At 50.7% G+C, this 70,770-nt stretch overlaps 1 protein-coding gene across 4 annotated transcripts; it reads right to left on the bottom strand.

Annotated features, from left to right (window-relative positions):
* Window positions 1-36,280: 36,280 nt before the first annotated feature.
* On the bottom strand, window positions 36,281-70,412 carry OLFM1 (olfactomedin 1). 4 transcript variants are annotated; one of them, XM_075772630.1, is made up of 6 exons: window positions 69,875-70,408; window positions 56,185-56,334; window positions 50,604-50,759; window positions 47,962-48,181; window positions 41,194-41,300; window positions 36,281-38,044 (listed from the first exon to the last, which is right to left on the bottom strand). In XM_075772630.1, exons 1-6 carry the CDS (start codon window positions 69,938-69,940, stop codon window positions 37,370-37,372), a joined length of 1,374 nt encoding a protein of 457 aa, XP_075628745.1. In that variant the 5' UTR covers window positions 69,941-70,408; the 3' UTR covers window positions 36,281-37,369. The 4 variants fall into 4 exon arrangements, with proteins under 4 accessions (XP_075628745.1, XP_075628744.1, XP_075628746.1 ...); XM_075772629.1 differs by lacking the exon at window positions 69,875-70,408 and adding an exon at window positions 58,296-58,821; XM_075772631.1 differs by lacking the exon at window positions 69,875-70,408 and adding an exon at window positions 56,757-56,894.
* Window positions 70,413-70,770: the final 358 nt, after the last annotated feature.

Here is a 70,770-nt window from a genome sequence, read left to right as displayed (position 1 = left end):
GAGGCGAAGGGCACAGTTCAGAGCGTGGTTTGTTCGGGGGATTGGCTCGAACAGCCTCAGATCTCCCCAGTTTCTCATCCTCTGCTGCAAGCGAGCCCGGGAGGGCTGTGTCCTCTCCAGGGACAGGCCTGGGGCAGGGGGGGACAGCATGGGTCCCCTCCTTCAGCCCCAGATTTGCTGGTGGTTCCCCTTCTTAAAAGATATTTCCATTTCATGATGTAGCGTTCCTCCTCCCTCCCCGGTACTAACAGCATTTCAGCCACCGAAGTGGGACAAATGGCTTGACGCTGATTTCATATTTATTTGTTGTCCTTGAGATTAAATATTCTTAAATAATAACACCAAAAAGGCTTAGAGCAACAGATGAAATTCTTCTGAGCTCCCATTAATTCAGCACAGTGAAGAGACATGAGATTAAAGGGGTGGGATCAGGCTCTGCCTACAGCAAGGTAAGGGATTTATTTTTCCTGAAACAATGGGGTTTTTCTGAACCGGTGCATACACGGTTTCACGTAAAAGCTTAAAATCAGGGGAACATTAATCTGCTTTTACGGTCCATGCCTTTAATCAAAGCCTGTTGTAATTAACGCGCACACTAATAACTCCATAAATGCAGGACAGATTTAATAGGAAGAGTTTGCACAAAAGAAATTTCAACCAGAAAATGTAGTTCAGGGTGTTTCTGGCTGTGGGCTCAACCTGGGTGAAGAGCAACCAGCCTGCCGCTCCGCAGCGGGGCCGGTCTCCGCTTGCCTTCGCCGGGATACGTGTGCCCTTGCAAACCCAGGAGCGTTTGCATCCCGGCGGTGCTGGCAGAAGGGCTGGAGGGCTCCAGGGAAGGGGCCGCAACGCACCAGTTAAATTCTTCACGTGCAAAATCCCAACTGCTCTGGTGAACGATGAATGCCCGAGAAAGGCAGCACAGGGAGTAGGGTGCATGGGTGGTGCACGGGTGGGTGCCTTCCCGCGCCCCACAGCCCCCTCGGGAGCTGCCATCCCACGCGGTGGGAGGGTGAAGCCGGCGTTGGCCGGACCAGATGCAAAAGCCACATCTGGAGGCAGGCTGGAAAGCAACGCACCGGCATCACAGCGCTCAGAGTGCCAACGCGGGGACGGAGAGAGCCAGAGTCCTGCCCTGCCATTAAATATTAAGCACTTTCCTTAAGAAAAAAGCCTTTGGTTGCTGGGCAGAGACAATCAGGGAAACTTGTTGAATTAATCCGGAGATTTAATGTCCAGCTGTTGTGGAGTTTACAGGCATAAAAGATTATTGTGCTCGGAGGTCCTATGCCACAGAGACTAACAATTTTTGCTGCAATGGGGCTATCAAGAATTGGGATTGTGTTTTATGGGGCTGATATATGACTCTATAAAGGAGAGACAAGATCTCTTCCTTTTCTCTTTGAGTAGCTAGTGAGTCACGCTACAAAGCTACAATAAACTCGGTTTGAGGATTCAGGGATTCCAACGCAGCAACGCCAAAGTCTTCATATTATTACTATTAATTATTACTATTATTGCATTAATTTCTAAGGCATCAATCTCCATACTATCTGGGAAGTGTGACATAAATTTAGCACAAAATTAGCATACATTAGCTAAATTAATGTAACATACCATATGTGGCAAAAACTAACGTAACATAATGTGGAATAAATTACAATAATTTAACATTGACTCTCAGGACTTGATGAGACCGTAAATCTTCTTTAAGAACTAAGATTAAAGCAAGAAACATTAAAAAGTAGATTCATTTTACAAAGGAATAGTCTTTGCAAATGCAGTGTTTTGAAACACAGTTCATTTAGTAAAAGGTTTCATCCAATTTGCCACTTAATAGCATTGCTTTGCAATTACAACATTCCCTTTCACCCAAAGCACCTGCAGCGCTTTACAAATAATAATTCATTTGCACTATGTCTCGTGAAGTCAAAGAGTATCAGCATCCCCAGGTTTTACGCAGAATGAAAATGAGTCGTGGATAAATTAAACCATTTGGCCAAGTGAGGCAGAGGCAGGGACGGTGTCTCAGAAATCCCGACTTCCAGTTCTTTGCCCTGATCATCCATCATCACGCCGCGGCTGCTGCTGCTCGTGTCAGTGATGAAACCTCTTCCCAGCTCGCTCTGCTCAAACACCAGACCCTAACTTCTGCGTGCAACGAAGGGCACAAGCAGAGCCCCGCGGGGCGGAGGTGCCGGGCTCCAGCCGCCGAGGTGACCATCCCTGGGCGATGCCCACCCCACCGCTGCCCTCTCCTCTCCTGCCATTCCAAGGAGGACATTAAAACACTTTCTTCCCATCACCATGCATTTTGTTGGAGGAGGCATCTGGCTTTAATGGAGGGGATGTTTTTACTGTAATAATCACGCAGAGCTCAGTTTCACTCCTGCTGAAACCAACCCCCCTGCTCACTGCTGATATGGAGCCAACAGCAGCCCAGATCTCTCACAGGTCCCCGTCCACCTCCGCTGGGTACCAGACAATAACTGTACAACATGGGGAAACTCTTCACCCACTTCTTTGTTCCCATGCGGTCGGCGTTTTGCTCAGCTAATCGGAGGAACACAAGCAGCACATGGGGCTTTACTGCAACTGCTGCTCGGGTCTGCTGGGAGGAAAAACCAACCGCAATTTCCCTTCCGTGTACAGCATTTTACTGCTGTTAGCGGAGAGCCGTGCTTCTCCATGCCTCGAGGGGAAGAAGAGAGAGGAGGGAGAGTCAAGACATTGCCCTTGAAGAATGCAGGAGCAAGTATATTAGTCATAGAAAATCCATTACTCAAGATGATGAATGCCCTTTCCTGCTATGTTGCTGTTAGTTTCCAGAATTAAAACCCAGACACATGTTGCAGCTCTGTAAGGACACTAATTTACCCGACAAGTACACAGGTCACAAAACACGGCATTTCACCGGATCGCGGAGTCGGTCTGGCCATTGGAGAACTTCTCCTTTCCAGCCTCCACCATTAGGAATCCCCCCAAAGGACCCCAAATCCCCCATGGCACGTGATGGACCATGAGCACGTCTTTATCCCGTTCCCCTCTGAAGAGTCACCGTACTGCTCCATCTGCACAGGCCAAGGGAAGGGGGTGCATCCGGGGGAGCCCCAGGGGGGTATCCGTGAGCAGAGAGAGGATTTGTTGGTCAGAGAACAACTGAGGGGCGGCCATGAGATCCAGACTCAAAGAGCCGCTCGTGGGGAAGACGGGAAGGACTGGTGTCTCCCTCATGGACCATCCTGAGCCACAGAAGAAACCTGCGATGTGCTCCCATTGCTGGAGTAAGTCCATAGGAAGCAGCAGCCACGGCTGGCAAGGCTGCACTGAAACGATATTCCCATGGGAATTGCCATTTTCATAAATGCAAAAGAGAGAAAGGGAATTTAAGCTGGGCAGAAGGATGACGAATGCCTCGGGGTGCTGGGCACCATGCTTGGCAGGAACTTGCTGATGGAAGGAAATGTTATTTTTCAATATTAAACCAATCTCGAACTGATTCAGAATCCCGTGACAGCGGGGCAATTTAATCAACTGATCCAAAACATTTCACCTTTGGAGTGAGAAAATGCGCTAGTGGAAAAATGAAATGTTCCAAAAATGTCTGAAATCTGGCTTTGTTTTTTTGCGTACCATCCTTTGAGATGTTACGACACAATGCCAAATTGTGGAAACGCAGGGATTTTCTGAGGAATAAAAATTTGAAATTTTGCTTCTTCCCAGTTAGCCGTGAGTTCAATATTATGAAGCAGGTTTTAAAGCTGTAGAGAAGGTGATGAAAGAATATTAATGATGTTCTTAGATGAGCAGTAAAATATACTGATGCTGCTAATAAATTGTAGCTGCTTTTTTCTCCATTGGGATATTGGATTGATACAAGCTGATCTGCGAGATAATTTTTGTTGTGCTTTGCTGGAAACCGGTGAAGGAGAAAGGTTAAAATCGGCGACACTGCCGGTACCGGGAAGACACCACGAAAGCCGGTGGTGATTCATCAACTTAGAACAATGCAGACCACGACCGAAGGAACTGTTATGAACCCAGGAAGGGTAGCGTCAGACCTCCGAATTATTCATCAGTCCCCAACCCAGGCCTCTGCTTGTGCTTTTTATCTTGCAAATAAGATGTCAGATCTCAGGAGGCTTAATTCAGTCTCTGCTTCCCCAATTTGGTGGACCATCTATAACGATTTGCCATTAAATATCCCACATTCACAAATTCCTACATTTATTGGCTTCATTTTAAAACATCATGGCTATCTTTTTATGTCAGCAGGAGATATGACACAGCTCTTCGATGAAGAGAACTGACTATAAAAAGTGCTAATAAAGAAATCAATCTAACATTATAGCACATATTTAGAGTTAATTCTACCTGTTCTCCCCCTCGAGCAATAGACAGCACCTAATAACAGCAGGATCATCTGAAAAGGTATAGCCCTTGATTTAAAAACTGATGCGTGTCAAGGTAATGGGATTAAAAATGAATTGCCGTTTCTAATAGCTTCCCACCAGCATCTATCTCACTGTCAGGGCTTCCCAAATAACGGAACATGAAGACACAGCCTGAAATTAGCTCATCGCATTATAAGATTCTTCCTAATGATCTTCTGAATGAATTCCTGCTATTTGGCAACATGATTTTAAATATCAGCTTTTTTTACGTACTGATAACACACGATGGGTTCTTCACTTAGCAATGGTGCCTTGCAGAATAAAACAAAGTGATTTTTTTTGGGGGGGGGGGGGGATTGGTGCTTTCGTTGCTCTCGGCAAAGAGGAGTGAGCAGCCCCTCGTCCTGCTCCCAGGCACAGGGCAGAGTCTGGCCCCAAATGGGTTGTAGGGGCTCGATGGAAAATGAAGGTCCCGTTGGGGAGATCATCCTATATCTCCCCTCACAGAGGGTAAGCGTCTGCCCCGGGGTGGCACAGCAGGCAGAGCGGGCAGAGCGGGCAGAGCAGGCAGGGCTGCTGGCTCGGGCAGGCTGCGCCGTTCCCAAATTTATATTCCTGTGTATTGCAGCCTGCGTTCTCAATTGACGATCGTGTCCCGGTTTTAACTGCAGCCTTGACACCACTCTGTTTCTTTGGTGTACAAATCTGTCAAGGGCGCCGGCTGAGAGAGTACATAAAAGCATATTTTTTTTTACATTTGCTCGAGTCTCAGTGTTTTACATATCGGAAGAGGAATAAAAAGATGACGAGTCTTTGATATTCTGTGGCACATCTCGTGCAAAGATCACGTAGTTTCTTCGTGGTGTCACCACCCAGCTTGCGATATTATGCCTACCGTTCAAACGGGGTGAGACGGACTCCAAATAAATTTGGGGCTTTCCTCCTCCTCCTGGCGGGACAGACCCACAGCACGCGGGGGGCTCAGGCCAAGGCAGGGTAAATGCATCCACCCCCCATGGATGCAGACGCCCTCGCGGGTGCTGATGCCTGTGAACGTCCCCGTGCAGAGGACAGCTGGTGAAGCAGATCTGACTTGGACCCAGCGCTCTGGTCCGACTCCAGCTTTCCCAGTTCTGGATGCAGACTGGGTGTGGGGATTCTGTAATTGCAAGGACCATCCCTCTGGGTACCAGAGAAGACATTAAAGGAGCTGATTTCAATTTCCATCCTCTAAGGGGTCTATTAATAAACAGTGTGGGTAAATATCCTCCCTCCAATTATGACAAATACCTTGAAGGTACAGTGTCCTTTTAAACAAACATTAGATGCCTTATTAAATCTAAATTAAATGCTCACTAAGGGCCATTCATTGACAAAAAATGTTTCCAAAAGTAATGAGCAGGTCACCTCACTGGTGTATTACTGCTCGACCTTGGCTTCCCTGAGAGACAGCCCTAGATAATGCACCAAACGCCTGGCTGATGAATGGCTCTGACGAAATGCTCTTGACCTTAGGATGCACTCCAAAGTGATGAACAGTTAATGATGAAAGGCTCCAGAAAGAGATTGTTTTAATTTCTGGTCATAACATGCAATTTTCAGGGCATTGCTTGGGGAGGGGAGGAGAGTACAAGGAACGGAAAGAGGAGGTTATACTTCAGTATGTAACAAGACGTGGTTTAACAGCATCACTGAAAGGCACCGTATTTCTGGTTCAGTGATGCTGTAGGGGATGTACAGCGCTTTCCTCAGCCCCCTCTAAATTCATGGCAGAGGTAGCCAGTGAGCCTTCCCTCAAAGCTTCTCCCTGGCTTACAGCATCCTCTGAGCCGTCCTCGTGGTCTCCCACCGAAAGCCCCCCTCACCCTTCATGCCCAAGGGGCACCAGCTGATGACGCATCTCGCCGCATCCCTCCGCGCTCTGCCAGCCCCGGTCCCTTCTGCCCAAGCCACTGCATCAGCCGAGGTGCCGGAGAGAGTCCAACGCCTATTCGTCAGCTTGCGATTGCTTCAGCCCCTGAAGCACTCGCTTTTCTCCCATTCTGAAGGCAATAAAAGTAATGAGAAGAATGATTGTGCCATCTGCTCCCCAAGCTTTTCACCTGCGCTGGCAAGGCAATTTATTGCGCTTGCCTCTGTCAGACACCATCCCCTGGGCAGCAGCAGGCGAGCCTGGCAATCTGGGTGCCTTTTCCATCCCATATGGGCTTTCCCTGGCACAGGGAGCTGTGCAAGAGGTTTGCAACTTGAAAAAGAAACGTCAAGGTGCATCCCTTCACTTGGAGGGACAGAGTAAGGGATGCAGAATTTGCTGCTGAGCTGGGGATGAGACTAGCCCTGGCTCAAAACTGCTCCGTGGCTTGGAGCAATGCTGAGACCAATTGGGGTGCTGCGTACCCCAAAAACCATGCCAGTCATTCAGTGTGGTGCCATTAACGATATCATGGGAGTGTCCAGAGGAGGATGTGGACATTTTACTACCCAAAAGAAGGGATGAACAAAACAAAGTGAACAAGAGGTAAGGGGAAGGGAGAGAACGGCTCGAAGATAGTCACCAGGATTTTGTGCTCTCAGTGGGCTGACTGGGAAATCAATAGAGGAGATAAAAAAAGAGAAGAAAGAGAGGTCTGGCTGGAAAAGTCAGGCTGAGATTCACTTGGAAAGAGTGGCTGCAAGCACATCAAAGCCCCTGTGGAGCAAGGCTGGAGCAAGGCTTGCCAGCAGAGCTGCAGGTCCCCACGGAGCCGGGCTTGGTGACAAGAGCAATGTGTGTGTATCTGAAGAGCTTTGTACTTGGAGCCCAAGCGCTCTTTGGTAAACGATACCGAAACGTCACAACTCGCCTTGTGAATATTAATGCTGCACACTTGGGTAACCTCAGATACTGAGAGTTTGGGGACTTGCTTGAGGTCAGAGAGAGAGACAGTGGCTGATCACGGTGCGACCCTTCGCATTAGCTACCAGACTAGCTACCACACTTCATCCATCTCTCAGAGGAAATGAGAGTCATTTTTTTTCTCCCTTCCCTTGTAGCTGAATGCAGAAAGATGTATTGGTTCAATCTAAAGGCACAGCAAATAGTCACAGGGCCTTGGCTCCAGAGGGATTTTTTGTTCTTTTTTATACCAACTAATTACATTTAAACAAATTCTCACTGTTGAGCTTGTTGGGAAGTGTCAGCTCCTGTTTTTGTCATCTGGCCTCACAACGCTCACTCTGGCTGAGTTTGCCTAGCACTTTCATTAACCTTTCAGGGCATTTTGCTTATGAAACAGTGAAACAAATGAACAATGTGCCACTTTGCCTGAAGTTTCAGTTCGGCTGCACTTTAACTGGCCTGTGGCCTGAGTTTTGAAGTGGTCCAGTCTCCACTCTGCATGTTCATCTATGCCCACTCATCACAAAGTTAACCCTGGAGAAAGAGAGAGATGCAACATATACAATATATGTATGTGTCTCTCTGTATGTGTTTATAAAATCAAGCTATCTCCTAAGCTTTGAGTGAAAGGCAGGACTTCACCTTACTCCAAGGCATATGGTCTTTCATGATGGGGAAAATGAAGCCTTTTGTGGACCTTTCATAGTGCCTAACCGTAGGCATATAACTAAAAAGCCTCAGTGAAGACCTTAGTCATCTAAAGAGAGAGAACAGTGGGTAAGAGAGATGTAAATGGCTCCAGAGGGCTATTCTGAGTCACAGGAGACAGGGTAGAAGGACCTTGAAAAATCATTGAGTCTGTTTCCCTGCCTCCAGGCAAGATCAGCTCGACCAAAACCACTCCTGACAGATGTTTGTCTGATCTCTCCTCCAGAATTTCTTCTGCTGCTATTTTAAGCCCATGACTTCTTTTTGTGAGAGCAGTGAACTTGTTAAAAAAAAAAAAAAAAAAAAATTGAAGTCTCTTTCTCTCTGTGGAAAACTTGAACATACTTGGTGAACTATCTTTCCCTTCAGCCTTTTCTTCTAGGCAGCAAACAAATCCTGTTCTTGTTGTTTTCTTCTGCGGAGGTGATCTCTGGACCCCTCGCCCTACTCGCTGCTTTCTTCTGCCCATTCCCACTGCCTGCTGTTCGCCTTCGGTGCTCTTGGCTTATTGTTAGGAGGTGCACATTTTTCTTGCTCTTCCTTCCAACCATCCATGTTTAAGTGAGAGTCCTAAAGACATAGCAACAACGCTCCTTCAAGAGTTACCTGAAATTCCTCACAGTCTCAGTCAACCAAGAGGAAGGTCAGAAAAGAAGGGCTGATTTTGCCTCATGTGGTTCTTGGCGAGATGTTTTAGGGCTGCAGAAGAACTCATATAGGGTTTCACTCTGATCTTATCATCCAAGGGGAAACAGAGATACTGCAGGGTCAGCATGTTTAAAGGAAAACTTTTAAAAATTTCTGGCTTCAGGTAAGGGCTGCTAACTCCAGTCTCTCATAATAGATCCACCCATCAGCAAAATAAAGTGTGCATCACAGGAAACAGAAACCTGAAGGTGAATGGCACTCACCCAACCTCTCCTCTTGGAGCATGTTTCTCATTAAGCTCCTCTGCTGCCTCCTAAGTCTTGTTCTACTGTGAATTTGTTCATTGCTATAATGATCGGCCAACCCTACAGTCTCTGATTTACACCCTTTATCTCCAGGCAGTAACCGCCACTTCATCATTTCCTCCAAAAATGCAGGAAAAACTCCTTGAAACATGTGGCTCTTCCTGACCCAACATGTGGCTTGGGACATTCAAACTCAAAGTCTCTCTGTAACAATCATGACAGATGGACTTCTCAACATTTTTGGCTACAGCATCTCCAGCTGGTAATGATAAAGTGGGCGGGGAGGAACGATATCTGAGGATAAGGCCATGGTACATCTCGTAAGTCAGGCTACGCAGAGCCGGGACAGCCAGTTTTGAGTTGCAAAGCTTCCAGCTCTGGGGAAGGATGCAATCCATCTTGCAACAAAATGAACAAGAGGCAGTTGCTAAACTTCTGTGAAGCTGATTTAGGAATCCCGGTGCTGGGTGTGTGTAGGGAAACCACCTTCTATCATCAGGTGGGATGGACGGGCCTTTCTAAAAGCATCTCTAAAGTAATCCCAGGATCTTATTTTTAGTCCTCACCCCCAAAAAAGAAAATATTGCCTCTTCCACCAACTCTCTCTGCTCTGTGGCAAGTCCAGTCCTTGATCACAAATCCCTGACCCCACACGCGCTGCTTGCCCAGACAGTCTCTTAGGGAAGAAATCTTTGAGCTGAATCAGTTGGGCTTGTTGTCATCACAGACAACCCCTGCAGCCTTCCTGTGTTAGATTGGTAAATATATTCAGCCACCCATTGAAAGTTTGGCCTTTCTTGCTCCTGAATGTGGAAAAGCCCCTGTGCAATAGATGCTGCACATGGATCTATGGGGAGAGGGAAGTCAGGAGCAGGACGTGAGCGACAGCTCCATTGCATCGCTGGCTGCAGCTCTACATTCCATTCATTGACCGCACCCCAAAAGAAGGGCTATGGTCTTGGAGCAGAGCTGTAGAGAGCACCCATCTAAAGCTTCATTTCAGCTGCTAAAAATATGCAAGAGCTGAAATTCTCCTACATGGTTTTCCCCTTACAAGGCAAAAATCCTCCTGTTAATGGCTTGTAATCTCTCTGCCACTCCTAGTGGCAAATAACTGGTGAATCTCGAAGGGCGAAGGAGCTGACTTCTGCTACTTTTGTTCTCGCAGGTGGGAAACATTAGCACTGACAACTTGAGCTGCGCAATATGTTTTACTCCAGGAGGAGAGAAGATGGATGCTGCAGGAACAAGACGAATAAAACTGCAAAGCAGCGTAAACCACTCGCTCAAAGGCTCAGTGCTGAGCAGAGAGAGACCAATGTCCTTGCCGGTGCTCAAGCAGTGACCTGAGCCACCGTTGTGCCTTGCCATCCGAGCCATCCCTTTGCCTTCTCCCCCGTATCAGCTCCAGCCCCAGCAGGGAGGCTCCCCTGTCCAGCAAAGCCATTTCCCATTTCTGCACAGAAGGATGAGCTAGAAGTAATCTACTCCAACAAGATATGGAGGCAGACTTTTGGCTAGAATCCAGGTTTTTATTAATATCCCTGGCTGGGGGAAGGCAAAGCTGTTCTTCCTTTCATACAGAAAGTACCAAGAGGAGGAAGAGAGAGACACATTTCTGTTTAAGCCTTCTGCAGCCTCGAGGCTCTTGCTGCCCTGGAGGGTTTCTTGTGGGTATGTTTGGAGGTCAGCACGAAGGCGCAGGGCGGTGGGGATTGACTGCGGTAGGACATATGTGTAAAATTCCTTTTTCATTATATACACTGGTAGGTGGAACTGAGAGGAAGAGGAAATTTGTCGTTTGCTTAATAATTTATTTTTAATCCTAGCTTGTGGAGAAGTCCAATTCCTAGGACAGCAAGCGCTCCAGCCACAGCAGAGGAACTGCAGAATTCAGGCCGTTTTGGGGAGTTTTAGGATGAAAAGCACTGCTACAATCTCTGCTCTGTCCACAGGGTCACAGCATGTGGTCAAGAAGAGAGGTTTCACCCCCAAAGGCTGCTCAGCCCACAGCTCCCCAACAGGGATCACAGTCCCTGATTTGGGTATCTGAGTTTCAACCACAGCAAACATCACCCCTCTGCCAATTATTGTTTTAGGGCAGCCAAGGCACCCCAGAACCTCCACAAGAAATTCTTAGTGCAAAAATGCTAGGGAAGGATTTGGGGATTATCAGGAACATTAACAGCAGTGGAGAGGTTGGGGGTAGAAACACCCAGTCCAACTTCTGTGGGCAATATTTATTTTTAGGCCTTCCTTTTTAACCTTTTATTTTCCACAGATGTTGGAGATTGGGATCTAGACTATCACAGATGACATCATTAATTTGGATTTCAGGAAGCCTTCAAGAAAGATCTTTACTGTCAGCTCTGCTTTTTTTTTTTTTTTTAGCTACTAGACAAGCCAAGGAGATTTATGAAAGCCCTGAGGGCATGGCAGGAGGACAGACCCACTGCCAGGCGAAGGGGTTGGCAGGCAGCTTGGGACACGCAAGCTCACGTGCAGTTCATGGAAAGAGCACTCAGACCTGGTTCGTCTCCAAGGAGCGTAAATCAGTCTGACCCTAGGAAGAGGGAGCATCCTACCTTTGGGAAATGTCACCCTCACTCCAGGAGCACCACATCAGCTTTCCTCAGTCAGCGAGACTTGCATTTCCCGTGGCAGCAGCACCAGTATTTTGGAAGCAGAGAGGCTGCTTTCCTACTCTGGGAGCAGCCAAAGACGAGGCACCAGGAGGCATCTGCCCCATCCCATCACGAAAGGGGGGAGCTGCCCCTTCCCTCCTGCTCCTCCCCGTTGCCCTTCCCTTTGCACCTCCTGCGTGCTGGAGGCAGCAGAGCATGCCCCCCTTGATAGGGCTGCTGTGGGCTGTAAGACTTAATTTGCCTTTCTGGGGGATCAACTGCTTCTTTTACTTTCAGTAACTTCACATGATTACCCAGTTTGAGTTTTCATAATGCTATAACTCGTTCCACTGATACATAATGGGGTTTTGCTGCATTGAGGCTTTCCCATACAAACAGCATTTAATCTAGGCTTAATAAATTCTTCCCAATGACTAATGCCTCACCTTTATTTTGTGATCTCCAGCAGTGGCAGCACATAGTGTTTCCTTGCCAATGTATGTGAAAACCACCAGACAACAGAAACTCAGGATCTTATCGAGCAGCGAACAACTGGACCCCAGCCAGCCAAAGCCCTGAATTACCCAGATAGCAGTGTGAGAGATAACAGTTGTGCTTGTAAACAGCTTGTAAGGAACACACAGAATGGCCCTTTTTCAGAAGTCTGCAGAAATAGGAGCACATTTTCTGCACCTGCATGCCCATACTGTCTGTGGCAGGAAAGGGACACATCCTGGACCGTGTTTCAGCTCCAGGAGACTGAAATGGTAACGAAAGCTGGTTTAAAAGTGATGCTCATTGGGTTGGGAAGGGCACGTTGCCATTCCTTATGCTGACCCTCAAGATCACAGGCTGGGAATAAAAAATAAAAATAAAAAAAAAAAAGAGAGAAAATGAAGAAAAGGATCTTCTGTTATTCATTAACCACACTTTTGAGTTTCTTCTCACCAGGCAGCATCTGTGCTTAGACCAAATCCCTGCCCAAATACAAGTAAGATGCTTGGCTTATAGACTTGTTAAAGTGATAGAGAGCCAGACAGTTCAAATGACACAGGGTTGTGTGATTGTACTATTCGAGGGCTCTTGCTCAGTCACTATCACTGGCTTTAATAGCTATGATTCCTTACCCATCCCCTGACTTTTACAGGATGCCATGTATATACACACACGTGTGCACACACAGAGTTTCTCTCTAAGGCAAACCCTGGAGTTCCTGAGGAGCAGCAGGAGACACTCAAGAGATCCCAGGGTTTATCTCAAGCATCACTGCCATCAGAATGTCTTATCAATTTGGTTCTATGTCAAATTTTTGTTCAGCTCTGCGACCACAAAATAGCCAGATAGATGGGAATCCTTCCTAACCTGCAGTTCTGATGCAGGCTGGATTCCCAAAGCAGGCACAAGGCTGTAGCTCTTCCCCTGGCTGCAGGGAAATGCAAGCCTGCTTGGCAGAATTCAATACTAAAAGCAAAAATTTGGCCTGCCTGTGGTGGCCCATCATATTGGCAAAAATTTCCTGCACCCAGCAGTGCATGAAAATTGCTGTTTCTTGCAGCAGAAGAGCTGCTTCATTTCCCAAGAGCATTCCCCCTCCCATCTTGCCCACTTTGCTCTCCAAAAGACTCCCCGACACGGGCCAGATGGCTGCCCAGCCCTGCCATCCTGCACCTCACCCTCCCTCCAGCACGGAGGAAATGAAATCCACCGGCGCTTTGCTGGCCTCCTCCGCCCGGCTCCCCAGCTCTGACGGGCACCCGCGCTCACGATCGACTGCTCGGAGCGTTCACCTGAGCCCTCCCTGTCTGCTCACACCATTTGATCCTTCGGCCAGCGCCAGGCACATTTTCAGACACGTTCTTCTACATTGCACCGAGATGATTCGGTTCCCTGGTCTTTATTTAGGAGCCAGTTACGGCAGTGACCGTGTTATATATTTCCCCCTGCTTCCAGAGGACTATAGCTCTGCTGTCTTCTCTGACAGGGCTATAGCCTTTCCTTTCACGAAATAAAAGGAGTCTGCTTTCCTGCCCTCAGAAAATAGCACTGATTGCACAAGGAAAAGGTGTCACTAGATCAGATCAATCCACAATACATAACACTTCTAAAGGCGTGCCTCTAGTTCAAGTTAGAGACAGCAAACCCAGGAGTTAGATTAAAAAGCAACCAAATCAGCAAATTACCCTTGCAAATGGGCATTCAGACCTACTGAATTTCAAATCAGGCAACAGCAGGAGATAATAGTTGCATGGGACGTGTGCGATGGGTCGATGGGATCTCAAAGTCTTGCAAAAAACCCCAAACGGAAGCACTGCAGCACTCCAGTCCAAATCATTGTTGGCTCACCAATGCAACGAGCACCGGACCGCGATTACTGCTGCGGTGGCCAGTCAGTGAAACTGCCCCGCGCTTCTTCAGAGCATCAGCTTCTGCAGCTGGCAGGACCGTACCAGAGGACCAGTATAGCCCAGTTGCTTGCAGGAGAAATATTGGCCAGTTTGGCAAGATCGATGACTTCTGCTCTGGAATATCCCCACAGCTGGGAGTGCAAGAGTGCTGACATTACTATTAAATGTCTTGGAAAGTAGCACAACTAAGAGAACAAAATATGCAAGCCAGGAGAGAGAGGCTAGGAGAAAAATGTGCAGGGAACAGTCTATTAATACCTGCCTGTACTGCCATTGCCTTTAATCAGCACTAATAATCCCTCACTGTCAGGAGCATTTCCATTCACCCTCTAATTTTAAATAATTATTATAATAAGGATTCTACTACCAAACACTAGAAACAGCATCCTTGTCACTAAAACTGTACCTAGTAATTGAAAAACAAACCGGCAGAGGATCTATCAACTACACACGCGAAAGAAAAAGAACATTAACTACCACGCTGCAAAGCCCTTTACTTGTCATAATAAATTAGGTGTTGCATTACACATCCTGCCGGAGCTGCAAACGCGTGGTAACCCAGCTAGCGTGCGGGAAGGGGAGACCTAAAGGGCCAACATCTTCCAGGGAAATAAGGTTTATGTCAATACTGTCCTGCTCAAATTAAATGGCTGTCAGAAGAACTGGCCTCACCTCCCATTTGGAAACTTGAGGGTCATTTTTTTGGGGGTGTCTGGGAAACCACCCACCCAGCTACACGCAGCTCACAAGGTGTGAAATCCTTGATGCACATCAGCACCATCATCCATATCTGAGTTAATTTTGTGCATTGATTTTTCCCTCATTACATTAATTCCATCTTACAGAGGAAACTAGAACATCCTTTCCTTTGAAGCCACCACCACTGTAATGTAACTCTAAGATTCATGGTGCTGGAAACTGCGCCAGGACCAGAGTAGCAGCGCAAGTCTAATTAAGATACAGAGGAAGAAAGGCTGCTATCTCAATTTATCAATTAGATAGCACAGAGATAGGTGGGCAGAAACCGCTGCTCCATCTCCCCCATTTGATTCTCAGGGCAGATGCTCTGCAAGGATATTGGCTTATTTGGGGAAGGAAATATTTTACAATTCTAAAACAGGTAGAGCTGAAGTGGAAGGTGTGGTGTGTCTCTACTCCTTCCCTCCCCCTGGGGAGCCTGGATGGAAAATGAAGGCCATTAATTACATAAAAACAATGCCCCAACGTAAGCGTAATTGTTTAAAACCAGTAAAAACATCAGAGAAAAACAGAGCAGTGGCTGTAAAAGTTGCTCTCTACAGAAAACCAAAATTTTGTCATTGAAAATAACCACCGGGTCACCAGTCCTACCAAAAGCCTTTAAGTACTTCCCCATGTGCAGCAACATTACAGCGCCGAGAGCGATCCTCCTGCTCCTTTCATTCTGAGTAGCTGCAAAGCCCAGAGAATACAACAGTTCTCCTCAAGACAGAAAGAATCAGGAGAAGACGACAGAAGTCTCAGCTCAATTTCTCTTCGGCCTTTCCACAGAGCTGTTTTTACGTGCCAGCAGCTTCTTCTCCTCTGCATTTTACTGTCCCTGAAAGTGGGGACTCCTAGCTTTGCTTTAAATTTATAATTGATAATAAAATAAATAAGCAATCATTGCAAAAAGCCCTAAAACACTTTCATGCGTAATTTAAATGCACCAGTATAACATTTGGCATGATCTCATGAATAGATGCAGGAACTAAGATCACGTAAAATAACATCAGCAAATTATCTAGTTGCCAGTGCAACTTTCTGATAATAAAAGGCAGCTCAGGACAATTTACCTTTGTTTAACCTAATTTATTTATCTGCACATAATCGCAGTACAGCCCTAAGGGAAATACAGAGGGGGAAATAATTGGAGTTGATTTATTTGTATTTGTTTGCTCTGAATTGGAAAAGAAAATGAAAAGGTGGAATATTTTACAGAAAATCATTCCAGAAAAATTAAATGTCTTTTGAGGGAGCCAGTTTTCAGCTGTGAGTTGCCCACCTGGCTGGTTCTTCGCAGGCAGAAAGCAAAGCAGACAGCAGCCGTCCCAGTAGGCGCCAGGGAGCTGTCGTTCCCATTCTCTCCAGTGGAAAAATCCATTCTTTTATTCAATAAATCTATTTTTGCTGCTGAAAATTATGATTTTTATGGAAAGGCTATTTTCCTGTTAAAATGCCAACCCTATCTGGAAATAACAGAGCAGGCCTCGCTAGCGAGGAGTTTGAAAAGGTTAAAGAACGTCTAAAAGCTATTTGGGAAACATGTGGCCACTTCTATGGGAAAGAAAATGCATCATTTCAGAGGTAAACCAAGAACACCTGGACTCCACAGCCTGCCAGCCTTGTTTTTGGAGGCAAGCAGAGAAGATGCATCCCTTCACCTGCGGCAGGCTCGGCAGGAAGACAAAAGGTTTTGGGGAGAAGAATGGAAAAGCTCATTTTGCATCAGAGATTTGACGCGTTCTAGACACCTGCTTGCAAGGGGGGCAGAGAAAAGGCACGCGTGACCGGGGAGCGTTCAGCAAACCAGTGCAACAGGTAACCCTGCCCCAGCTCCGTGGAGAGGAGCCAGGACCCTGCCGGGGGCTTTTCAGGGAAGGGAGAGAACGGGACACAGGATTTGGCCTTGGTTTATGGTTTTGTAGTCCCTCACTGCCCCCAGATGTTTGCAGGATGGAAGGTCCCAGATGTGGCAGCTGCCAACACCAACTCAGCAAGTCGCTACGGGATGCTTTCTCACCTTTGAGTTCCCCAGATTCTAGGAGGCTGCCTGCACGCATCACGGAATTTGAACTGATTTTCTCAGGGAGAGTGCAAGAAAGGATACACCAAACTGATCAGTTCGGGTTGGACTTGCTTCTAGACCTAGATTAACTTTAGGCTGAGAAAGACTGGGACTGTGCATGAGTCCCAGCAGAACAGGAGGCAATGCTCTTAATTGCCAAACTGGAAATATGGTGACAAAACCAGAAAAAGAATAAAATATGACTTACAGTTTTGGATTGTAACTTCTACTGAGCTCCTTCCTGCAGAAAGCAGCCATACGAGAGTATCTGATTGCACCTGAGCTGGAAGAGATGCTGCCAGGACTGTCACCAGAATCACCAGCAGGACCAGCGCAGGCTGGGATAGCAGCTCTCCTCTCTCCCAGGACACCTGGGCTCTCCCAAGCCCTCGTATGGATTTGGTTCCATTGCCACAGCAAAATCTGTACGTGCATAACAGAAAATAGGAGTTCGGGAGAAGCACTTTGCTTTCTACATAAAAAGAAGGCCTCTTAATTTTTTTTTTTTTTTAAAAAATCACACTTGAAAATCTTGCTATAGCCTTGCCTTATTGCTCATGTGAGGACGACTTCAACCCAGAAGCAAGTTTCCTTATCTAATTCCCACTTCGCTGCTGATCCTCCTTCTGTCCCACACTCAGCCCCATCCCAGCAGAGCTGGCTGAGGACCAGAGGGGATTTGCTCCCCACCGCCGGCAGGTCCCCACCGAGTGCCCTCTCCCGCTTCGCTGTGGCTTCACTTCTGCTGCTCAGCGCTACATTTAGAAACTCCAAGCTGTAAACGATTTCAACGGCATGTTTGTTGTTTTCCTTCCTTTGTTATCCATTTAGCATCTTTATGCATCAAAGCAGCCTTTTTATAGTTGCCTTCTCGAGGAGGATCTGAGCAGCTCCTGGCTTTAGCAGGATCTCTTAGCCACAGGCCACATCAAGCAAACACACAAACCGAAAGAGATCTGTCTTTGTGTTGCAAATAGGGCTGCTCTTTCAAATCTGTCTATAGCTAAAGCTGAGCAGGATCAAGGAGCCCAATTCGCCCAGGGATTCTCCACCTCACATGTGAAAACTGAGAGTGCCTCGCATTTTGCTAGCACTAGCCTCAGCTTTTAGGCTTTTTCTCTGGCAAGAACAGGAAGAAGTATCTTATCACCAGACTGCCAAAGCTGAGATTGCAATTGATAACTTAATTTTAACACGGTTTCTCAGATTGCTTGGGCCTAATTATTCCACTAGATGGACCCAATACCATTCTCAGTGTCATGTGCCCTATGCTACGCATGGCTGATGGAGCCTCCCTTGGGAAAGGTCTTCCTGAGCAGGAAGACATCAGTTACACAATTTGGCCTTGAGCAGTCCTGGCATAGAGGATTACAGCATCCCAAAATGTAAAGCCTCACTACAATTTCTTCTTTTGTCCCACACTAATATCAAATCTATAGGGAAACAGTTCCCTTCAGTTCTTCGCGTTAATTGACCGTGTGTAACAACAATCTATTTAAATAAAGTTATAGCAAGAGAACAGAGTCCTGCTCCATAGCAAGCTGTGCAAGTACGCAGCCACTGCGGGGTGTTCCCAGGGCTGCCTCCCATCTGCACTCTATTGAGTGTGGCAGTCACAAACACCAGAAAAAAAGGACCGCAAATCCCTGGCAAACTCTGCCATCTGCCCTGTTATCCTCTGGCATTCTGGCCATCACACGTGTACTTTTCCTGGGAACACCTCTTGTTCTGTAGGATGGGTGTCCCGTCTGAACAGGGCAGCAATCTCTGTGGCTCCTGACTTCTAAGGAAGCTGCCCAGCTGGTATTTCTGTTCCCCCACCCATCCAGGAGTTACAGATGGCATGCCTCTTCAATATTTTATTAACCTCTGCCACTACCTAAAATCCCCAAGCAGTTTAATTTCTGCTTTCCTAAATCTACTGAAATGGAAAGTTTACCCAGAGTGATTTTCAGCCAAGATGACTCAAGACAGAGTCCTCAACTGAACTCACTTCACTCTCCAACGGAAAAGCCATTCTGAGCTCTTTTTACTTGCAAGTCGAGATGAAATAAAAGGACTGCGCTCGCAGCCGGTTCAGCTGAGCACCGTTGATCTCTACCAGCATGGTGCCTGGCCCCAGCCACGGCGACTGCTGAACCTTTGCCAAACGTTACTATGTGCAACCATACAACTAATTCTTGTGACATCCCACAGCCCATCGGAAGAAACTAGTGGTCCAGGGAGGATGTGCAACCTCACTTGCAAGTAAACTCCAAGCTGCTTTCGAGCGTCTTAGAGAATCACTGGAAAAACAGCAACCCTCTCCCCAAACACTTTGAGAAAGCAATCCACTACAGCTAATGCCTAATACTATGTCCTGAGCAAGAGTTAAAATATTTCTATTTAGCCACATTAAAACTAAGAGTGGGTTTAATAGCCATGCCTAATTTAATGCCAAGGGAAGCTGGGTTGTGTTTAACGCAGGCTGTCACTTGTGGGCTCGAAGCCCAGCACCACGCAGGGGTACGACCCTTCCTCGCTGCTCACATCGCCGGCGCTGCCTCTAACCACGCCGGTGACTCATGCACACCCAAACCAGAGGGAAACCAGCCCACTTTTCCGCCGAGGAGGTGACATTTCCATCTCCGTTGTCACATCATCACCAGTGACCGAAAGCAGACGGAAGATGGATGACAGAGGCAACTTCGAAGAGGCCCGGTTCATTCCCTGCAGCAGCCCCCGCAAGCAAAGCCTGAAGCCGGGCTCTGGAGGGCAAGCGCTGAGGAAGACATGTCCTTCAGCCCAGGGCCTCTGGCGGTCCTGCGGCTGTGGCTGCCCGGCCTCCTGCGCGGCAGGGAAACTGAGGAAGGACAGCGGAGGGAAACTGAGGAAGGACAGCGGAGCGCTGCAGTCAGGGTCCCACGGACAGCAAGGATGCCTGGTACTCACTGGGGTGCAGGACTCCTCGGTCCGGCTGACACCAGCACTTACCGTGCCCAGCTCCAGCTCCAGCTCCTCGGCTGGGGCCACCCCCCCGGCTCTGGGCAGAGGGACCCTCCTCACCCTTCCTTCCCACCACCCCCCCCCCCAACCTGCGCCAGGCCAGTCCCCCCGCGGGTCAGCCCGTTCAATTAGCACCTCTCTGGAGGGGCGGGCGGAGGAGCAGGCCTGGCCAGCACAGATCGAACGCTGCCCTGGGCCGAACAGACGGTGTGAGCCCGCAGCCGGGGCAGTGCCCTTCCCTCCCCGCAGCGCGGCGCTTTCGGGCACCGGGGCGCTGGTTCCCCCGGCTGCCGGGCGGGGCGGGGAGCTGCGCTGCCCGACCGGCACTGGGGGCTTGGGGCAGCAACGGGGCTTGGGGGCGGGAACGCTGATTGTCCCGCAGAGTCAGCCCTCTGTTTAGGCCGCAGGAGCGATTCCCTGCTTTGTCGGATTTACAAGGTAGCAAGCAGAGGGGACTGGGGAATTGCTTGATCACCCAGAGCTCCCTGAGATGACTGGGCAAAGAAAGGAATTGCTTCTTTTGTTTATTTTGACCCTGACAGGTTACGATTCGGCATAGTGGCTGCTGATAAACAGTAATTCATTAAGCCCCCATAACTCAATCTCCTGCAACCGTCTACCCACATCTTGAGCACTGCCAACAGGAAGAAAAGTTATCTATGCGGCTATGGCAATTCATGGATCGCATCCCGAATCATCTGATCTTCAGCTGTAATTTATATAGACATCTATACATGTACCTATAGACAGCACCTTTGTCTCTTCAGCTGGATGTTAAACTGGCATAAACAGAGCACCCAGAACACGAAGCGACCGAATTCCCTGGTTCTTCTTGACAACTTTTGGATATTGGTGTTTATTGGTATATCTGCAGCGGCTCCTGTACTGAAGTTTTCACTGCTTCACGAACAGGTAGATCACAATTCCCTGTGTGGCGGAGCAATCTAGCGGGGTGTGCTGAGCCCCTGTGCGAGCGCAGCAGCCTGCATTAGTATTCCAGAGTGGTTCTACTCATCAAAATTTCCCTGGAATAATTATCTAGAATCCCGAACTGATCAACGAGTGGGTGACATGGCCCAAGAAGAATACACAGCTGGAAATGTCCCAGTATGTCTGATTTCTCCAACTTGCATTATAATCCTACATCATACTTTATAATGACTAGCCCTCCGGCTGTGTTTTCACTCCTGAAATATATTAACATCAGCTGCTTTGCCTGGTTCCAGGCATTAAAAGCACTGCTGGATTTGAACTGTAATCCTTGATGCAAAAGTGTAATCCAAGCAGGACTAGTACATGTGTGTACAACTGGCCAAAATACCAGATTAAGGGAGCAACATCTGCCTCAAAACAGCCTTTGGAATTCCTGTGCCATTCAGTGCAAGGAAATGAAATGACTCACTAGTTTAATTTTCATTTCAAAGTAACCCAAATCCCCATTTCTCATCTTCGCCCTGACTTTTGGGGAGGATTACAGGGAACCTTTGGGACCTGCTCTCCCCACCCAGCACACAGGTACTCTGACGCCTGGGTTTGCTCTGCAGCGGGGCCGGGCAGGCAGGGTCCCACGCACCCCAGAGACACGAGCCTCCTTCCCCAGCCCTGCTCTCACGGAGGGTGCAGTGAAAGGCACCAAAAATCAGGGGCTGTTTGTTCAGACTTCAACGCTCCTCCCAGGTTTCGGGTTGGCGGGAGGAAGGATGTGTGAGAGGCGCCTGGAATTTGGGGAGGCTGCAGGACTGAGTGGAACAGCTTTCAATTATCACGAGCCTCAGATACGGTAATGAAAATAGCATCCTGCCGAGCTGCAATCGCTACCAGCAAGGACAGCTTCCCAATGCCTGCAGCAGCCTGTGGTTTCTCTCCTGTGTGGCTGTGTATCCTGCCTACACACAAGCCACGTTGGGCTGTAGAGAAACAGATACCAATGAGGACAAACTCCTTGAAGCAAAAGGAACGAGACTAGTTTGCAGCAGTTGAGGATCTGGCTGCTGGGTGTCATGCTCTTGCTGGATCTGGACATTGGTGGCTGTTGCCTGGACCTTTAGGACCAGATGCCACCCCATGCTGGAGGCATTCACACATGCCTTGGAAAGCTCACCTTGGAAAGCAACAGAGATTGCTGTCTCTGCTCCAGGTTTTACTTTTCCCAGCTCCGCGGCTGTAAGCCGCAGCCCTGGAGCCAAGGTTCTTGGCTGTCTGAGCACACTGTCCAGAGCACCGTCCCCTGTCAGAGGGTAGTGGGAGAAGGACCCATTTGCACATCCTCTCCATAGTCACTTGTCTTCTTGCCTACGCTCCTCCCAGCACCCTCATTTGCAATTTTCACATGTTTCTGCTCTGTCTCCCTGGCCCATAAATCATACACCCAAGAAAGGCAAGCTGGGCTGACAGAAGGCATCCGCAATAAGCCAGACAAGACAAGAGATACCATGGCAGCAGAAAACAGGACAGTGCTTTAATAATAGCATCTATTTTATTTATCATGCCATCTAAAAGTTCTTGCTGTCTGTGTCTCAATACTCTGTGCCAGGGGATGGGAGGGACAGCTGGAATGTAATGAGAGCTGACCTGAGCTGTTGTGAGGAGCTTAAACAAAAGACAACCAGGAAAGAACCCGAACATTAAAAAAATAGTCTCAATAATACAGTTCTTCCAGTCTTGCCTTGTCTTTCTCAAATCTTTCACGGCTGATACACACCGATCCAACGCCACTGCTGGATCTGTCTCCCAGACTGTTCGATATTAACGCCTGGGATGGGGTTATTGTGTCCTCCATTATACCCAGTATTATTATTTGCCCTGGGGGCAAATGAGCGTGAAATGCCACCAACGTGACCGAGAGTGCCTGCCTCTGGCTTCGCTTGGGAGAAGGTGATGACCAGAGGTACCATGCGATGACAACCAGACTCCTCAGGCTTACAAACCTTCCTGGAAGGACTTGCCATGCCTTGTACTTGTCCAAAGCATCGTTCTTCCTCAAGCCGTGCCACTGCCTGGCACACCGCAAAGTGGAACAGGACCTTCTAAATATAGAGGGTTTTTAATGGCTGCAAGAGGTGAAAATATCCCAGATCCATTTATCTTTGCAAGGGAGCACCATGGGGATTTTGTAATTAAACTGTGCACATCCAGTTGCTATGGAGCTTTTACCAGTCCCTGTATCCATCATCCAGAGGAAAATGGGTCAGTGCAGCTTCCGCAGTCATCGGTTCCCAAATCTGGTTCCTCCCTCGCAGACCAGCATTCGAGCCCATCGCGTTGGCAGAGGTGGCCGTCGTTGGCACCAGCAGCCGGGCTCAGTGCTGAGCAGGGACCTCAGAGGGGACTCAGCAGCATTTTGTAGCTCCCAGTCTCACATCCAAGCCTGGGGGAGTCTCCACCATGTCCCACCAACGTGGTCATTCTGAGCTCAGACCTTGCAAGGACCCGTTAGAAAATCTGGCTTAATTTTTCAAATCTTCAGCAGTGTTGGTCCCAACTTTTGAGAAAAACAAGTAGAAGAAAAAACAGCCTTGCTGAAGACAACAGGTTTTCCTTCATTTTCTGGCCATAAAATTCCAATTTCAGTTTTAGACAGGGATGTTCTTCCTGGAGGTAGCCTTTCTCTACTTAATATTCTGTGAAAAAAACAATCAAGAGCCCTGCCACCTTCTGAGCGATTCTTTGGCAGAGTTGGCATTACAAATAAAATACATCCCAGACACTTTCTTCAAACTGCTTTGGGAAATATATGTGTGTTTCTTGATCACCTTTAACTAGGTTTACGTAAAAGGTCAGAGCAGCTGTGTCCTCCCTGGATCCAGAAGAGGAAAAGCCAAATCAGACAGCCGAGCAGCTGTCCTCAAGGTGGTTTTGACCTTATCAGACGTAGGAAAGCACATTAAAAAAATATTGCTGGTGCAATTAGGCAGATGCCTCTGAGACTGGGACAGTGAAAACTCCTGCACAGCCAGCATGGGCCCGTGACGTGGGCTGGAGCAGCATCACCTCCAAAAATTGTGGAGGTATGTGCATAGATTACGGGTTTCATTACAATCTCCCAGCCCCTTGTTTGGAGCAGAGGGATACATTATTATTACTCACATTCAATGCAAGAACTTTCAGATTTTCTCTTTTTTAATCACTGAAACTGCTGGAGATGATTAGTGCTTTGCTATCTCAAAAATATGGTTCTTTGCAAGGAAAGTCCATCCCGGGAGCGGGCTGCATCAGCTTGCTGCCTCCAGCGAGGGACAGCCACCCTCTCCCGGGCACCAGGCACAGCGCAAGGACCAGCAGCAGGATGGGACCAGCCAGGTCACCCTGCGGGAGGGCAGGGATGGGCAAGGGCTCTGCCTCTTATTTTACCTGTGGCTCATGCTAGCCCCAGGACAGAGGTGGCCCGGTAAAAGCCGTAACGAGCACCGTGTGCGGAGGGGAGACGCCAAGGGATTTCTTTTCTCACAAACACCCAAAGCTCCTGGCCAAGGTGGTAATTTATAAACCTCGTTATGCCATCAAAACAAACTGGCTGGATGCTTTGGAGCACCACGGCTTTTATGCAGAGGAAGGTCTCCTTTGGGAGGTAAATGGTAAGAGCTCAAAGAGGAAAATGGCCATAAAAATAATGATGCATAGTTTTATGGTAAGGAGAGACTTCCAAAGGGAAAAGGTGATGCTTGTGCACATCCAGTGGCCCTGGAGACTTGACCCAACCTTGGCCACCTGCTCAGGCTGGGAAAAAACACCGAGCAACCCCCAGCGGTTTACAAAGCCTGGGAAGATGCTGGGGCACAGGGCAGGGGAGCCCCCGCAGCCCCATCCCAAAGCTGTAGCGTTTCAGCAAAAAAAAGCCAAATAATTCCCAACCCCAAGTCTGGGTTCTTGTGAGCACACTCCTCACTCGCGCTGCAGGACTAAGCCAGGATCTGACCTCTTTCTGAGCAAAATGCAAACTCCACTTAATGTGGTTTAATTAAAGCGTAGAGACTGGTGCCGTGTCCCGCAGCTGCAGGCACCTTAGCTTTGCCGTTAGTACCAGAGCGTGCTGGCAATTAAACAGCACTGGTAATTACTTGTTTACTGTTTTGTTGCGCTTGCTGCTGTTTTTCACTCTCTTCCAAAAAGGGATGCAGACCCCACGCGCCCTTTGATCGAGCTGGAAACTGGGCCCCGCTCCGAGTTAGACTGGGAGGGTTATCAAAGACTTGGTGTGCCCAAGACACAGCTGAACTGCAGGGAAAGAGAAAATTACCTAATTTTAATGTAAAAACTAATACTGCAACAGAAGAAAATTAAATATCCCATTCTTTGATATTTTCTAAACAAAGGGGTAATCCCAGAGGTGAACTCCGGCCCTGCCAGAGAGGAGGAAAAGCATATTGTGCAATTCTGAGATTTTCCAGCACTGTTCTGTGCTCCTGAGGTTATACCTTGTACATTTATTTATATGCCGGTGACTTAATTAGATGTTCTTTTGTCTCAAGTGGCAGTGAGATGAATCAGCACTCTCTGTATGTGCGCAAGGTCTCTGCTCAGGACCGGCTCCCGGCAGCCTCGTCCCTCCAAAAAGCCACGGCAGGGGCAGGGGGGGCTGCTCTCACCCCTTGCCCCAAACCCCAGCCCAAAGCCTCCAGTGCTGCGTTTTCTCAAGGACGGCAGTACCACCAGTGGTTACAAGCAAGGGCATCCCAATCGTGTCTCAGGCTGAAGAAACCCAAGCCCCAACACGTCCCTGGGGTGATGGGCTCATTCAGAGGCAGATGGTGGGGGCACAAGTGGAGCTGGTCCTGCCTCTCCCTCCCCTCTTATCTGAGGGACTCACCACAGATCAACTGGAGCTTGTGTTGCAACTTGCCAGGCAGAAAAGCCAGAGAAGGCAGATAAAAAGTCTTCCTGCGATTAACCTTTTTTTCCCCCCTGCCCTTGCAGGTTATCCCAGAGGAGAGGGGTCCCCCCCAGCTCCCAAGCCCTCCAGGCACCGGGGCATTGCTCTCACCTTTCAGCACAAGCAATGTCTCCTCTGAGACAGCTCCAGAGAATCTGCTCTTTGCAGAGCTGGAGTCATTCCCCCAGTTCTCCGCTAACAAACCCAGAACAGCACCTGCAGGCGGTGGGGATGGTGGGGGTATCAGTGCCTTGCTCCAGCCTCGCCAGCCCAGCTGGGCAGGTCACAGCCTGCAAAGCCACCCTAAGGACCTGGGTGAGATGGAGCCAGGGGACATTTGGGTCCTGAGAGGTGTTGAACTGCTTCAGGGCCGTGGGTGGGTGCCCCATCTCCCCTGAGCTGGTTCCCAAGGGTGGCCCGTCACCCAGTGGGAGCAGCCGTGTCCTGGTGCGTGGGCAGAGCCCCCCAGCATGTGTCTGTGCGGCTGCTGCAAAGAGGTCCTGACTTCTACGCTGATTTTTGCTGAACTGATTTTTTTTTTTTTTTTTAACCAGCAGAAGAACTGTTCTCTTGCTGTTTTATAAGCTAAGCCCACACGGTCATGTTCAAAGTGATGCAAGGCTGAATTACAAAGTTTTACACATTTCCCCTAGTATCTGGCTTCATTTTTCATCAATGTTTTCATATAACATTGCCAATATCACATTATAAAGAAAACGCCTGACTCTGTCAGCCAGATGTCTGCACTCCAGCACATTCATTTGCAACCAGCAAATTCCTCCCGGCTCAGGAGAGGTGCTGCCCACCCAATTCCCGCACCAACAGCGATGGGTGCACAGCATGAAGCAGGTGCCACTGCCCAGGGTACGGTGCAGGATTCTTCCCAGCTCTCTCTTGCTTTCACTTGGGCAGGATTTTTCCCTAGCAGATGGGAGTGGGTTGCAGCATTATTTGATTGCTACCTATTTATGGCACTCTCACAATATTCTGTTCCACCGGGGCAAGAAGCCATTTGCAGGAGTTGGACGTGTGAGTGGGAAGTCGTTATGAGCCGCTTTTCTTCAGCCCAGTGATTATGCAAGAGAAGATGGAGTGTCCAACCTGCGGCGTTCGCCTGGAGATCTGGCCTGCAGGGACGGGTCTGTCAGAGGGGCAGGGAGGGCTGTGCCACCCCCCGGCAGTGTCTGGTGGGACGTGGTGTCCTGCCCAAGGATGGAGGTGACAAACCACCCTGCTCCCCCCAGCCCAGCTGCCACGTCCCTGCACCGCTCGGCGCTTCATGGGAGTTGTAGTCTGCTCCAGTCTCCTCCTCGAGCCCAGCTTGCTGCCGGACTTCGCTCCTCCAAATGCAGTTGGTTTTAGGGCTTGAACAAAGCCTCTTTGCATTTGTATTTTCAGTGAGAAATTGTGATTTAGCAAGGAAAAGCAAGGAACAAAAGCCCAGCTAACCTCGCACAGGCTGCCTGCTGAATTTCCCTTACAAACAAACCTTCCTCAGGCGAACAACCCCGTTACAAAGAGTTAAACTGCTCCCCAGGGCAAAAAGCTCCTAAAATAGCAAAAGAACACTCTGGCACTCCAGCACAGGAGTGAATTCGATAGGAATGGGCTTTCCCAGGCCTTTGCATGGCTCTGGATGTCCCCCGCACCCCCGGTCCAGCGGCCGCAGCTCCAGCCGTGCTCGGAGGCACTCGGGAGGATTTGGCAGGGACTCGCCTCGACGCCTCAGGAGCTGGTGTCGGAGCAAACATCTCCCTGTACCGGGGGTTGCTGGCATTATTACTTCCGCAGCAGAGACAATATGATTTATTGAAGCTTTTTTTATTTCCCAGTGGTTCATCCGGTGCTGTATGTATAGGGAAGATAAACTGTCTCGTTATTGCCCTGATCTCTAATCATGTCACATTTTCAGTTGCTCTGCGGTGACGGTGACATGTTGGTGTTTTGGTCTGCTCTGATGCGAAGATAAAACAAAAAGAGGGGAAAGGGGAAGGGGAGCAAATGCAAGTGTGATGCTAATTCCAAAGTAACACTGCTCTGGCCTTTCCTCGAAGACCAACACACACATACGTGACTCTGCTTGGGTCTGCGGTGTCACTGGAGGCAGCACGATGGCGGCGTGTGAAGTTATATGCACGCACGTAGGAAATTTGGGGGTTTCTGCGTGGCACGTGCACCCTCTCAGCTCTGCCTGCCAGGGGCTGCACGCCCAGAGTGAAGGGAGGCTGCAGAAGAGACCTCCGCTGCCCGCAGCATCCACCCCGGGAGGTCCTGAGCAGCCTAGGCTTGTAAAGGCTCCAGGAATCTTATTCCACTCTGCAGAAGAAAAATGGGATTTTTTTTTTTTTTTTTCCCCTCCACACAGCAAGGCAACATGCAGAAAGCAGGGAAAAACCCTGAAACCAGCCGTCCACCTCAAAGCCAGAAGGTGCTTGCAGAGAAGCCTTTTACCTGCTGCAGCAATGAATTCCTGTATTTATAAGCATGCTAATGGCACGCTGCCGTAACGCCTCTGGTGCCTCTCAGCCCCGGCAGGATTTTCCCTTCCGACGGCAGCATCTCCTCCTTGGGCTGGGGGTGCTCTGGGGTGCAGGGAGGGGTGCGAGATGGGGCCACGCACAGCCCCCCACCCTGTGCACAGCCTCGACGTGCCGGGGCACGGGCTGAGCATCGCTACAGGCTGCGAGCCTCTGGTTACAGGGCCCCTTCGGTACCTGCCGAGATGGCAGGTACCTACAAGATGGCATTCGATATATAGGGCAAAAGCTCCACAGAAAATGCTGGAGGATTTTTACACTCTCCTGAAGCAAGGGAATAATATGACCAGATGCTCTGAAAGAGACTGCTGGATTCATCAGTGAACAACAGAGAAGCTGTAATGATTAAACATATTAGATAGTGAAAGACAACAGAGGATTAATTTCAGCACTTAATTAGAGTACCTCTAATCTTCCCCTTCATCACTATTTTCCTTCTCTTCCCTTCTCTAGTTTGTCCACATGTGCTTCCAGAGAAGATCCTTCAGGGAAGAGGGAGGTGTGAGATATGCCAATGTTTATTTTAACAGCTCCTTTTTTAGGGCTCTGCTGTGAACACGCTCCTCCTGTCGAACAGGCTTGTTGCTATGGGATAAAGTGATCCAAGTTCCTTGTTTTGTACTTTTTCTCCCTTCTGCTTACACGCAGGTCTCATTCCTTGCTGAAGGACACCCCAGGGTGTGCTCCCCCAGGCACGGGAGGCTCTGCTGGAGGGTCCCACGGAGACCTGCTCCTCCATTCCCTTCATTAGTGCTTCCAGGGAATTAATTAACTGCCACCAGTTTTCTGCCCTCATGGATTTTCAGCTGCAACTGGGCTGACACCAAAACCCAGTCTGGGCTCCCGCAGTGAGCAGGCAGAGCCCCGGCAGTTTCTGCAGCGCTCGAGGAATCCTGCAAGGGTCCGGGGCGGGCGTTTGACGTAACGGAGTAATTATGATATTGATTTAACAGATGGGAATTACAATATTAATACTGCATTTAATATTTAAAATGCAAAATGTATTAGAGCAACACTGTGGGCTATCAGGTCCGGTAGCCCGTTCTCAGCAGCAGCAGCAGCTACGGCTGCACGCTTTCGGCAGAGAGCATTACAACTCGGAGCACAGTCCATTAGATAGCATCACCCCTAGGACAAATTTCTTCCTGACCCTTAGCTAACAACCATCATGCGCCCTGGTGCATGAGCGCTGATTGCCCTTCCACAGGTTTTATCCCATCTGGTTTAACCGCAGAGGCTATTTTTATGCCGAAGGCTGGCACGTTTTACAGCTCTTTATCCCAGCTTTGTGCGTGCGCGGGGCGGCGGGGCCGGGGTTCCTCGCCCTGGCTCCCAGCCGGGGAACGGGCAGAGCCGCACTCGTCGCTGCTGTAATGAGCAGGAGCGTGAACATCTGGCAGTGGCAGAGCAGCTTCTATTCACTTGCATTATGATAACACAGTAACGATGGCTGGTAATTAAAAGTCTGACAGTTTTTCCTGTGCAAAACACCGGTTTACTGAGTTTTTGAAAGAAAGTGTTATGGCTAAAATCTGGGCACAGAGCCCTGTTCATTTACAACAGCTTACCCTCCTCTGTCTTTACTGCAGCGACGGCTGTGCTCCAAACACCTGCACTTGAGCGGTGCGTGTGGCAGAAAGGCGTTAAGTACTTCGGGATGCTCCGCAGAAATGCAGGCTCTCCTCCTGCAGAACACCCTGCATTTCCAGAGGCTGGTTTCTTCCCAGGGACGAGTGGGGTTTTGATCCTAAAATCTGCAGGCGCTCAGACCTGGCCCGGTGTCATTGCAGTCATCATCGCTGCTGTCACCCCAGCTGTAGCAGAGGGTTGCAGCCCCGTTTTGCTCCATTCACTATAAGTCCCCAATGCCTCTGGCCACTGCTGCATCAGTGATTCAGGCTGATTTTTCCTGCTGTTTCAAGGGAGACGATAGGAAGGAAGAAATGTGGAAGTTTGGAAACATTTCTCAGCTCCTGTCTAAGCTCTTCAATGTGCCGTGCAGCCTGTGCATTAGCAGCTGAAGGCTGCCAGCTCTCGAGCGGTGTTTGCAGGAGGAAATCTTGCTTGAGAGCACAAATATTTGTGCTGAAAGACAGTGGGCCTAACCTAACACTTTTTCTTCATGTAAAATCCTCCTGGATTGCGGGACTCACCCAAGTCTCATTTCTCAAAGTGCTGTCTGAACCCCGGCTCCCAGAGCCACCCCGTGTGCCCCGGAGGGTCCCTCTCACCATGACACTCCAGAAAACCAGCTCTGTCCTTCCATCCTTCCACCACATCTGCTCCCAGGTGATCCCAAGCTTCTGCTTGCTCATCCTAATAGTCATGGAAAGCAAAGCCAAGTGCGTGGTGCCACCGCTGTATTTTCCCTGGACTTTGCTCCCACAGCTGAGCACAGCAGACTGCCCGGTGCTCACAGCCAGGATCAAATTCGTGCTCAGCTGCTAATTTAAAATCCCAGCACAGTTATAAAGACTCACCCTTGCAGCTTCAGATTGCAGAATTGCAATAAAACTTTAATTGAATGCCTCCTTCAAAAGGGGACCTCCCTGAGTTAACGTCAGCCCCTCTGAGTGGCCCTTCGTGGCCACACTATGTCTATTTTATTATGGCACACCACGGCCAATTTGATGGGAAAAGGATTCTGCTCAGGCCACGGAGAGGAAGCGCTTTAACCCTCATTCAAAGTGACAGTGCCCTAGTGCAATATGACTGGTAAATGCTAAATTGCCACAGATGGCAGATTTATGCTTCCTTTCCCCAAGGACGCTTGCCTGCGTCGCTGGGGGCTCGCTATGCGTGTTTGAGGAAGGCCCCACATTGCTGCTGCAGGTGCTGATCTGCCTGTAGACACCTTTTTTTTGGTAGCCAGGTGCTCAGAAAGTGCAAAAATGGGAAAGTGTGCACAGAAGGGCATGAAAAAATGATCCTGAAAGTGATGAGGTCTTTAGAAGCCAGATCAAAAAGCCAGAGGGAGGGCGAGAAAGAGCTCAGCCCTTGTCTGTCGAGAGGGAGATGGATGATTCATGGCAAAGCAGCCCCAAAGCTCGGAGGAAGCTGAGAGCCAGGAGGGAAGTGGCAGCCTATGGACAAACGCAGCAGTGCAGGGGCTGGAGACGGCGCTGAGCCCCTGTCTGGGTGCCAGCCGGTGCGCTGGGACGCTGCTCTCTGATCCAGACCAAAGCTGTTTCTCAGGGTCATTTCTACCTCCTCTTGGAGGACAGCAAAGCCACGAAGCTGCCGGTGCCCGGAGTGGCCATGTCTGCCTGCGCAGCCAGTTCCTTATGTAATCACTCCTTTGCATTCCTCTTTCCATTCTTTTTTTGGTTTTATTTGACAAATTTGCTTAAAAAACAGCGTGGGAATACAAATGACATGTTCAATACAGATCAGCTCTTGGCTTTACAACTTCCCAAAGAACATAACTACCGTTTTATCACAAGTCCTCGGCACAGGCTGAGAACAAAAGCCCAGTGCACGTCGCTTCGGCACGGTGCTGTTTGTCACGGCTTGCACAGATCCCTCCTTCCAGCTCTGCTGTGCACCAGAGCCGCTTCCCCCGTTCGGCTCCCCTTGGTGATCTGTGTCCTCCTGTGACGGTTGTCCAACAGACTCTTAATGGCCATGAACTCGTTCAGCCTGGCGGACTCGGGGACTATTTTACAGAAGGAAGAAGCTGTTTGGAGTCAGTTAAAGCTCCGTGGGATGGTGCCTGCTCTGCTGCAGACAAGCTGCATCCTTCCTTTATACTCATCAGATGCAATGTGAGGATGGCCATCCCTTCCAAATGGCTTGGGAACCATTTTTAAGAGGTTTTAAGCAAATCACTTAATCCTTCTCCAGGTCAGCGGAGCCATTGCTGCTCCCCTTGCTTCACGTTGGCTCTGCAGATTTTAGGAAGAACTCAGCCCTGGGCTTGTCAATTGACCACCCACCTCCCCATTTTTTTGGCCACCACAGTAGATCAGGCCGCAGACTCATCTGAGGAACCCAGGTGAAGCCTGTGCAACTCTGTGCTTTGAGGAGAGACCCATTTTTCTTCTGCGTTCGTAGCCAGTAGCTGCACTCACTCCTCCAGCTAACAGCTTGTGCAATACAGTGAATATAATCCATGCCCATCTGCCTTTTATTTATTCATGATGGACCTGATCCTGCAAGGTGCTGTTGGGAGGCGCTGAGCCTTTTTCACCCCTGCAGAAACGGAGGGTCTCGGCACCTACCGTCATCTGGTAGGAACACATCCAGGATAAATTAATATAAAGAGGGATGTGTACGTTTGTTTTTACAGTGCTGTAAAAGTGGAGTTATTAGGAAATCAGCCTATAATTGCCCTCTTAATGATTCCTACTCTTCTGCACTCATTCAGAGAGAGTCATTGCTATTGTATCAGGTATAAAAAGAGCAGCTTCATTGACATAGTTTATGACATTTTTAAAACTAAGGATTTTATGTTAATAACTATCAGCTCCTCAGCTATATTTCCCCAGTGAAGAAAATGTGTGTATTGGTGTAGGTCCAAGGCAATTTGTAAACACAGAGTATTAAAAGGCTCAACAATTCTAAAAAGTTTTAATTGGAAACTCAACAAATTGCTTTGCAACGTCTTAATGCTTCAATATGGAGCTCTCAGATAATGAGGAGCTAATTAAGGGGCCAGGATTCATTTTTTTATGATAACTGTCTCCATATGGGCTCTGCATTTGGTGCTTGCAGAACTAATGAAGGTCAGAGAAGTAACAGCAAAGGAAGAAAGGAAAATTTTTAGCTCTCAGTGTTGTGATGATGCTAAGCAACAGTCAGTATTTCTGCCTGGGTTTTAGGCCAGGTGCTGAGCGAGCTTCATTTAATTCAACGGGACAGTCTGGGTAAGCGCTATCACAGCTCGAAGCTGCATTTCGCAGCCCACCGCTGCTCCCCGTGGGCTTTGCCGCCGGTGGGGGAAGGACGAGCTCCCGTTTCCGTATGGCAGCCCCAAAGCCAGGCTCTCCCCTGCACACAAAACCGGCCACACGCGTTGCGAGACGTGGCCTGGAGAATGACAGAGGTGTCACGGTGGGGAGGTGCAGGGAGCTGCCGCATGGTGCTTAGTCGCTGGCCGGGGCTAAACCACGACAGACGACAATGTCGTGACGTGCAAAATTGCATCTGTCCAGTTACTCGCTCAGCTACGGAGCTGGGACTCGGCTTGGCTGATGGGGCCGGGAGCAGAACTGAAACCCTCACAAGTATCTAGTGCGGTGCTTTCGAATGAATCCCCTGTAAAATATTAACAACACATAAACACATGTATAAAAAAAGTATGGTCAGATGTTTCTCTGAAGTAACTCGCTGACTCCCATGACTAAATTTGGACCAGCAAGCCTCGTGCACCAAATATTTAAGTCATAGGCTATAGAAAGCAATCCTCTGGGACGTACTTGTCTTTGAATGGCTCATCCACTTGAGAAGTAATACATACCATTAAGTATATGACCATATGGCATCCATTTATAGAATATTGCACTACAGGCAAATAGGACAAAGGTACACCCCTTAAAGCACTTTTCTCATCTCATTAACTTTGGGTACATGTTATAGAAAAGCTTCTCTGTCTCTGTTGCGTTCAAGGACGCTTTGTGCTGTTGAGTCTTGTATTAAATGAATTGCACTAGGAAAATTAGAATCTAAATGTAGCTATGCCCTAAAGCAAACAGCATTATTTTGCCTTTCCGTAATTCAATTTATTTTTGCAGATCAATGTTCTGAAGTGAACGTGTTCTTTTGTCCTCAAATCTTGCCTAATGACGGAGCTGACTTTGGGTAATTTGGTGCATGGCCGTGCTTCGGTGTGGCAGTGTGCCTGGCCGGGGAGCTGGCAGATTCGGGCGGTACCCTGCCACGTGCTCTGATCTACCTAAACCATCTCCCCAAAACTGGAGAGATTGGCTGGGACAATCTCTGTGAACACCTACAGAGGTCTTGGAGAAGAACCGTCTGGTGCTCAGGGCGATCGGCGCAGCTCCGTGGTGTGCAGGTGGGTGGGAAACAAAGGATGCAAATCCCAGCTGCTGGGACTATAATCTGCATGGAAAAGCAATAGGTGTGTAGTACAGCTGACAACAGCCATAATGCAAAACTACAGCAAGACTGTGCAAGAGAAGCACCCCGATGCCCTCGAGGAGCTGTGCAGCGAGCAGGTTCAGTTTGCTGCAAAAACCTGGTCCCTCCTGTAGGCATCGGTGTCCGTCCCACTGATTGCAGCGGTCGCTGGATCCAGCTCTAAATCTTACAAAAACAGCGCACTCCCCTTAAATGAATTTGCACTGAAGAAATGCATTAATTAAATAGAAACGACTGCAGGTGCCTTACAGCTTTTTGGCTCAACAGATTTCTCTTGTGCATTGAAGATCAATACTGCTGCCAATTACACCATGGGTGTCTAGCCCCCTTTTTTAGCTTCTTGGAGGGAAAACCACTGCTATGTATCGAAGATCTCCACAAACCTGGCAGTCCAGAGCACTAGAAATATAGTGTGTAGCAGAGAAACGAGTCCTGAGAGAGCTGTCCCCATTCCGGATACAGCCAGCGTTTCGGTAAGAGGAGGAGTACTGACACAGAGCAGTATCTCAGCCCCTTGTAACTGGCTCAAACATCTACGTGTGGAGGATCGTTCATTGCTTGTGGTTTCATCCAACTCTGGGAAACCACATTATACCGTTTTTTTTTTTCTTTCTTTCTTTCCCCTGAAAGAGCCCAGCAGGGACCTCCTGCTAAGGCCAAGGGGTTGAAATCCATATGTGCAATTTGCAGCAGTCACCAGTTGCTTATATTCAATTTCCTGACCTCAGTGATCCGCGCTCCTTCCGAGGGCCCTAATGCATCAGTCTGCCGAGTTCAAAGGCTGAACCTCATCAGCGAATGTAGCTGTTCACATACCACCTGGCTGAAAAAATCGTCATTCCCGGTGGTGCTAAATGTGGTCACCAGCATCTCTGTTTGGAAAGGAGGTGACGACGACACCAGAACGAGCCCTTTGGAGCTTGCACCGGTACCAGGCAGCCCACCTGCCCAGGAAATCCAGCTCAGCGGGCTCCCTGGGCGGGCAGTGAAGGCAGGATGGGTCCTTCCCCTTCGCCTGGAGCTGGCTGTGGCACGGCAGCTTGCAGGATGAAGCTGCCCGTTGTGCTGGATCCCCAGTAAAATGAGCCCTGCCATGGGGAGAGCATACGGTGGAAGTGCGTAAGGGGAGAGCGGGGAAGCGCAGGATTTATTAAAGGTGGTCGAGCATGTTAGCATCCAGCTTCTTAAGCTTCAAAATATCAAGAGCTTTAGGGGCGTTCAGCTGGAAAAGCACCTCGGATCATGTCAAGGTGTGTGCTGCGGTACTGCAGCGTCCTGCAGCGAGTGCTGTGAGGCCCCTGCTTTGGCAGAAACAAGAGGGATGTGTTGAGTGCTCAGGCCCCAACAGTAACAGTTGCTCATGATAATAAGCATCTCGGAGCTAGCTGCGTTAAATGGAAGGAGATTTTTACTAGCATAAGACCATAGCGAATTCAGGATGAGAAGCACTCTAAGCATCCGAGAAGGAAAACGATCCAATTGCACCCAGCAGTCCGAGGCACCGCGTCTCCAACTCCAACGAACGCGACAGACGACACAATTTCCTCCTGTTGTAGCCCTGATACCAAACGCCGTCGCCCGCCGTCCCCGCTCCGCCGTCAGCCCCGGGATGGGGAGCAGGCTGAGCTCAGCGCTGCGGGCAGCCGGAGCCCCTGCCCGCGTTAGCAGGCAGCGACGCAGCCTCGCTGCAGCCGCCTTCGCTGGCCCTTGCAGCGGGGAGCAGCGGTAGAAGCAGAGGCAGGGTTTCATCTCCTTGAAGCAGTACCCGCTCCAAATGCAATGGGAAGGCAACCCTGCCGCGGGAGCCCTACAGAGCAGGGCCAAACCCTCCGACCTTTCAGGCTCCTTGCTGCCGGCCCCTCTGGCTCCCAGCTGCAGCTACGCCTCAGGGAATACTCGATTCGAGATGTAAGGAAAGTCAGAATGGTTGTTCAGCGGTTACCCAAAAACCCCCCAGAATAATTCCTGTTACCCTCCCCTACACTTGGTCACTCATACAGAGAAGACAACAAACAAAGCAGGGAAGTCTCCTAATATTTTTATTGTTCCTTAGATAACTGTGGATAGTACAAAGTTTTCCTCTTAAAAAAAATTAATTACCTTCACACTTCCATAAACAGGGCTTCCCATGGGAATCTGATGCCACAGAATTTCCACAGAAGCGATTTCCAACCACCATAATGCTATGTAGATAGTATAACAGTAAGAGAATATTCTTGTAATTATCAACATGAAATTGGTTATCTGTGTATAAGGGTGAACACTGATCTTTTTTTTTTCTTTTTAGAAACAAAACCATCATTTATTAATCCAAACTACATCATTGCATTTACAACATTCATTGCATAAACTGGACATACAAAGTTTTGCCACCTCTGGTAAATAACAGACATACATTATACAATATATTTGCTGAATACATAAGTTCAAACAATATGGGTACAACAACTTGTTCATAATACATACTTAAACCATCGTGTTTAATAGTTACTAAGACACAGATCCATGAGCTACTTCGGGTCTCAGCACAGTTAATCTAAGTGACAAGAACACAGTTGAGAGACAGTAGCTGCAATGGAAGGCGAAGAAAACTAACCTGTGATAGGTCTTGTTCAGACAGCGAGAGCTCCTCACGGGTCAGCTTTTTCTGCTTGGAAATACAAATCACACATCCATCACAGCTGACCGTGATGTCGGGAAAAATGTCCATGCAACCCACACACAGAAGAGAGCGAGTCTCCCAAGGATAAACTTTCAACAGTCATTGCCTTACTTCTTGAGTATGTACTATAGGTTTGCTATCGGAACAGAAACAGAACAAAACCCAAAACTTAAGTGGTTCTTTAAGTGCAGTTCCAGCTGCAAGTACATGGTTATTCGTGAGTCTATAACACAGGGCCAGACTTCTAGAAATGTAGAGGTAATGTGATCTGTCAGGTTTATGCTGAATAATCCTCCGTGACGTTGGTCTTAATTTTGGCAGCCGTTTATATGTTTACTTATTTAAAGTGTGTTTCCTTGATATTAGTATTTGTTTTAAAATTAATTTCTCCCTTTTTTCCTTTTTTTTTTTTTTTTTTTTTCCTAAATCAGTTTCTAAACAAGGATGGACTACAACTCGTCAGACCTGATGACGTGGAAGAGGGTGACATTGTAAAGTATTTGGTGCCCGTTGTTCCAGGCGTAGAGGGCCCGATCCTTGGGGTTGTAGTCCAACATGGAAATGTGCGAGTACTTGTTTTGGAAGGGGATGTCGATGTACTCGTAGGTGGAGGCGTTGGTCTGGTAAGCGTAGTGCACCTTGGTACCTCCCGAGTAGCCGTTGGTGACGTAGAGCGTGCCGCAGATGATGAAGGCCTCCCCGGCGCTGCGTTTCGGGTAGCTGGTGTTCCAGGTCTGGAGGCTCTGCAGGGTGTTGGGGTCCAACTTGCTGATGACGATGTTGCCCGCGTTCTGGTTGGTGGCGTAGACGGCCCACAGCCCGTTCTCGTCCACCATGAGGTCAATGTCCGAGTGGCCACCCCAGGCGTAGTGGTACATGTTGTTGTAGCCGGCATAATCCAGGCTGCGAGTCTTGAGAATGGTCTCTGTTTTCAAGTCAAACCTGATAATTATGTGGCTTTGGTATTTATTGAAATAGATAGAGCCATTGTAGACCACTTGACCGGTGCCCGACCACGGGTGAGGGAGACGGTGAGAGGTAAAATTGTCAGTATTCATGAAATCTGCCATGGATTTATATTCACGGACGAAGCGGTTGTTGTGGTAGCTGTCCATGTACCAGACCTGGGCGAGCAACAGAAACACACGGGGTTAGAAAACAGCAGGGACCCGGCTGAGCCCTTTGCGCATCACCAGAGCAAGGAATCCAACCTGCTGGAAAACGATGTGTCCAACGCCTGCCACTTATGCCCAGAGAGAAACCCAATTTTTGGAACCCCAAATCAGCCAAGAAATCAAGTGAATAGCAAAGCTTTCCCGAGGGGTAACCTGGTATCTCCCCAGGAAGCTGGGAGCCTAAGCTGCGTGTTGGACACTGTCCTTCCAGACGGCAATTAACTTTCCTCTGGCTAAACCCAGCATATGTGTTGATGCTGCTTTGGTTCCCGAAAGCCCCATCGCGGTAGCACTCGGTAAATGATACCAGCTGCTGTGCAGAACTCCATTAATTTGGCACGCAGAAGCGATGGATGCAATCGCTCATTGTCAAGGAAATTCAGGCAAAGTCCATATTGGTTTAAAAATCATACACTTCTGCATCAAAAGCTGAAACCAAGGCCGCTACAATATAAGAGTCAAAGACATCAAAATCTTGGTATTTGTAGACAGGGGAGAGATTTTTAGATCATCATTTAAGTGCCAGTTCACTAGGGACACTGTCTAGACTCCTTTAAAAAAAGGCTTTTGTCACATGAAACCAATTCCGAGGCAAATGACAAAGCTGTGCAGCTAATATCAAGAAGAAACACCCAGTCAGCGAGTGACATTCAGTATGCAGTTGCTGCCTAAAAATAAGATAGCTGCTTTCTGTAGAAACTGTTTAGGAAGGAGAAAAAGTAAATTAAATAGCAAGAGGGAAGCCTTTAAGGATGCAGGTTTGGGTAATGTTGTAGTGGAAACTTCTTTTACAAACCCCTTGCATAGTCTGATGGTATCGTCTCTGCAATGTGACTGTCTCCAGGGTCCCCTGAAAGAGCGGACAAACATTTACACACGGTGTGTGCACGTGAACTGCTTTTGGCTGCTCTATTTGAAAGGCCAAGTGGGGTCTGCAAAAACTTTGCAGGGAACTTCAGCCCTCCATCGTTACCCCCCTGGAAACACTGCAGAGGTGGGGAATGAACGTGTGGCGATGGCTCCGATCTTCACACCTCCGCTGTGGGCTTGAGGATGGCCACAAAAGCACCAGAGAAAAACCACGCGTGTCCCTGAGCCCACGGCAGAGAAGTGCCTGCAGCCTGGGAGAGCTTCTGCTGTCAGACGCGGCGCTGGAGAGCATTCCTCGCTTAATGAAATGCTCGCGTTCAACTAAACCAGCTTGGGAAATGACAAAAAAAACTCTCCAGAAAACTGATTATCTCTCTGCTGCTCCCATTTCATTATTTGGTATTAAAAATTACGCATGCTAATGCATTTTGCTCGGTTTTTAGAGGGACAAAGAGAAGCCCAGAAGAGCAGAATCCCGCGTCATCATGCTGGGGCTGCAAGGTGGCAGGACCCAACAGCATTTCATGCCTTGGAGAAGCAGAGACTGATGGATAGCAGCGTCTCACCGCACCGGCTGGCTTTGAGCAACCTTCTCCTGCCAATACACATCAGTCCCTGTGCTCAGCATCCACCGGCTGCCTCGCCGCCGGGCTGCTCCTGCGGGACTCGCAATTTTCCCCAGTTGCATTCAATGGTTTCATGACACGAACAAATGACCGTACGAACCACCAAACACCTCCTGGGGCTTGGCGGCATAAGATGGATATGATGAAGTGGCAATCTCTCCCCATCCCCAGTTTCCCACTCTGCCAGGAAGCCAATGAAGTTCACTTAATTGTGTGTTTCTAATAAAATTCGCAGTAGATTTATATATTATATGCACATACGTGCTTGTGAAACTTGAGCTAGAGTCCAGAGAAATTGCTTGTCTACTCTCACAACAAAAACACACTGCAAAAAAAGGCATGGATAAAAAAATATTAAAAAATACTGGTTTGAGACAAAAAACATGGGAAGATGTTTAGCATTTGATCAACCAGCTTCAGCTGCAACAGGTCTGACGCTTCCTTCACAGCTGGAAAAATCACGTTAGTGCCGAGGGATGCAGCACACACAGCCCAAAGGGGACAGGTCTGTCCCCTCTCTTGAGCAAAACAAGATGCGATGTGGGTAAAGCCTTCCCGTCCCACTTCATAATTAGGATCTTACTGGGGCTATAGGTGAAATTTTGTTTAATAACTGTAAAATATGGAGTTGTCGTATTGGGGAACCAGTGCCAACCAGTTGGCTGCAGGAGCAAAGAGCCCAACAGCTCACGTCACTGCTGCTTCATTGCTACACATCCACAGGCAAATGGAGCCACCCCCGGGGGTGGCTTCTCCAGAGCATCCCTCGTCCTCTCTCAGCTACAGAAAGCTGATCACGGGGCAAAGCTCTCACACCAGCTGCCCCGAAACAGCCCTTGCTGGTGCCCTCATCCTTTGACGAAGGCTGCTGCATGCAGCAGGGAATCACCATGCAGCCAAGCTCTGTGGTTTTTGTTTTGTTTTGCTGCCTGCAAATCCTCAGCAAACACTCGAGATATTTTCCATTCCATCAGTCATGGGAAGCCTGGATTGATTTTCAGCCAGTTATTGGCCTCCTACCTCCTTGGGATCAAAATTGAATGGTCTGAATGGAAAAAAAAAGAAAAGACCAAAACAAAGCAAAACAAATGTCTCTCTGGCTGCAGTCAGTTAATTCCTCACAACAATGAAGGTGGAGGATGGAGGACAAATGCAGTCAGATGCCTTTACTGGAGGCGCCGGCAGCAAAAGAGCAGCAGGGACTGGGACCATGGGTGTCTCTGCTCAGCCCCTGCTCCCTCCTGGCTGCCCACCCCAGATGAGAAACCCAATATCTGACTTTTCCCTCCTGTGGGGAGCACAGACCTCATGGTGACATTTCTGAGACCACGCACGTTCGTCACTGCAGTGAGTGTCACCTGCCCTGGGAAGGGACCACTGCACGGGGCTGCTCAGCCCCCTCCTCATCCTCCCTCCCTGCGGCGTCCTCAGCCCCCTCCCGCCACAGAGGAGGCCAGCAGAGCCCCGCAAGATGAATTAGGACCTTCCACAGGTTTCACAGGGCAAAACCGGGGCTTCGGTGCTTGGATGCAATGAGTTTTCAACGCCCTCAGCCACGTCCGTGGAGGTGGGAAGAAGGGGAGGAAGCCGTTGCGATCTTACCTTGTTCTCTCCCTCGGGAGCGAGAGGGTCTGTCATCCACGATCCGAACCTGGACCCCGAGGTTTTAATTGTGATCGGGTCACTTATTCCCGTCAGCTTGCCACAAGCTGAAAAAGAGTGCAAGGCTGGTGAGCACCACGTCCGATCACCACCACGGCTCGTTTGGCGGTGGGTCTTTGTCAGCCAGCCCCGACGCCCCGACGAGAGGCATCACCCACACCGCTCTGCCCATTGCTCTCCCCCGCTGCCGGGCAGCTCTGTTTTTATTTAATCAGAGGTAATTAGGCAAAGAACAACTGTCAGACGCTTTTGTTTGTTTCATGCCTCTTACTAACAATTGTCCCTATCACAGTGCCCCCAAGAAAACAAGCTTTCCTGAACCAGCCGTGCTGCTAATGTCGCAGAATAGAAAATGAGAAGAGTTAGCCAGGGTCAAGCAGGCAGGTGGAGAAATTAGCTGAATGGCTCCACTCCTTTCTGCTGTAACAGAGTGGGTGCAGCCAAGATAAAAAGACAGACGTATCTATTCCAGCCCTTGCTGGGAACATGCATTTGTTACGGGTTACACAAAGGAGAAAGAAAAAAACCAAGGTGGGAAATTACACGCAATATAAATCTCTTCCCTGCAATGACCATTTACGGTTTTCTACCAGCCACCTTCTCTGTTCCCTATTGCGTCTGCACACTTTGGAGACACTAATGAATTCAGCAGCCTCCTCCTGTCTCCTCTGCCAGCCTGGGCTTTGCCAGCTCCAGGAGAGGAACCCACACGCAGCAGGATGGAAGGCAGGAGGTGGGGGGGTCCCTCGGGTCCTGCCCCGGGAATCCTGCCCCGACTCAGCATCACCGCAGCAGGGATGTGCACCCGCGCAGTCCTACGAGCCAGGTTTTGAAGCACACTTAGGTGCTCCACACCATTGATTTCATGCCATTGAATTCAGTGGGCTCCTCAGCACATTTGCCAGCCCAGCTAAGTGCCTCGTTGTGTTTTTAAGCCCTAAATACGAGGTGAAGCAGCAGCACCTCTCCTCCAGCTTGCCGTGCCGGCTGCCCACGGCAGCTTGTTTCCCTTCCGCGGTTCTGTCCCCTGACACTGAACCCAGCCCCGCTTTGGGGACGCCATGAACAGATGCCTGCAATGCTACAGCCTCAGCATCGAAGGTGCAGCCATACGCTGAGTTCCCGTCTCCAACGATATCCCCAAGTTTCAGCAAAGCTGGCACCCTGGTCTCCTGTAACACCAGCGTTTTAGCGTCCGTGCACCAAGGAATGACAGGCAAAGAGACGGAGATGCCGTGGGAGGGACTGGGGGCTGCTGTTGGATGGTCTGTTGCTACAGAAGCACTCATTTAAAACCTGGACACATTCAGTGCGGAGCTGGTCCTGCAGCAGCATCTCCTGAGCAAGACAAGCTAAGGTCAGCGGCACCAGGGGGACAGGCACAGCCTGAAGTTCAGAAGGTGTTTCCCAACTTCTCCTTTTTGATGTGGAAGCCTCTGGCAGGCTGGGGAAGGGGAAGGTGGTGGTGGGGCACCAGCATGACATGGCCAAGGGGACCATCAGTCTTCCCACAGCCTTCAGACACCAGGCAGATAAAGAGAGATCCCACCAAAAAGAAAAAAGCAGAGAGCTTTCCTGGCCTCACTGAGACACGCTGTATGGGAATTCGCCTGACGCATTCCAAACCTCTCAGCTCACGGGGAGAGCAAGGTATTGACAAAGGGATGCAACGGGTTAAACTTATAAATGCTTAATGTCTTGCAAATTCCCCTTGCAGAGGACCAGCCTTCCTCTAATCACAGATCTGCTCAACGCTGCCTTCCATTATCACAGCCCTACATTGCTGTCACTTTATCTCTTTCCTTCCATTTCCCTGGAGAGAAAGGTTGTATAAAAGCTCATTGATTAAAAAAAAAAAAAAAGGCAAAAAAAAAGCAAAAAAAAGCAGCAGCAGCAGCTGATAAGGGTAAACTAGTGTTTGCAAGTTGTGAGGGTACATCTCATACACGTTTAGCTGGAGGCACAGTCACAACAGCTCTTCAGCAACGCAAGAGAGTTGCTCTTACACAGGGCAAGGTGCTTTCTTTCCTGGTGTAAATCTATCGTAGGCACTCAGATGCTAGGGGGAAGGTTTAAAATGGATGCCGAAGCCAAACGCTGTAAGGCCCCTAGTTAGCTACGTCCCTGCAGCTCTCATGGGCTTACCACCCAGGGATGGACAACTACGGCCTCTGTCACCCTCATTCACCCGTCCGGTCCTGCTGAGATACACACCACGCTCCTAACCCCATCAGCTTTTTTACCCCCTTCTCTGGGGTAGCAATCATTAAAAGCAGGAAGAGTACTTTACCGGGGGCAGAGGGGACTCTCTTCTACCGCTTCCCTTGGACATGTCGCAGTTTGAGTTGGAGCAGTAGCTCACAAGACGGGATTCCTGCACCTCCCTACGCTCCGGCACGAAGCAGCAGCCTGCGCAGCCGCAGCACGTGCCACTCTCAGCGCTGCTCCCCTCTGCGGATGAGGAGCAAAGCACGGAGCAGTGGGTTGGGAGCAGAGCTCGGGCGAGAGCCCACGACGGCCAAGTCCTTCCTCTGTCGGACTCTACTGACTCTGAGTTCTTAAGCCCTGGCTGTAATTGCCCTAAAACGCCTGCATGACTGCCAGCGAACCTGCTCTCCCGTTGGGATGGCAGGAGCATGGGATGCCACGGGCATTTCAAGTCACTCTGGGACAAGTGTACAACAGGAAAGCATGACCTGGTGCCCATCCATGAGTCCACAGCACGGGGGAAGCCTGTGAATACCGGCTTTCGGGACATGCGTAGAGGAACTGTTTTCACTCCAGTGTCCCCAGCACCGTTCAGGTCCCCGGCCCTGTGGCCCATGAGGGCTGCGTGTCCCTGTTCCTGGAAAACAGCACAAATCAGCCTCTTCCCGAGGGACCCTCCAGGCTGACCCAGCAAACCGCCTCCGACCTGCCCTCCTGCAGCTCAGGGGAGCAGCAACAAACCACCACCACCACACAGCCCCTTCCTCCAGCCACACGAGGAATTTTCCAACAGGAGAAGACACGCTTTCCTCCAGCCAGTTAAGACAAGCGCTACCGTCCTCGCAGGATACTAACACCCCCGCTGGATACTAACACCCCCGCTCCATATTTCTCCTAAGATCCAGCCCAAAAGTGACGTTTAGCAACTCAGCAGCAATTTATCCACCGACGCAGCCACCGTTCCGGCACCAGCACCGTCTCCTTCCAGACTCTGCAGTTCTGCTTGGGTGGCTGCTGCCACAGCCGAGCGCATTCCCAGCTTGGGCTTCCCACGAAGCCGAGGTCTCATCCGTTCCCCATCCCGGTCCCAGCCCTCTGCAGCAGGGATGGGGCTGCAGCGGTTGGGTCAGGTCCTGCCCTGGCCTCTGTTGCCCAGCCGGGAGCTCTCCCATCCCAAAACCATCTGGGACAGGCTGGCAGGGCTCTGTCCCCGTCCCTGCACCAGGATTGGGGGCTGAGATTTTTTTTTGCAAGACTCAGGCAAAGCTTGTGCTATCAGGCAAAAACATGAGCCTGCGGAGCGCAGCTCAGTTAAATTCCCCCTCGGATCAAGGAGTGACAACCTCTCCACTCCTCCCAGGCTCCTCTAAGGAACATTAATGGAAACGTTAAAATCCCTGTATAAATAGTGATCTTTAAGAGTGTAAACAGAATAACAGATTGAACGTGCCATTATTGATTTTTTTTTTTCCCTTCACACCCATTCCAGGGCAGGAAGTGTTTTCACTACTGATCCATCAATAATGCTTAGGAAACCCAAAATGCAAACCAGGACCTTGTCTAAGGAAAAATGCTGCTGCACTGTCGAGCATCAGTGCTTCCCGGCGGATGGGGAGAGGCGAACCAGACGGGAACGCGACACATCCCCATCCCTTCCCTTGTCCCGTGCTTATTGCAGCAGCTCCCTGATGCTGTTCTGGGCACTCTAAGATGCATCCTGAGCTCTAGCAGGCGAACACGCACCAGGTGAGCAGCATTTCTGACCCACGCAGGAGAAAATCTAAGCTAAAACGTGCTACTTGAAACGTCAGTGAATCCCTCTGAGCGGATAATTTGCAGCAAACAGCAATCCTCAGCAAACAGGGCCTCATCATGTGCCAGCAAAGTGTCTGTAAGGTTGTTATCCAAATTTAACTCAATTAACTACCATTTTCATTCGTTTGCACTCTGGAGCGATAAACAACATTGGAAATCCAATCCGTGCTGTTTGCTGTTAAGTGACCAAATAAATCACCCTCCCGGGCGAGCAGCAAACCCTCACGGGCAAACCCTTGTGAGACTCAGCGTCCGCCTCCACGAACACCCATGGGTGCTGCAACACCCTAAGGCAGAAAAGCTGCCCTCACCCCACGGTCACAGAGACAGCAGAGGAGAAAGAAGTGGCACAGCCAAAAAGCCCAAATAAAGCCTCAAAAAGATTAAAAAAAACCCCCAAACCAAGAATTTCTAGGAAAAGTTGCCTGCAAGAGCTCGCCATCCTAGCTGCCTCAGCCAGTCTTACCTGGGGTCTGCCTTGGGTGGGTGTCCCAGCCTGAGCACGAGGGGGATGTAATGAGCCAGGACATGGCCCAGAGCAGAAGGGGCTAACGGCCCAAGAGCAAACTCTGGTTTTTTTGGAGTCCTGAATGGTTTGGGAGCTACTTCTTAAAGTCTGCCCAGGGTCTGCGGGAGGATCATCACAGCTTCCCTGGCTGGGGTAGAGCCAGCCTGGGCTGGGCGGCTCCACCGAGGCTGGATGGAGAGGGGCTGTGGGGTCCAGGATGGTTTCGTGTAAAGAACTATCCCTGGGCAAGTACTTCTACAGCCCGGACTCAAATCCCTGGTCCTGCTGCTCCTTCCTCTCCCTATCACCCACACCTCCTCCTCATCTTCAAGAGATGGGCTGAAGGCTACGGATGCAGCAAGTGGCTCCCTCCTTGGGCACCATCTCCTCTCATCACACCCACCTCTGCCTTCGCCAGGGGAGGAGCGAGAAAAGCCGTTTGCAGGGCAGAGCTGCCCTGTGCTGGCGGTGGGGGGGCTGCCGGGGATTTTGCTACGTGACCTTGGTCAACCAGACACTCCTGGGCCTGTTCTCCATCCTTTCATCTTACCCACCGCAGGACTGTCATTCCTGAGATGTCTGTACGGTCCCCATGTGATGAAGCTCCAGGTATTAGGTACTGCTAACACAGAAAGCACCGAGTCATTATAACCTCGATCATTTCTGTCCCCGTTAAGCTTTCAGGGTGAAATTCAAGTGGGTGAGGACACGGTCTGGACTTCCCTGCCATCCCCAAACCCTGCTGCCTTCCCCGTGACCGTCACGGGGCGAGGAGAGGGACCGCAGACCCCGTGCAGAACGCGACGGCACGACTCGCCTCAGCCTGTTCCGCCCCCGAACCAAACCCGCGCACATCAGCGCTCGTTAGTAAATGAGAAAGCAAGTTCTGCCCTCGCACTTAGCTGGGGGGGTGACACCTGCCCACCGGGCAGCTCCCCAGGGGGATCTCAGTGCACGACTCGCTGCATGCTCGTAGTTTAAATACCTCCGAGCATCCAGGCTCGTGTGGAAATTCACTTTCCTCTCCAGAGGGAGCTTATAAGGGACGTACAAGGAAACGGAAGACAGGATGGAAATGCAGGAGGAAATACAGGGGAGGCGGCTGGGCATCTAGAAACAAGCAAAAGCAATCCCACCAGCGGAGACAAGAGAGAAACAAAGCGTTACCTTGCCAAGGATATAAAGTGCTCAGAAGAGATCTGATCTTCCATGAAGTTACCTGAGAGTGTAATTTCATATGTGCTACCAAAATAGACTGCAGAGCAGTTAATGTGTTTAGATTATCTAAATTGCTTAACAAGAAAGTCAATAATGTAAGTAGAAATTAAATCAAGTCAGAGCTGGGCCGACAAATGGCGGGGAGATGTCCTGCAGCTGCGGAAGGCAGTGCCCTTCTTCCCCCCTTCTCCACCCTCTGTTTGGGGTGAGATGCTGGGGTTAGCTACGGCGGTGTCTCCCCACAATAAACCCACAGGCTTCAGTCAATTAATACTCTCTGAACGAGATTACAGATGAATCGCTCGGGTTTTAGCATTGCTGGTTGCTTGGCCTGATGGAAGGGGCTCCCCCAGGGAACGGGAGAGACGGGGAGGGTTTACAGCCTGCACATGGCATAGTCCGGACCAGACCGCGAACCCGCACCAGCTACGTCATGCTCTTCTCAACAGGGATTTGCAAGATGCAAAAGGAAAGGCACAAGGGAAACCGAGTCACAGCCCGCACACACGCGCACGCTAGTTAAAGCGGTGTGCAGGGACCTTTGCTGAGGTGCCAGGTCCGGTTAACAAAAAGATTGGACATTGGTGCAGAAGCAAAACGGGTGCATGTGTTTGCTTTGCATAAGCGTCGTTTGCAAAAGGCCACGCATTTACCGCATTTCACCGTCCACTTATGCAAACGCTGCAAAAAGGCACATGCCTAGTCAAGGGCCCGATCCTGAAGCACTTACGCCACGAGCAACATTGGTCATGCAAGTAATCCTCAGCAGGACTACTCCCAAGATTAATGTCACTTATAGCACAAATATTCACAGGATCGAACCCGGCTGTGCGAGCTCATCCCTTACAGCCAGGCAAGGCACAAGGAGATGTCCACGCTAGCATCTCTGCCTCCAGACGGGATGCGTGGGTTACCATCGATGGTGTTTAGCCAGTGCCACCATGTCGTTCTGAGCCTACCTAATTTTTGCATGCATGCACGAAGCCTTTCTTCAAGATTTGACACTCTGTTCTGAAGCTCTTCGTAGTCATAGGCGCCAATCTCTTCCTGGAGTTCGTTTAGAACTGACGTCAGATTCTGGACCTCCTCTTTAAACTGCAATACCAATTTTGCATCGGCTTTGTACTCTTCCAACACTGGTATCAAAGGCCTAAGTTCCTCCATTTTCGCTTTTATTGCCTGCAAGGTTAAAATAAGCTTGGTTCAGTGCTATGCGTGCAAAAATCTGCAACACTCTGCCTTGACCTGGTTGCTTCCTACGTGAGTGCAATGTTCATATCCCACAATTATTATCACTAAAATTATTTTAATTATTATTTTGGTCCAAATGATGTATTGGAAAGAACATATTAAACAGGCTGCAGAACACCAAAATATTTGGGAAAGGCCTTTATTTGTCATTTTTAGAATGCAACATCTTAGGGTTACATGCTTCAGATCACATACACAAAGAGTTCTTTTTTTTTTTTCTTTCCAAAAAATAAAATAAAATAATATATATATGCATTGACAAGGGTTTCAAACTATTCATGAAATGCATCTACAATTGCATGCAAAGGAAGATCTCGGTTGTGTGGTTCAAGGTTCCTTAGTGAGATATGGTGCTAATTTGGAAAATAATCAAAAAAATAAATGCATGGTGCAAAATGCTCTGTGGCCCTCTTTTCATGGTTACATGGGAGTGAACTGCTTCTTCAGTCACTGCAGCATTGAAAAAACTTGCTTTTAAGTTAGCCCTGTAAGCAAGAAAATGAAATACTGTTGAGGATCTAGCTCACTAACCTGCCTTATATAGATAGCCATTCATAGACAAATACTCTTACGGAACTAAAGAGAAAAAAAAAAAACCACAAACCACTCACATTTTAATGCTGGCATTAGCAGAAACAAAATGCTGTGGCTGTTATTTAAAATGGTGCTTTGGCAGCAAATTAGACAAAAATTCCTTACTGTTTTTAGGCGTGCTATAAAGAACATAAAAATCAAAGTCATTATCAAATTTATTTTGCAGAAACCAAGACTTTTTTTTTTTTTAAATTAAATGAAGGCCTCGTTTAAAGGCATGGTATGCAGCATTTTGTTAAAGATGCTTTGCTCCAGCAGCTAATGAGTAGACATAAATATGCATGCACCTACCCGTTAATGAAGCATGTTAGTGTACGCAGCGTACCTGGTGCTGCTTAAACTACTGCACAGCGGCCAAGTTCACAGCGCTCAGGGCTGTGACGTCCGGCTGTCTGCTGAAGCACCTTGGGGGTGAACGGGATCCGAAATTGGTCCTCAGCCTCGTTTCTTTCCTTCCCATCCCCTCCTATTTAAGTCAAGAGGCTTTCCCTCCTGCGGTTTGCATGTGGGGAATATATCGGGTTTCTTATTTACTTGTGCTTCCTGGTGCAAGCTACCCGGCAGGCAATGGGGAGGATTAAACTCAGCAGCATGGAAGGAGGGGGGGAAAAACAAAAGAAAAAAGCCCAAACCTCACGCTTAAATCAGAAAGATGGTCCTTACACCCAGACTGCAGAGCTAAATTCAAGGTCCTGCGGTGACTGGAGATGGGGAGTGGAAGAGGTGGAATTGGTGAAAAGTTTTAAGAACCTTCTTCCCAGCTTTTTCTCATGAAATCTTGGTATTTCAGTATTTAACGTATCAATTAAAAAAAAAAAAATCTGCTTTAAAACAGCAGCCAGCTGGGCAGCTGCTGGGAAACAAGGATGGGAATCGGCTGGGTGGCCGATCAGAAATGTCCCCAGATTTCACTAGAAATCTTCTCAATTTGTTTTTCCTATCTATTAATCCAAAACATTACTAAAATTTAATATTCCAAATATTGCTGACAACCTCTTTTTGGCAATTTCGGTCATTCTCAATCAAGTTCTTGAAAATTTGACCTTTGCTCGCGCTGACAGCTTCATTTAAAGGCTGATGTCTTCTCATTTGTCCAACACCAGGACAAACCACATGTAATCCATCAGAAGGTGCTGGCATTTGCACATCCTCGAGATGAGCAGTTTTCCAGCCTGAGGACGGTTGTAATAATTGTACTTTTAGGTTTTTTTTTTTTGGGGGGGGTGGGGGGGTTGATTCGTTTGATCGATTGCTCTGTTGCTACAACCACCCCAAGGAGGGAAGCGATTTGGTGATGGCCCGTTGCGGTTTGCCACGTGCTGCAGAAATGTAACAGAGCCCCAGCTCCTGGCTCTTCCCAAGCAAATCAGATCCTGGGCACGGCGTGGGGAAGGGCTGCCTGGCCACGGAGGGAAACCCACCTTGCCCTGACCTCAGCTGCCCTGGGGTCTCCCTGCAGACCCTCTCTCACGGAGCAATCCTATTTGTGGCACCCAGGTGGCTCGTGGGTACAGGAACATGGAGATTTAGGCTTTTACCCTATAGAAAAACGTGTTGTGGCTGAGGATGCGATGCTGCAACCTGGATCTGGCTGTCCTTTGGACAGGAGGGAGCTGCACGGGCGGGTGGCCGCCAGCGCCGTGTACAACCGGACCAACGGCTACGTGAGCCGATGCGGCACCGGGGCCACAGTCCCGTGCGCACCCTGCTAAATCCCTGGCCACAGCTTCGTTAGCGGTTTGGAAAGCAGACATACCTTAAACTGCCTTGCCAGGTGCTGCTTGTGGCTTTCTTCCACTTGCTTAAATTTTGATTCCAGTCCCCTCATCTGGTTTTCCATCTTCTCAACGTACTGTAGGTCTCTTTGAGTCCGCCTGTCCAACACCTCTATTGACTGGGACATGTTTTGCACCTGCCAAACGAGAAGGGGTTCATTAAGAAGGTGTCACTTCCCCTGCAGCAAGACAGCCCCGACGCCGAACGCTGACCTTTTCCAACACAGTCAACAAAGCTAAAGGGTAATCAGCCTATGCATTATTTACTAGTTAATCAACAGCATCCTAGTATTATGACCCCCATGCTCTAAAATAGAGCAAATTGGTTTCATAAACATTTATTCTGCTGTGCTGCAGAGAATGATTTAACAATCACACATGCAAATAAGGGTCGTAGTCAAGGCTAAAATGCATCACTCACGATGGCCTCTTTGAGAGGCTGGGACGGCACCCGCTGTCGTGCGAAGACAAGCTCTTCGCTGAGCAGAAGCACATCTGACTATGAGAAACGCTTCTGCTGAGGTGCACATTATCATTTCTTTGTGCACACAAGCGACACTCACTGATTGCCTAAGTGCAAACTTTACTCCCAGCTAGTAAAAACTTCATTATCCAAACAGCCCTACTGTTTACACAGCATCTGCCACAACAAATCCAGCTGGAGGTGAGGGCATCTGGAAGCTGGGAAGTACCACCGGAGCTCCCACTCCGGCCAGCCCCACTGGTGCCTGCCCGCTCGGGCGGTTGTGCCGCGTCGGCATCTTTTCTAGCCGACCGACGCCGCATCCCCGCGGCTCCCCGTGCAGCGCCCATCTGGCCCTGCCGAAGGAATGATGCAAGAAGGTTGGCTGGGCTCATCGTGAGGAAAGGAGCTGAAGGCGTGAGGAGGGGAGGGAAACGATAGCTAGGCTGACCTGATTTTGAAGGTTGGCTGCCAGCTGATTTATTAAGCTATTCCCTTCTCTCGTTTTCAGGCTAGAAGGTAAATGAAGCTCTGACTGGCAGCCACCTAAGCACCTATTTAGCATTAAGCAGGGTGGGTGCTTAATGGGTGTAATTTAAGGTCTTTGCACCAGGGATGGTTGTGTTTGTACATGACAGGGCTCAGCCCACCAACGGGTGCTCCTGCCGCGCTCCCCACAGAAATACGGCTGTCGGCATTGGTAGGGATGACGCCCGTGTTTAAAATGAATCGGGCATCCAAGCGTGCTGCTGCGTCACAGCCCTAACTAAAGGCATCCTGGTTCAAGTCTCTTCATCTGTGGGTGTCTGAGCAAAACCCAAACGTGAGCCAGCGCTGTCTCTGCGGATCCGCTCCAAGACACTTCCCAGAGCCCGCGCTGCCACATCCGCTCCAGTCTCCGTCCCCGCCAAAGCCACACGCAGACAGGCTGGGATGGGGAAAGAACGGTGCAAGTGCGTTACCGCCTCCAGCAAATCACACTGGGCTGCTGTGACTTACCTCGAGTGACAGAGCGAGGGGACGGCGGGACACCCGCACGCAGCCGGGTCTCGGGGACTACTTGCTGACACCAGCATAGGTCAAATGCCAACTTTGGCGTCTGCATCTCTGAAGGGATCAAAATGCCCATTGCTGATGCACGATGACAAGAAAACTATTACAGGGAACTATTAAAAATGTATGGACAACCTATATTTCAAAGGTCAACGGTGAGGAAACATTTTGTACAACCAGTACAACTGCTCTGGGGATCTAACGGTTGTCTTCAGCAAAGGTGAAGCTATTTTCCGTCTCTGAGTCCCAACACATCACCCAGAGACGAACCAGCACCCATCCTGACTACCACCAAGGACCTACTCAGGGAGGTGTGAGGACCAGGGAAGAGCAGAACAAGACCCTCTTGGTTTGAAAAGAGCAAACCTGAGCTCAGCCGGAGCCCGTGTGGCTCCCCTTTAACCGTGCCTCCCCCGGGGTACGTGAGCTCTCAGCGGACACGGCTGGGTGCTAATTTACCTGGGCTGGATGTGGAGGAGTTTGAAGACCTCTCTCTACCCCGAGGCAGGAGAAGGAAAGTCTTAGACAAGCATGACTGGTCTGCAGATATTTTTATCCTTGTAATCCAGTCTATGCTCCTTTGAGTCAAGCTGTACCTACATAGGAGAATTGTTCCAATGGGTTGGAATTGGAATGACTTGGAGGGATTCTACAAAATTGATCTAATTTATTCCACTAATGCGTAAGCCCAATTAAAGGCCAAGCTGCAAGTGATGGGAAAAGTGCATTTCTGTAATGATATGCTGGTATCTAACGCTGCAGGGGCTGAGTGATGCTACGGGGTGCTTCTTTGGCTGCCTCCTGGATGGCAGAGAGGGAGAGACAGACTCTGCTAGGAAATGAATCAGAGCATCTTGCTCAGGCTTGTGCTCTGAATCACCTCTGGAGGAGCCTGCCTCTCCCCTGACTGCAAAGGAAAATAGCCTCCTCACATGCCTCTAAACTGAGACGCCTAAAATTAGCTGCTGTGCTATTTTGGGGACGTGTTTTACAAGTCCAGACTCTCACTATTTGTTGCCCGTATTTTTTTCAACCAGGCAAGATTCTGGCCAGACTTGTAAAAAGTCAGTCTCCATCATTCCTGATCTCTGCGTGCTTCATCAGCTGAAGATCTACTTGTTTTCCTTCATTAGCATATTAAGCCCTTGATCCAGCAAAGTACTTTGGCACATGATTAGATTTCAATGAGACTGTTCATAGCTTAAACTTAAGCATGTACGTAAGTGCTCTAATGAACTGAGTCCGAAGGATACCGTCTTTCAAATTCCCTCAGCTTCATCCGTTAACCACTATCCTCAAACATCAGCTAAAATGCTTTTTGGCTCCACTGGTGGAGCACAAACTCTGAACACGAAACCTCATTTTCCATCAAGCTAACAGGAGAGAGATACCTGTGATTGTCTTGGGGAAAAAGAGTTAATTTTAGCATTTGAAGTAGAAAATTGATACAAATGAAACTTGCAGTCCTTTCTTGTCATCTTGTTTGACACTGAGATGTTTCAGAATTAAACCAGAGTAACGGAGAGTCAATATTGGCCTGAGGACCCTAGCGAGATTTATATGGTCAAAGCCATGGTTTAAACCCTGCTCAAGCTTCCCTGTGGATCAGCCTTTCGTGCCAGCTCAGAAGAGCTGTTCTAAGCGCATCTTTGGGGTTTGAATTGAGATGAATCTCTAGCGTTGCGTAGCCAGACAAACTGGTGGAACAATAGCACAAGACATCTTTGGGGAGATTTTTGTGGTCTACAGGAAGAATTAGCGGAGGGGTGAACTCAGCCGATGGATCAGGACATGGAAAGTTCATCTTACAAGGTCTGTAGAAGGCAAAGTGAGGGCTGAGAAGAGATGTCATTGTCCTCCCTGTATACACCTCGGAGTGAATATCAAAGGAACAAAAAGAACTGTTTAATCTGGAAATCAGTGCTGGCATAGAATAAGAATTGGCAGGAAACCAAAAACGGTTTAACCATCAGAGTAGGAAGTCCTCCCAGATAACAGGGCCAGAAAAAAATAAATAAAAATCTGTTTGAAGATAAAACATAATCTGTTTATGAACAGGATTTAGGTGATGTCTTGGTTTGGATGCAGTCCAAGATCTGGACTCAGCACCTGACACATTTAAGGCTGGAAGGACTCCGTGTACTCCAGCCAAAGATGAGCTCAGACACCTCGGTGTCAAAACACGGGCTGAACAGTTCGTGCGGTGGCGAGCAGACCTGGCTCACCTTACCTCACTTAACACCTGCTCTTTAAACGGACGGGGTGCCCAGGATTCACTTGCAAGCAGCACGAACTGCAGCGCGTATGCGTGTGCCTGTGCCCGTGCGCTGAGGGTAGATGGGGTCTTGGCAGCTTTGAACCTCAAAGTCCCTTCAGCTGCTGAAGCCCCTGTGCAGAGGTTTTTCACTGAAGATGATGTGGTTGGATCGTGTACACACACAGACACACACCCACCAGCGCAGCTTATTTCTTGCACGTAAAAGCAATGCCTTATTATTTCCATAGACGACTGCCAGGTCTCCTCCTTTGAACATCCAAGCACAATTACCTCTCTGACACATTACGCTTCTTCATCTGCTAGTGGAGAGAAATCGGGAGATACGAGTTTTTCTATTGCAAAGCTAGAGTTAAAATCTCAGATGAGAGAAGGAGTTTTCAGGTTTGAAATCCTTCCTAGGAAGGTGGAAGCTATTTTCCTATAGGGATTATCATTTCAGCCTTTGTCAAGATCAGATGTCTCACACTAAGAGCCTATTCTTTATTTTGGGGTTTTCATATAGGTTAGCGTAGGAGTGAGACGCAGACAGATTAGCAGGCAGGTAACATATCTCTAGAACACACGCCTTGAAATACCACTCCTCCCTCACTTTATTCACTGGCAGCCGGAGAGCTGCATAAGGGAAAAAAATCACTGAGCACTTACACCCCCCGCATGGGAACCGATGTTATCCCACGTCTCGTGCGCACAACTTGCCTGTCCATTAGCAGAGGGCATTGGGTCAACTCCCGCTCGTTTAATGCATATGAGCAGTTCTGGGAACACAACGGCTCTCGGATGCCCGTGTCAGCTGCTAATATAACGCCTGCTGCCTCTTAGACAAATGTGCTGTTGGACCGATTGCTGCTATTGCTTAGAGAAATAAAAGCTTGAGTGGGATTATTTTTAGAAGCCTCTGACATACCGAAGAAGTATTTTAGGGCTAAATGTTTCCTGCCTCACTTTATTGTCCTTATCACATAGGAAAATCAGTTAAGTGTAGGTTTAATATAATATTGTTATGAGTGACTAATACATCAACTTCCCGAAAGCAGTGGGATAAAAATTATTTTGTCATGCACAATGCATGGCAACATAGCATTAGGGGTAATTACACATCCAGCGCAGGAGTCCACTTGTATTTTAAAGAGAAGGGCACCATTTCACATGAAACAGCATTTCTTCAACGAAATCTATTATCTGGAAAATTTCTTGTTATTGGGAATGTTTCCCTAATGAGATTCTTTGATCTCTTCGGACAGCAGGCTATTAAAAACTAATCAAGTGGATGTCAACATTAGAACCACTAACTGTCATTTCTGTGCTATTTGATGTCGACAGCTTGTACTGTTTTATTCGACCTTTTTAATATCAGCTTGGCTAGGAATGCATGGGCTTTGGGTTTTTAATTCTATCTTCTCTCATCTTGTTGAGGCTCATCCTTTGAAACTGCTTGTGTTAACGTAATGAAAAAATTGAGTAAATTACATTTTTTTTTTTTTTTTTTTTAGCAACGTGGTTCAATATTTTTGCTTTGATCTCAGCAGTTTTAACCTGAGCTTAGGCCACGGTCTTGTTACCTCCGTGCCTCAGAAACACTTAGAGATTTATCCTCCTGACTGCGGCTGATTATTCCCTACTACACGCACGGGGACAGCTACGGCACAGGAGGGCTGGCCCGAGGGGTCCATCTGCCCTGGAAACCAAAGCTCAGCCCAGCTCGCTCGCGTTTTTACCCCCCATTTCATGCCAAACCAAACCCCCTTCCCCAGACCAGGCCAACCATTACCTTTTCTAATAGTTGTCTCAGCTGCTTTGTCCTGGCATCACGCGAGCACATCGTCTGTTGAGGTGCCACCACTGTGCATATACAACGTCCTTCGCTGTCTTGGGCAGAGCTGTAGACCTGCCAGCTTTCCTCTGGGTTGGTAGGCAACACCTAATTAACACAGGGAAAGACTGGATTAAGTAAATGAGGGGAGGCCTGGCAGGGGTGTGGGAGGCGGAGGGGGCTCAGTGGAGGAAGCAGGATGGATGTGGCAGATACTGGAGCTGTGCTGGAAGCGGAGGGAAGCTCCTCCGAGGGCCCAGCTGGCAAAATTCACTTGTAATGCAAAAATATGCATTGGGGACAAATAAAAGAAGGGTCTGAAAAGGAGAGCAAGAGCTGAAGCAAAGAAGGCAACGCACGTGGGAAAGCACGGACGCCAGGAAAGCCAGGAAGCGGCGAGGGTTGTAGTGTGCTGTAAGGCACCGAGCGCATCGGGGTGGGGAACCCGCGGCCCGGCCAACGTTATAAAGCACTTGACTTCTTGACACTGTGAGAAGGACGTGCCCGAGCCAGCAGTGAGGACACGGTACCCCGGCTGAGGGCTGAGCAGCGATCAGTGTGCCTCTGCAGAGCTCTCCCGCATCCGGCAGCGGGAAAATCAGCTCTCCTGAGTAAACGGACACCAGGAGTTACGTTTCCTCCCTCCTCCGCCAGACTCTCCCGGGGATGGGGAGGTTCACCAGATGACCATTTCCCTCCAGATGTTCTGCGGGTCCCAGGGAGGGAAAGCCAGCAAAGAAGGGATGCGGTCCGGAGGGTACGATCAGTGCCTCCGTCTGAGCTTCCAGGACACACCGCGGAAAGGGAGCCCAGCCACAAACACAGCACGCTCCCCCGCCCCCCTCCTGCACCTTGTGCTCTCCGAACCTCTCTGATCTTAATTTTTCTTTGATCTCACAGTACTTTGCAAAATACATTATTTAATCACAATTCAGCCTCCGATCGCTTTGAAGATACCACCGTTTTGCCAACCAGAAGGGAAATCTTCTTTCTACTATTTCAATATTACAAATAACCTTGCAAATACCCATGTTGACAGACACGCACTAAGAGAGACGGCTAGGCAGACAGACAATTTGATTCTCTAGCTAAGACAACCGGAAAAAAAATAATAAAAAGGTCTCATAATCCCCGGTAACATGGAAAAAAAAATTAAATCCCAGCTTCATTCACAATCAGCAGAACCACTCCATGAAATACGCGTCTTGAAACAGCAGAGCTGTAATACGTTAGCTCTTTTAGAAGGCACAAGCATGCAGCCTGGAGGCGAAAGGTGCCCATTTTTCCCTGCTAAGGGAAGACAGACAGAAGGATTGTTTTTCTCAGCCATTTCCAAAGTGGCAAGACCAGGCACCGTACCAGCCCTCCAGCAAAACAGGGACAGGAAACATACGGCACGACCAAAATACACCGCAACTTCTCCTCTGCATTTTCCATCCCATTACCAACTATCGATTAAAGGCAGGGAAGCGAATGAGATCTTGCGGGACTCGCACCTGCTGTCCCAAGCTGCTTCGCCCTGCGACAGCAAAGCGGCGACGAGGGAAACTTTGCAGCCCTTTGGCTGAAGGCACGGAGGGGCCACCCGGGTCGCACCCAGCCCAGGGCTAGGTAGGGATGGCTACACCTGGGAGCGGGAGGGGGAGAGGAGAGCCGCTCCCCGCACCGCCACCCCAGTCCCCCGTCTCCTGACAGCCCCCCCCCCCCCGGCCCCGACCCCGCTCCCGCACGGCCCCGGGGGGCACTTTGCAAGCGATGCACCCCAACACCCCGAGGGGCGGCGGCTTTGCTTCCCTCCGGGCCGCTGCTCTCTGCAGCCGGGGGGGGCTCCTGCAGGGCCTGCCGGCGGCGGGGGGAGAGAGATCCCGGGGGTACGGGGTGGAGGGGGGGGGCTACCAGACAAGGAGGAATTTAGGCAGCCCGGGGGACATCCAAGCGAGGAGGGACCGGGCGGCCGGGGGGGGAACGGGGCGGGTGGCGGGGCGCAGGCAGCTCGGGAGGCTGGGATGCTCCGGGCAGCCGGGCGCCCCCCACCCCTCCGTCCCCTGCCCGCCGCCCCCCGCACTTACTCCCGTGCTGCGGTCCAAGGTGCCGCCCGTGGCCGCCGTGAGTTTGGTGGTGTTGAGCCCCACGAGGGAGGGCAGCGTCTGCGACATCCAGTTGGTGATCATGGCCATGGTGCTGAGGACGACTCCAATCTTGAGTAAAGGCACAGACATGTCTGCGGGGGGGGGCGCCAGGCACCCTTCATTCTGCACCGGCGCCGGGCTCCATGCCGCTGGGGACGGGCTGCGCCAGCCGCCCGGCCGCCGCCGCCGCTCGCCACCGGCCCATCGTCCGCCGCCGCCGCCGCCGCCCCGCCGCGGCCCTGCCCGGCGCTGGCGATGGTGCCGCCGGTGCCTGTGCCGGTGTCGCCGGAGCCGGTACCGGAGCGGGGCTGGCTGCCTCCCTGCGCCCGCCGCCGCCGGGCGCGCCCCAGCCGGAACGGAGCGGAGCGGAGCGAGCGGCTGCAGGAGGCGGGACGGGACCGGGGCGGGAGGGAGGAAGGGAGGGGCGGGGGGGCGTGAGCACCGCGGAGCGCCCAGCCAGCCGGAGCGACTGCGGAGGGCGGGTGGGAGGCAGGGGGGAGAGAGGGAGAAGGAGGGGAGAAGGGATTTGGAGAGGGGAGGGGGGAGCGGAGGGGAGGAGAGACTTGGGAGAGGGGAAGAATTTTTTTTTTTCGGGGACGGGGGCAGATTTGGCAGAGGGAGAGCGGAGGGAAGGAGAGGAGAAAAGATTTGGAGGGGGGGGGGAAGATTTAGGGAGGTAGGAAAAGGGCTTGGGGAGAGGCGGAAAGGCGTGGGGAAGGGAGAGAAAGGTTTGGGGAGGGGGTAAAGATTTGGGAAGGGGGGGGAAATGGGGAAGGGAAAAAGATTTGGGGAAAAATTGGAAAAATTTGGTGGAGTGGGGAAAAGATTTGGGGAGAGCGGAAAAGAATTGGGGAGGAGGCGGGAAAGATTTGGGGAGGGAGGAGAGGAGCGTCGGGGAGGGGCGGTGTCGGTGTGGGGCCGGGCCGGGGGGGCGGCTCCGGGCAGGGCAGGGCTGGGCCGGGGGGGCGGCTCCGGGCAGGGCAGGGCTGGGCCGGGGGGCGGCTCCGGGCCGGGCAGGGCTGGGCCGGGGGGGCGGCTCCGGGCAGGGCAGGGCTGGGCCGGGGGGGCGGCTCCGGGCAGGGCTGGGCCGGGCCGGGGGGGCGGCTCCCCCCTGCGGCGCGGCCCCGCTGCGGCTCGGCACTGCGGCGCCCCCTGCCGTCTGCTGCCGGCGGCGCCGGGCGCGGTGGGGTGCTGGGTGCTGGGTGCTGGGTGCTGGGTGCTGGGCGGGTGGGTGGGCGCACGGCCGCAGGGGCCGCGGCCAGGGAGCGCCGTGCCGGGAGTCAGGGGACAAAGGGGAGGTGCTGCCGGCGAGGGCAGTCGGGAGCAGTGTTCCCTGCTGCACCCCTCCCGCACAAACCCACGAGGTGTGGGAGCCAGGCAGGGCACCTGGTGGTTCCCCAGACCTGTGGGCCATCAGAGCATCCCCCACATCCCTGCTTGCCCCCTCACCACACTCTGCAACCACAGCCCTCCGTCAGCACAAAGGACCCGATATGCTTGAGGTAAATCAAAATGCCTTGGCAACTCTGCCTGCCCTCGAGGTGGCAGCCCTGCTCTTACCCCTTTCCTGCCCCAACGCTGCTCTTGCCCCATTCCCAGCAGGCAGGGCTGCATGGACAGGAGAGATGGGACAGCATCAGCCACTGCCAGAGCATCCCACTCCAGAGTCTGCAGAAAACTCTTGGCTTTCTGTGGCTGGTGTGGCTCTGAGGCAAACCCTGCTGAGGAATCCCATCGGCTGTTACACTGCAAACAGCACACACCCCATCTGTACGGACCCAGCATATAGTCTGCAGCGAGACGGAGCTTGTTCGTGACTCAGATTTACTGAAGGGGTTTGCAGAACCGTCCTGGTCACTTCAGAACCAAAGTCTCCAACCAACAGAGATCTGCAATTCCTTGCAAATCCTTCCTTAAGTGAACCTCTAAATACACTGTGCAAAGCAAATTATGAAATGAATCCCCTGGCCCTCTCCAGAGAATAGAAGTGACACCCCTCGCTCCGCTGGTATAGCACCAGCCTCAGCATGTTGGAGCAGCCACCATGGCCCTGCTCCTGGAGACTCTGCACTGTCCACGTCCCCACCACCCCCAGCCTGGCTGGTCCCTACGAGCCACCACATCCCCACTGGAGACTGATCAGCCCAGCCCCAAACCTGCCACCTCCAGAGCCGTTCTTCTGAGAGCATGGCTCCTTGGGGTCGTGGGTCTCATGGCCCCCTCCCCAGGAGCTGCCTGGGATACAGCTGCGAAGGCACTGAGGGGTGCCTTGACCCACCAGTACTTCCTCACCATACAGCATCCAGGCTGGTGTGCGGAGCAAGTCCCAACCGGGGAAGCAGGGAGCTGTGCCCTGAAATGCAATTGCTGCCGAGCTGGCTTGTCCCCACCTTAATGGGACCTTGCCCCTAGCTGGGGACCTGGCCCTTGGCATGGGATCGTCCCAGCGCACCCCAGCACTGCTGGTCTGGGCAAAGGGAGCAGAGACCGGCCCCAGCCAAGTGGAGCTGTTTGTGCAGAGAGCGCTGGGGAGTTTCTGCAAAGCACTGAAATGAAAGCGCATATAGCAAGTCCACCAGGTGGAGAAAAAGAGATGAGTTAGAGTATGAGCGCTGAATCCAGGTCGGATCCTTTCCCTCTGACAACACGGTGGCAGAATCAGATGCTGGCAGCTGGGAGGCAGCGGCTGGTGCGTGTCACAGGCTGCAGCAGCTGAAATGCCATTCCCTTCCCTCGCTTCCCAGCACCCTCAAACCATGTCACCCCTGCCCTTTCCCCCTGCTCAGGTCAGGCCAGGTCTAATCCAGTTAAGTCAGGCAGCTGACAGGTCAATCTGCTGCTGAAATCAGTGAGAAAACACTCCTGCCCTCTGAATCAGACACTGCCCTGCTCGGGGCTCCCAAAGTAGATAAACTATTTCCACCCCATGAAATTGGTGCCACCCAGCCCAGGCATCCAGTATCTTTTCCATGGCAAAACTGCTGCCAGGTTGTGCAGCGTTGTGCCTGAGGAGGTCAGCACCGAGGAGATGTTTCAGGCTGTGGTTGTAGGAACAGGTTCATTAGGCAAAAGCCTCGGATGGCTTTGATCTTTTAAAATAAATCACAGCTCCCCATTCTGTTCCAGTTCTAGCAGGTGCTTATGCTGCGCTCAGCACTGTAGCAGCCGAGACCCTGATTGCTTATCTGATTTCATACCATACAAAACACTTGAGTGCTATGCTTAAATCATCTTAATGCTCACTTTGAAACTTAGTTTGTAAGTAAAGTTTATCCCTCATATTTGTCTACTCCAAACACATACAAAGGGAGTTAGACCTATGGATACCATATTATTTAAAATGGTATTCAGTGGGGTAACAAGCACTCCTTTGCCTTGCTCTGGATTCCACCTGGACTAAAGAAAGACTCATTCCCTACCAGTGCACGCAGGTGATTTCATTCGTATGCCCTTCAAGTGCTTTGCAATGATTAAAGCTTCTGCAGATGGGGACAGCGAGGCACAGAAAGAGCAGCAGCAGCCACAAGTCCCTGCTAAGAAGGGGACCCATTACCAGGAGCCTTTTCCCAGCGCCTGGCACTGGGAAAGGGGGAGGCCGGGCTCTGGCAGCAGCAGTCGGCAGAGCTGCCCCGCTTCCCTGGAGCGAAACCCTTCATGTCAGCTGAAAGAGTGGCCGTGTGTGTAATAATGGGGGAGAGAGAAATCCAGGTGATATTCTTCTTTTCTCTTACTTCCAGTGCTTATGAAATAGCCAAAAGCAGCAGGTTTTTGGGAGTCTTTTCTTTGTTGGTGAGATAAAGGGAGTTAAGGTAGGGACATGAAGAGATCGGCTGTTCTTGAATATCTTTTCAGAAAGTTCAGTCACTTAATGCATTAACGACCTGTGCCGGGAGCAGGATGGCCCTGAGCTCGTAGGGTATAACCCACGGCCCTTCCCCAACACCGCCAGGCTGCCTGTGGCACGGCCACGCAAGCTGAACCCACGTTAGCTGCTCCAAAGCAGAGACCTGACAAAAAAAGAGGCTCCCAGAAATGCTGCTGTTTCCCATTTTTTGGGGGCGAAGGGTTATTCAGAAGCAAGAGGTGGCGGTTGCTGCTGTGCAATGAGATGCTGCTGGTCACTTCGTGCTGTGCTAGGTCACGGGCATCAAGCAGGAAAATGACCTTTGTCATCTCAGTGCCCGAAGTAGGGGACGTGCAAACATGGAAACTTCTTCCCTACCCTAATGGCTTCCCTGGCTTTAGAAGCCCAGCATGGCAACAAAACAAAACACGGACAGCAAAAACAGTAGGGACATGAACTTGATGTAGGAAACCCGACAGTGCCTTTTCTTGTGCTAAAACAAATCAGAAAAAACGCTAAAGAAATCAAGGAGGAGACTCAGATGACTCTTTTTGACCTGATAGCATTCACTGATGGGCCTTTCCAGAGCAAAGCAGGATCTTAAAAGAGCAACTTTCCACTGTAATGTCTGCAGAAATCTCTTCAGTACCAGTTTTGCTGAACCAGTTGAGTTTCCCCCTGACCACTCTGCGGTTGGTTGTGGGTTTGGTGGGTTTTTTTGGGTTTTTTTTTTTGCATAGGACATTGCCTTGAATGACGTCACCGAGTTTTTCTCATCCTGATGCACTTGCTACAGCCACCCTCCCCACAAGAGCAGCGGGTGCAGAGCTGCCCTCTCGGTGCCTCTTCTGCTGTAAGCAGAGAGTAAACAGCAGGAAAAGATGATGTTTGGGAACAAAAGATCCCCTTTGCATGCATATACTCTGAGCAGAGAAAGAAGAGGAATGATAGATGAAAGCAAGGAACAGGGTCTTCCAAAATAGCTACTTAGTGGAAAATTCTGCTGCTGGGAAGTGATAATGCAAAACGTGACTGTCTGCCTGAAGGAGCCCTACAAGGGGCCAGGTTTGCAAACGCGGCGTGCGTGAGTGTGAGTGTGTGTGCAGGACACGGCGGTCATTGTCTCCCTCTCCTGGCTGGTTCAGAGAAGAGGTGCTGAAGTTTCTGTTGCTCCCAGCTTATGTGGAGATGGTGTCCATAGAGCCCAGACAGAGAATTGCTATTTAATGCATGGTGAGAGGATGGGATCTGCTTTAAAACACATACACCTGTATTTTAGCAGCCTTAAATCTTGCTGTTGCTCCAAGCTGGCTCAGTAAATACAGGAGGCATCTCAGCTAACACCTGACATCTCCAGCAAGGAGGACGTGTCCAGCTGAGCTGGTTGCCCAGTGGAGTGCAGTGCCCCAGGGCTGGCAGCTCCTGTCCTGGGAGCGCAGGGCTCAGTAATTTGTCAGGGTGCTCATGCCTGCCCTGGGATTGCTCTGCGGTACGTGGGACAACCCATACTCCAGCCCTTTCCGACTCCTCCTCTCTGCACTGGAGACCCACCAGATGTGCCGTGCCCTCTGGCCAGGGGCTGCGGGAAAGGTCTGTCCTTTCTGGAAGGACCTTGCTGTGTAACTTCAGGGATCCTCCTTAGATGCCTGGACTAAGTCACTTTTCTCCAGAGTTCCCTCCTGTAGCTGATGGAGGGGCCCTGAACCAGCCTCTGGAGGACTCTCTGCCCCCACTGACCCTTGCAGCGGAGTCCTGACAGATGCTGGGCTGCCAGAGCCCCTGTTGCTGCCCCACTGCCAGGTGCTGCTGCGCTTGCAAAGGAGCGTGGGCTGCATGGAGGCAGGCGAGCTGCAGGCTGGAAAGGATTCCACTTTCTGCCTGACACCACCGGGTTACAGGGGACAGAGCCCTGGACTCTGCTCTTGAGAGAGGGATGACATTTCTCATCCCTCTCTCAACTCATTAAAGGCTCACCCCCTTCCTTCGCACTCTCCGTTGCCTGGGCTTGTGGCAGGAGGTATCTGAACTCCCTCCGCACCGGCCTGGGAGCAGCGCCGGGCAGAAGAGGCACCCCACCTACCCCGGGACGCAGCGGGGGCAAGATCATCCTCATTAAGGAACTCACACTTTGTACCCCCATCACCTTTGGAGCGTGGGACAATCTTCTGTTGCATTTGCCACGAGGCATCTGTCCCTCAGCAGGTCACGACTGTCACAGCACTAAATGGTACCAGGTTTCCCTGATTTTTGGGTCTGACTTCCAAATGTCCTTGCTTTTTTGCCTGTTTTTTTTTTGTCACTGTCTGTGCTGCCATCACTCACACAAACCTCAGGCCTGGAGCTGGACCCTGTCACCTCGGCACGGTACCAACACAGAGCAAACTCTTCCCCTCCTGTCAGAGGGAAGGTAGGGATGCACAGACAGGCAAAGCGAAGGAAGAAAAGAAAATGGCAATAAAAGACCCCAAAGTGCTTTGGAAACAGTGACCACGATGCTGCAGATCACTGCCAGCTCCTGGTGGGACTTTGTGTGAAACTGCTGGTGCCTGGTGCTGAGCTTGGCTCCGGGAACGGCTGCATTTCGGGAGCAGGCAGCATGCTCCGGAAAGTTCAAACCTGCAGCTACGGACACTGGGACAACTCCTTCCTCACGCAAAACACTCTGCAACCTTTCCTTTTGTTATCCACACGCAGAAACACTTTGCAGCAGAAAGAACACGCTCCTTACGTTACACTGGAACAGAACGATCCCCTTTGCAGGTCTTCACTCCGCTAAATCTGTTTAGCTAAAGCTGCTCTTGCCATTACACCCCTGCTCTAACAGCGAGTGCCAACACGTGCCAGAGCCTCCGGGCTAGAGCAGAGCCCGGGAAATTCGGCACAGGTTTCGCGGTGTGTCAGTAGGTTCCTGTTACTCGTATGTTTTGGTTAGGGATGATGATTTTTTGGGGGGGGCATATTTCCCTGGGTCAGTCACATGCCTCCAGTCAGAAGGTGCCTTTACACTGAAAACCTGTTCTGCTTGCTAGAAAACACGGCATTGCTGCGGGGTCGCTCGCTGCTGCCTGCTCCTGGACCGAGGGCTGACATGTGCTGTCGCCCCGCTGTTATCTCTGTCCCGCTGTTATCTTTCCAGGAGATCTTTTGCATTGTGGCTGGTTTTGAATGCTGCCTCCCAGCTGGGATGGGGAGGGGGGCTGGGAGCCAGGACCCGGGTCCTGAACAGGGAGAAAACTTCCCAGGGCCAAAGCCCAGGACAAAGCTGGTCCGGAGACAGGGCCCAGGGCTCCTGGGCTCAGCTCTGGGAGGGCAGCGGCAAGCAACGGCTACAGTCTGCAGAAGAGGGAGAATCAGGATTTTGAGGTGCTCTTCCCCCACGGTCGAGATTTGCTGGTGCTAAGACACATCTCGGGCTCTGTGCCTCAGTTTCCCCAACTGCATCTTTCCCTTTTTGGGGGACTGCTTGACTGACTCAAGCTCTCGGGCATCCCCCTGCCCTCCCGGGTCTCCCAAAGAGCCTGGCCAAGGCACCCACAAGCAACAAACCCCAGAGGAACACTCCTTGGGTGCCCCTGTCTTGTTCCCTCTTGCTCGTAGCATCATCACAGCAGAGCAAAGCCAACACTTATCACTCATAACTCGAGAATTGGCTTCTTCCACTGTCAACGCAGTCTACAGCCTTCATCTATCTAATTCACTCAGATAGTAATTAGTTTTGTATTACTTTACGCGGTGATGCTAATACTGATTACAAGGACTGATAACTTGAGTAATAAATATGACCCAGGGCTGAAAATTACCTTTCTTTTTTATTGGTTAAAGCTGAAGTTAGTGAAATGAGACACAAATTGGTTTATGAGCTGAGGCAGCTGCCTCCTGTTACAAGCTGCAGATTTGCAGCTTAATCCTACTAGTATCCATGTGTCTCTCTGACAGCGGAGGGAAGAGCCCGGCCACCAAACCGGGCACAGGGAAACCCTCCAGGGCTGGAGGGGAGCCAGCACAGCCGGGCTGGGTGCTGCTGGGGCAGAGCGGCACGGGCAGCTTTGGGGAGGGCAGCGTGCATCCCTGGCAGCACCCCGCTTCCCCTGAAAATAGCCCCAAGAGGGACCTGATGTGTTTTTAGGAAAATCAATGGCAGAATTGGTTTGTTTGGGTTTGGTATTGTTTCTCCCTTGCAGAAGCCCTAAATGTTTAATAACTGCCTGCTCCAGGAAGGTATTTCTTCCTGTGTGGTTCCAAGGATTACCAGTAAGTGGATGTCAAAGCGCCGGCTACCTCGCGCTGTGCCTGCAAAACTTTGAGGAATGCAAAGAGGTTTTTTTCACTAGTGATATCCCAGCAGCTCCCCAGCAAGCCCGGGGCATGACAAACGGATGGGTCGGACAGACAGGCAGAGAAGCAGATGGCATGCTGAACCCCCTCTGCCGATACCCCGGCTTTACTACAGCGGCCCAAATCCTCTGCCCTTCTGGCAGCACTTTCTGCACGTGACGAGCAGATCCTTAGAGAGTGTAAGTTGGCTCTGCTCCTTCACGGCCATCAGGAGAGCCGCCCGGGTCTCACCGAGAAGAGGACAAGGAGAGAAAGGCCCCTGCTTTGCCTGGGAAGCCCTCTGCCCAGAGCTGCCTGCACAGCCAGAGCGAGGGTGCTGCACCCCGGGGTGCCCACAGCAGCAGCTCTGCCCGCCCTGTCCCAGCACCCGTACCTGGCTGCTGCACCCCAAAACCAGCCTGCTCAACCCAGCCGAAATATGTCATTTCAGGTTTTGATCACTGATCTGCGGAGAGCCGAGGCAAGGCACAGAACAAATTAGGAGACCTTTGGCAGCTAGAAGAAACCCCAGAGCCTCGTGCAGGTCTCACTCTGGGGTCAGGGCTCCTGCCACCCGCCTTGGCCCTGCCTGCCGGGCGCACGTGGGGGACTGAGGGGCAGGCAGGGGCTTCTGCAAAGGACTGGGATGGGGGGGGCATGTAGGGGCAGCTCTCCCCTTGTTTCACACAGGTAAAACCACCATTCACCTTAGGCGGGTCTCAAAGCCCCTACCAAACCTGGGGGTGCAGCCCACATGGTGTGCATCCCCCACGTGCTCCCAGCTGGGCGCGAGCATCCTTCCTTCCACGCGGGGGGACCGTCAGAGGATGCTGCGATAACAATACCTTGAAGACAACTCCTGCCCCTCCACAAGAGCAGCTTTCCCAGCACCCAGCTGGAAGGACAGCCATGTGCTCACCCCCTCCAGCCCCATTTCACAGCCATCCCTCTCCTCATTTCTTCCTTTCTTGTGCACAGGCCTGCCAGTGTCACTGGCAGGGAGGGAGAGGAAGGGACAGCAGTAGCTTCTGCATCGTCAGGGAAAGCTGCCTAAATCAGCACCCTCTCTCCCTTGAACCTTGATCCCTCCTCCCCCCGGCACGGGATCTCTGTAGGGGATGGGAAAGACTCCACGCATGTGATGGAGATGTGAATCCGGCACTGAATTAAACGTGGAAGACACTGAGCTGGGCGGTGCCTGGGCTGAAAGGCATATTTGGGGATTGCATCTGGCAGCTGTGCTACAGAAATGAGATGCTAAAACTCTGAACGGGCTCTGCAGTGCCAAGCGAGTCAGCCGGCACGCTGGCGGGAGAGCTCTGCATGGCCGGTGTGCGGGGCCTGGCAGGACTCAGCTACCCGCAGGCAGCAAAGCCCAGGTAGACACTGCAAACCAGAAACCAGCCCCAGCAAGGCAGCTCAGCAAAGCCAGGCTTTAGCAGGGACTTCCATCCTCCCGCCAGCGGGCAGGGACAGGCTGGGAGGTAACTCTGCCAGAGTCAGCCAGCAGCGCTCAGCCCCACAGTTCAGAGCAGATTTGATTCCCCATCCCCACCCCGATTTAAAGTTGGGCAAAAAGTTGGAGTGCTGCATTCACAAAAAAAGAAAGCAAAAAAAAAAGGAAAAACTAGCCACGCACAGCGGTGTCCGCACAAGAGGTGGTAACTCGGTGTCCTGAAAGACACCACCAGTGCAGAGTGATGGGGGCTCATGAGACCAATAAGGGACGACGACAGCCCCTGGGGAGCGGGGTACCACCCAGGGCTGGGCAGGAGGGCAGGCTGGAGGGGCAGCTGGGCAAGGGGCAGCCCCACAACACTGCTTCACCACGATGCTGCCATGGCCCCGGGCAGGCTGTGCCCTCGACCGGGCTGGGTGCGTAGCGAGGACCCCCTTTTTGCTGATTCCTGAGCAATGCTGGCAGTCGCTGGCTGCTTTGTCCAGCGCGGCGCATGCGTGCTCCCCGCGCATCCTCTCGCACACAATGGGCTTCTCCTGGGCACTCACTTGCAGCTCTGGTTCCTTCCCACCCCTCCTCATCCACACAGCTCTTGGATTTCTTTGCTTCCCCCCCAAATTACTACCTTCTCCCGCCTTCTCTGGAGGGCTCCGTGCATTTAAGGCAGCTCTTACTTTAGCCATTTCTTCTTGGGGGCAGCAGAAATACTCTGAGGGTGCAAAGCCAAAAGGCTTCAGCTACTGAAACTTCAGCAATAGGGCAGTGACAGGAGAGAGCATTGTCAGCAGGAGAAAGGAAGAAATAATCTACATAAAGCACCCAGGATGAGAGCCCAGCTGCTAATTGCTTCTACACTAAGAAGCCTCCATTCCCCTCCTATTTATAGCTTCTTTTTCTTTCTTTTTTTGCTTCCAGGCAGCATCACAATTAACCCCACAATCTAGAGCATCCTCTTGCAATTACTTTTCTTCCTTTCCTCAGTGACTGGGGAAAAAAAAACAAAAGACAACCTCCCTGCCTACCTCTCCCCAATTATCTTTAAGAAGTCAAATGGAGTTTTATTTCCAACTTGCAAGAGATGGCTTTTGTGTGCCTCCTTTCCTCCCCCCAGCCCCACTACTCACTCAGTCCTGGGGCTGGGACAGTAAATGCAAGCATGGAAATCCAGTTAAAAAAAAAAAAAGGCAGAGGGGGGAGAGGGAGATAAATAAGATGCTCCTCTCTCCCACAAGCCTGTCACAGACGGAAACATCGAGGGACATTTAAATGTCACCTAAACTCAGGAAAGCTACCCCCCCAGGAGGAGCCGGTGTGGAGCGGGGGGGGTGACGAGGAGGGACCGTCACCGGGCGCTCACGTCGCGTCCCTGCGGGGACCCGGGACAGGCAGCCCCGAACTTCGCCGAGCCCGAGCCCCGCGGGGCCGGCCGGGGGGTGTGGGGGGGTGTGGGCTGTGTGTGGGGGTGGGTGTGGGGGGGATGTGTGTGTGGGGGTGTGGGTGGGTGTGGGTCTGTGTCCTGCTGCCCCCCCAGCCCCGCACGGCAACTTTCCCCGCAAGTGGGGCGGGCAGGTGGGGGCCCCCCATACCCCTCGGGGAGGTGGGGGGCACGCCGGGGCAGCCCCCTTCCCTCCCCGGCTCTGGGGGCCGGTCTCCTGAGCCCCCCGACCTACCCCCCGCCCCCCCCCCCCCGCACCCCCCCCCCCCCCCCCCCCCCCCCGCCCGCAGGGTCCACCCGCACCGCGGGCTGAGCAAAGGGGGGTGCCCGGGGAGGGGGCGGCGGGGCGCGAAGGTGCAGCATCCTACTCCAGTTTTCTTTTGCGCTCTCGAGGTTTAATAGAAAATGGCGTTGGGGAGAAAGGGAGAGAGGAGGGGGGGTGTGGGAAAAGCAAGAGAGGAACCTACTTGAGTGAGTTCTGTGCCCATCAGGATGAGAAAGCAGAGGGTCAGGAGCTTGCTTGCCGGTTGCATGTCTCGCACCCAGTTCTAGGCACCTTGCATACAGATCACCTCCCGGGCGAGTCTCCCTGTGCCGATCACCGAGCGCCTCGCTGCCTCCTCAGCCCTTTATTGTTATTAATATTTTAATTTAAAAAAAAGAAAAAAGAAAAAAAAAGACAATAAAATGCAATTTAAAAAAAAAATCAGAATGATTTTCCGGGCGGCTCTCAGCACCCCCAGGAAGCAATGCAAGAAATCTGCTCAGCAGAGCCTTCACTTTGCATATTTATTGGGATCCCAGTTTCTCTCCTCCGCTCTCGGTGCTGGCTCTCTGGTAATATTTTTTTTTTTTTTTTAATGGCTCCCCCGATCGAAAGACATTTGCGAGGAGAAATTCAACGGAGCACGAAATGATTATCTCTGCTATTGCCAAAAGTTTGCCTTGAAAAGGGGGGGTGATGGGGAGAGGACAGGGATTTTAAAAAAAAAAAAAAAAAAGGAATTGGTAGGGCTGGCTACTAGCAGGGGATGGCTGTGGAACAGGATGTGACATCAACTAAGGCGGGGGAAATTTAACTACACACGGCAGAGGGAGAGGGGGAAAACCGGCCTGGGGGGGGGGGGGGGGGGGGATGCTGCTGCGGCACCGCGGGGAGCAGGGCTGGGGATTGGGGGGGGGGGGGGGGTTAACCCCCTCCCTCCCTGCCGCCCGGGAGCTCAAGGACCTGCTCAGGTGTCCCCGCTCTCTGGGGGTGCAAAGGGATCTCCCAACCCCCAAACAAAGATGCCTTCCCAAACCGAGCCCTCCCGGAGGGCTCGGAGCAACATCCACTGTGAGGCTCAGACCCAGATTAATTTAA

This window comes from Balearica regulorum, chromosome 20 (genome assembly GCF_011004875.1).
Source record: "Balearica regulorum gibbericeps isolate bBalReg1 chromosome 20, bBalReg1.pri, whole genome shotgun sequence".
In the NCBI taxonomy this organism is placed as follows: Eukaryota; Metazoa; Chordata; class Aves; order Gruiformes; family Gruidae; genus Balearica; species Balearica regulorum.
Note: the sequence above shows the minus strand (reverse complement) of the source record. Positions and strands in the feature narration are given on the sequence as shown.

Excerpts from the sequence above, each read along its gene's own strand:
- OLFM1 (XM_075772629.1), bottom strand. The coding sequence starts at position 58,445 with ATGTCTGTGCCTTTACTCAAGATTGGAGTCGTCCTCAGCACCATGGCC. Across the intron at positions 48,182-50,603 it reads ACCTGGCAAGGCAGTTTAAG|GCAATAAAAGCGAAAATGGA; the intron begins GTATGTCTGCTT and ends TTAACCTTGCAG. Across the intron at positions 38,045-41,193 it reads CTCCCGAGGGAGAGAACAAG|GTCTGGTACATGGACAGCTA; the intron begins GTAAGATCGCAA and ends TTGCTCGCCCAG.